Source organism: Toxotes jaculatrix, chromosome 5 (assembly GCF_017976425.1).
Source record: "Toxotes jaculatrix isolate fToxJac2 chromosome 5, fToxJac2.pri, whole genome shotgun sequence".
Lineage (NCBI taxonomy): Eukaryota > Metazoa > Chordata > Actinopteri > Toxotidae > Toxotes > Toxotes jaculatrix.
In genome coordinates, this window is record NC_054398.1 from 13,667,066 (window position 1) to 13,739,154 (window position 72,089).

Below are 72,089 nucleotides of genomic sequence, written 5' to 3' on the forward strand. Positions count from 1 at the left end.
ATTTCACCTTAGGATCAATAGTAGTTGTGTGTGTTGATAGAATTTAAACAATAGAATTGTCCTATATCTATATATATGTTTGGTACACATGTTCTACCCTGTGTTACCAGCAGTATTTGAGCAAGAAAAATCTCCAAAATCTAATTTAAGAGGTTATCACTAAATCATTTAAAACAGAGGGACTCCCATGACTTTAATAATGTCTTTCACAGAAAGATCCTTGTCATATTATTGGCAGCATTAGATCCAAACAGTGTGTATGATATTATCTCCTTTATTATGTAAGGCTACATATACTATTCAGGTCAGGCGCTTTGGGTTGCATAATTTTTGCTTTTCACGCTCATGCCACTGATTTTGATGTCTTTACAGCTCTATCAGTTTATTGTAGCAAACCTTGCTTAGTTTACTCACAAGCTTTCATATTTTATGCGGCTTCTCCTTAAAGATACCCTCTCTCTCTTTCACACACAGACTTACATTAAGCAAGAGACCAGCTGGTCCTGAATCATTCTGACATCTGCATACAGCGTTCAGGGACTCACGTTGCTATATTGGGAGAGGCTAAGCCGAACTTACCCTAACCCACTCTCAGCCTGTCTGCGGTGTGCTTGAGACTGCCTGTAACTGCACCTTTAATAGATGTCTTGTACAGAGATTTTGTCTCTTCACAGAATGTACGTCAGCAGGAACTCAGGGAACAGAGCCTCAGAGACAAATTTATTTAAATAACTGCAATAATGAAAACATCTATTGAACCTACAGTACATATTTTAAATGTTTGTACAAAAATATGTTTTTTTTTCAGCCAAAACATAACACATGATTATTATTATCGTTATACAGGGCAGTAATTAAGACTAAATCTGAGCATGCTGTATCTCCTGTACATGTTATATAAATATTTACAGTCATTCAACATGAATGCATTGTCATCACCATGAGCAGGCTCGATTTGTTTTTTTCTATACTACTACTGTATATATTTTCCCAGTCTCACCAATTCAACCATACATTTCAGTATCATCAAAAGATCGCCTCTATTAACTGTCAGTTTTATCTGTACCTTAGGGGTAAAAACACTGTCATGTTGTAATCCTTCACCTGGTCACTTCATCTACAGTAGCACTATAGCTGCAGTAGAAGTCAATGGATATCCATATAAAACTGTTTCACACATAGCAGTAATGCAGCCTCTGATGTTTTCTTAGAAACATGTTATCTGCAAACAGGACAAAACAATAATTTTAGTTGTATCCAAAACACTTAGAATTCAAATTAAGATTGAAGCTTAGAAGAAAATCACTAAACAAGATATTTTTCCTCTGAAACAACTGGAATCTGGATTTTGAAGAAATTAAATACTCTCAAACCAACACTGCTTTAAAATGCTTGTTGAAATTAATGTATTTATTTTGAACTCTTTCTGCATTAGTCTGTCATGCCCCATTAACTCTGAGTTAGATTTTGCTTGCTCATGGACTGATCTGTCATTGCAATTTTACAGCTCTGTGTCATGTCTGCTTCATCACTCCACATACACAGCTAATCCTGAATGTTTTGTTTTTTTGTTTTTTACCTCATCCCTCCCTGTTGGGCTGTCCTCACCACCCTCCTTCTCTCTCTCCCTCCCTCCCTCTCTCTGTGGTGTCTCCTGTTCCTGCTCTTCTTTAGTTCCTGCATGTGTTTCCATTTGCCGACTCCTAAGCCTCGTCCTCGCACCCTTGACGGCCTCTTCTCCAACCAAAGTGAATCGCAGTACTCCTCCAGAGATCCAAAAGGTGAGCTCATCACTCTCAGGTAGTCTTTATATCGCTGACGAGACTCTCCACCATGTCGTAGCTCCACCATGGAGTCTTCACTGGGCTTTGGCTTTCCGTCCAGTTGACCATGTGTTACAAGTTGTAGGGTGAGATGGAGGAGAGTGTGTGTAAAATGTGTGTGCTCTTGAGCTACGCAGACATACACACCAGCATCAGAGGCGTGAAGGGAGCGAATCAAAAGACCTCGATCAGTGTGAACAACACGATCATCCAACCTGACCTGGAGAAAGATGCAAATAAAGAGTAAAACTAGCACACAATACAACACAAAATTATCTGAAATATTCCTTTCTTAAATTAAAGATTCAAAGCTTAAGGACAAAACAACCACAAAATTTGTATCTCCGTACCCCCAATCAATCAGTCAGGCTGGCTGCACATTACAAAACCCCCACTCGATACCTCCCACCCTGTTTACACACATACATTTTCATGCCTGATTTGTATCCAAGGTGCGTTAAACATGGTAATGACCCCTGAAACAGGAAGCATATTGAATTGGGTGTGGTGAGTGTCACCAACAGCTTGGGGGGCCAGAGGTCATTATGTGGTGTGGAGAGATTTTTAGATGCGTGATGAGTGTAAGCAGTAAGCAAAGGCAAAGAAGGGTGTTTGGAAAAAGGTTTGTGTGTGTGTGTGTGTGTGTGCTTGTGGGGGAGTGCATGTGCTTGTTGTTAAGGTGTAAGGGTAAGTAGCGTGCTAATGTTTATGGTCCCCTCTTTTCATTTAGCATCCACCGTGATTCATCAGGTGGCATGGCTGCTGTCACGGCCTAAGACAACACAGCTGTGTTCAGATAACAGTCAAAGAGCACGAGAATGTGTGTCCAGACTGTGTGTGTCCGTGCATGTGTGGATGCTTCAAAAGCATACCTCCCACAGCCCTGCTCCGACCCCCCAGAGGTGTAACTGATAAGACAGCTACAGAAGGAGGCCCAGGCATAAACTTCATGTAGAAAACCATGAAAATTTGCCAATGTGTGCCAGTGTGTGTGTGTGTTTTCTCATTTTCTTCTACATATGAGCATCTGTGTATGTATGTATGTGTATGCGTGTGGCTCTGTGGTGGTTTATAGGTCTGACACTGATGATGTGTTGTCCAGGCACAGGCAGATCTACTAGTACCACAGACTTACTAGTTTGTCTCCCATCACATTCTTCTTTGCTGGCACACCTGACTAAATAACCAAAACACATGGCATATATATATATATATATATATATATATATATATATAGAGAGAGAGAGAGAGAGAGAGAGAGAGAGAGAGAGAGAGAGAGAAAGAGAAAGAGAGAGAGAGTGAAAATGTAAAAACTCAATCAGTATTTATGTGTTTATTTATGTGCCTGTTAAGCTGCTTCCCTCTACCATCCAAAATCAAGGCATCTGTGGCTAAATGTCAATGCCAGACATTTAAATTCACACAGATGGCCTGTCTTTACTTGTGTGTCTGTGTGTGCATGGGTCTGTGTGCATCTGGGCATCTGATTGAGCCAACTAACTCCTGCAAAGAGCAGCAATGCAGTTTATTGTACAGAGATCTGGGTTTACAGAGACACTTCGATACATTTTTGTGTGTGTGAGCAAGTGTGCGTGTAGAGTAACAGATTTTAATAGTCTCTTAAATGAATCACAACTGTGAGAAGGTATTTTCTATGTTTCAGTATCAGGTGCAGAACTTCCCATGCTTTCAGGAAGGTTGTGCATTGTTCTAATTAACACTGTGAATGAAATTCAGCATCATCCATTCTTTTCTTATTACTAATTTTCTAATGAGCCAGCATTCCAGGCTCCAGGAGGTGAATTCACACACAGGAATAAACAGACACATCTACGCACGCAGACACAAACATGCTGTGAGAAAGACACAGAAATCTCTTCCAGCTCACATCTTTAATAGATGATTTTTATGAGGGAATAAGAGGAAGGAGTGTGTGAATGAGTGAATGAGGAGAGTAAGTGTTGGAGTGGGCTGCAGGTGCTGTGAGCAGCTGGTCGAGGATGCCTCTTTCAAAACCCATCAGGAGGCAGAGGGTGGAGAGAAACACAGAAGGGAAGAGACTGTGGGAAATCATGGAGACGACATGAAAAGTATGAGGAAACAAAGTAGTTGGAGTAAAAAGCGTGAAGGCAGGAAGTGAGGAGAGATTAAGGTGGGGTTGATGAGGGAGGCTGAGGGACAGGAGAGGAGAAGGGATGACAGACAGGGGGAAACAGAGTGGGAAGAAAAGCAAAGGGAGTGAGAGGTTGGTATGAGCCAGATACTTCAGACATCACCTGCTCCAACACTACATGGCCAGCTGTGAGTGGAGGTACACCACCTTTTACCACATGCTTTTACATCCCCAAAGCCTGCTACACTAAAAGAGGGAACACTGGATCAGAATCAGAGTTTTGTTCACACTGCTGTTAAAAAGAAAAAAAAAAAAAAAAACACACACACATCTTGTGCATTTGAGTGTGTGCTATTAAGGCCACCGCAGAGCTGTGTGATAAATTGATCCTGAAACTGGAATGTTCTTTCTCAGCAATGACAAATTTTAGGTGTCTGGATTTAGTTTGTACAATGCAGCTAATCAGGCAGATTTTTTTTTTTTTGTAGATTTTTTTGTGCTTGACACAGCTGCCAGTAAACACAGCATTACCAGTGGGTGGTAAGGAGAGAAAAAATAAACAAGAAAAACAAGAACTGGAACTGAAAAGAACAAAAGTGACAGTGACAGTGAAGTCATGTTAGACTTCAGAGGAGAGGAAATTATTGACCAAAAAGGTCAAATAGCTTCAATTACAAGGCAGCTCTTTGAGTGTCTTCAAAGTAACAAGGCTCAGACAAAGACACTCTGAAATAACATGCTGGCTCAAACTAAGACACAGACACACAACTATCCTCTTGGGAAAAAAAGTACACAGTGTGAGTGTGTTTCTTTTTCTTCCAGCATGGCGTTGTTAAGTTGAAGCATTACTGGGGTCCAGCAAAGACAACAATCAATTATGTGCCTAATCATAGATATTGCCCCACATGACTAGGAAGCAAACAGTGCAAAAATAAATAAATAATCGCATTTACTTATTTCATTAGGATATGTTGCCTGTGAGCATAATGGAGACAGACAACTTATTCTTTGTAAGGACACCAAAGAGGCAACTTATGTAAAGGTTTTTGCTGAAGAGCCTCCCCTTAGTTGAATTATTATTTAAACATTGTATCAGAACGATTGTCTGTATTAGGCTGCCAGTAGGTCTCTCTACGTTTACACTGGCAGAGAAAATACTGAGATAAAATTTCAGTCACCTAGAAAAGAATTCATGTGCATATTCCAACACATCCAAACTTCTTGGACACTTTGCCATTATAAACACCACATAACTCGCCATTAATTCATCATATTCTGCACATTCGGTTGTATTTTTTTAGCTTCTGTGTCTATCACATGACAATCCTGAGGGAGGAAGAACTCCTGCATTCACTCCTTCATCACTTTGTCTAGCGTACAATAGGTCACATATCATTGCACGCCTAGACACACAAACACAGAAAACACCCCATTGTGTTCATTACCCCAAAACACATGGCTGTCCCTAGGGAGCGCTCTGTTATGATTTCTGCTGTAGGGGATCATAAAGAAGCACGCACATGCACACAGACACACATATATCCACACACAAAGCCAAAAACACAGGGCTTTCTGCTGTGCAGGCCTATAAAGGAACACATGGGTCTTAAGTGGCCTCTGCACCTGTCATTGTGTTTACATTCACCCCTGAGAGTGAAGACAGGGGACCAGTTGTGGGTGTAAATAAGTGCAGTGGGAAGTAGGGACAGATGAAGAATGAGGGGTTGGAGTGGTAAACTGGCCACTTGCAAGGGGTGGAAGAAGGTTTGTATGTTTGGATAGGGGAGGGAAGGGCACTGAGGTGCTGAGTAAGCAGGTCTCTGTTGTCTCATTCAGGAGACAAGTGTCATCATCAATGAGATCCTTTCCACACCTCAAATACAAACACATTATCTCTCTGTCCCTGTACGTCTCTCTCGGCCCACCATCCTGTCTCCCAGGATCAGTTTCTGCACTCTGTCACCAACTAGTCCATCGCTTGTTGAGTTTTTAACTATAACCCTAGTTTTAGTTTAAGACCTGTGTGAAGTCGGCATGTTGTACAAGTTCCATGTGTATTTGTTGTTTTATGAGGCAGCGCTGTCAAGAATCTATTGTCTCTCTTGAATAGCCTACAGTGGCCAATGGGGAAAAACAGTTGCATTCCAGCACAAATACTTGGCTCCTCAATGAGAAATGAAAAAAAAAAGGTTAAATGCAGGGTAAAATGAAATTCTCATCTTCCTTGTCTTGTCAATTTTTATATGAGATAGATGATGTCCCATCCCCATCCCCTAGGGTCAGTCTGGTTTGAGTCATTCCTCACCTTCCTCAAAAACTGAAGAGCTGCTGAAAATTTCAAAAAGCCCTGGATGCTCATAAACATCAATAATGACCTTATTTAAGGAACCAGTGAGACCCTGAATTGCTCCCTTACTAGCAATAATTCCACAACGGATGTGACTTTTGGGTATTCAACCCGGCATATAAGTTGTGAACAGTAACATCATGATTCAAACGCTGTTTTTACCCTCCCCAACATGAGCAGAGCCTGCAGGGATGTGATTTGTGGCCCAAACAGCAATTGATGGGTTCAAGACTCAGACCTCAGAGCCAGTGAGACAGAAGTCAAGTATGGTGTTTTTGAATGCTTTGAAGTACTTATGTAAGAAACCTCCCTGCTTTGTGACCTGGCATGAAAAAATGTAACCCCTGAAGTACAGTAAACTCAAGAAAAACAAAAACAAGACCCACCTTTAGACTCAGAGAGAATATGGGGTAAAAGAAAAGGCAGGAAGGTAAAAATGATTTGTACGTCAGTGTCTGGGTGGTGTGTGTGTGTACACGTGTGTGGGTGAGTGCACTCTCTAACCTCCTCCCTGCGTTCAGATCCAGGTCTCTGTATGTACCACCGGATCTGGGCCTGTTGAGATTTGGGGATACACTCAAGGAAGGTGGAGTTGCTTTGCACCCCAAAGAGAACTCTCTCTTCCACCCGTCCCCCACCAAGACCTAAAAAAAAAACAGGACTGTTATTGATCTAAGAATCTTTTCAGTGGTTCTGAAAAGGGTATATCAAGCTCATTTCCACTAGTGCCTGCTTAAGTGATTCATTAATAAGTTGACAGAGAAAGAAACGCACTTTCTTTCAAAGAGAGATATGGAATGAACTACTAGGAGAACAAAGTCTACATACTGTCTTCTGTGTCCCAGCACTGACTGGCAGGGTCTCCATGCTTGATGTCCTGTCTCCTGGCTCGCCTGGAGAACAAACACATAAAGTTTATTAATATTTTTTTATATATTATTTTAATCAATATGCTTTAAGGGGCCAAATACAAAAAAAAACAAACTAAGAATATAAGGCTCATACCATACAACACTGATAGTTCGTAGTAATTTTAACAAGGTCACCTGTACAGTGTCACTGTTTCACAAATAAATAAATCCACTCATTTAGATTTAAAATGAGTCAAATGTCTAGTTTGTACTAACTGAAAAAAAAAGATTTTTCACAGGCACTTAAAATGTGATTTAAGATGACCCCTTATTACTGGTAACCTTCAGCGCCTATTCTATTCTTGAGCCCTATAGTTTATTTTAGCAATTTCTTTTATAGTCACATGCCATTTTATTCACACTAGTGCCAATTTCTGCTGTAATGTGTCTTGTTTTAAGATGTTGACATTTATTTCTAAAGTAAAAGTGAAACTGCCCCACTTCATATGCAGATAAATATTGTATTCCTACATAAACGCTACAGTAGAAATATTAGAAAGAAAAAAAAATCAGTGTCTTTGGCTTGTAGTTTGGTGTTGGGCTCCTTCAGTTTGTTTTGATTTCACCTCCTCCACCTCCTGTCAGTGCTGTGTGATGGGACATCTGTAGCCTACACTCATTGACACTGTGAGGATCAGCCTTCAAAGAGCCCCTCAGACCAAACGTAGGGCCTCCACTATTCCACAAACCATAACAACATCCCCATTGGCCATGTTATTTGGCAGTGTGATCCCTAACTGTATGATACAGAGTCTGCAGAGCCTAGATTCATGCAAGCACACAAACAACAAAAAAACACACATAGTTTTACACCTTAATGACTACACTCTAGAGCTGTGGAATGTCAGTAAAATTAATCAGCTCAGGAACCACATCTCTAATCAATGCCTCAAATGGAATAATACCATCTGGCATGGAGAAAGTGCTGAAGAGGTGAGCTGAACCAAAATAGAAAACATATTTAGCAACAACTATGAACTCCCTCTGACAGTCCCAGAATAAGGAACCAGCCTCAGGAGCACAAACACACACTTACACAAGCACACACTGTGGAGAAGTAGGGCAAGAAAGGGTCAGTTTAAAGCAGTTTATAGATGCACTTTTATCTTTTCTTTTTTTGGATCACACATATTTTCAGGTTTATTGCTATAAATCATACTAGGCCACATCAAACTGTTTTAAAAATCCTAATGGCACCGAGGCCTTAATGTGAACCAGCTCTGCATACCTGAGAGTAAATTTAAAAGTAAGTTTCAATTTGTTTTATGAGTTTTGTGCTTGAAAATACATCATGGATATTTTATCCATCTGTGTGTCGGAGTGTGCTCTCGCTGACAATGTCAGTATGTTAAAGACGGTAGCATGGCTTCCAAATGAACCTTCCACTCTACAAATCATTATAGATTTATAGATAATAAACAGAACACAATAACAAGTTACGTATATAGAGTACCTCTTAGAGGCAGGGATGTAACGTGCGCATGTGTGTCCATCCCAGGCGCAGTAGGGATCTCGTGCCAGGCAGCATTCAGCACAGGCTTGGCCATACAGGTGACATCTACTGAGTGAAACCTGTGCCAACCCCTCGCTTGAACCCACATAGAGCTGTTGCTGTAGTTCAAAACACACCACACTCTTCTTTAGGGGAGGTAAACATACAGGCAAAAAGATAAAACATTTCTAGTATGTGACAACAGGTTTGTTCTGAAAATTAAGATTTCTGTAGTGACATTTAATTTGTTTCCCCCCCCCCCCCCTTATGCATGTATTCTTTATTCAGGAAAATTTCCTCAGGTTTCCTACAGTGAAATTAAACTCAAGGATAACTGGAGGTCAAAGCATTATAATATAATAATACTCAATATCAGCACACACCTGAAGCAAACCACAGATGTCAAGACATGCCTTTGTCAGTCAGCAGTTTTCACTAGCACACTAGCAAGTGTGCACATAGAGACACACACAAACATACTGGTCAAACACTGCTGGAGATTAATGGAAGTTGTGATTGGGGTTGAAGTGTCTGTTGACACCCGTGACCCTTAGATAATGAAGCAGAAGGAGGAAAGAGAGCTAGAAAGAAATAGGGAAGCCTAAAGAGAGAGTAGAAAATGGGAAACATGAATGATTTGGGGATTAAAAACAGTATGTCTAGTGTCTGATCAGGCATGCGCACATGACTGAATGCATGTGGCACAAATAATGGCAGAGAGCAGAGAAGAAACAGAGAAGAGCGTTGGAGGAAAACGGATGAGAATGAGGGCAAACCTGTTTAGAAGACATCTCCATACTGAGGATGGGAGTGGAAGCCTGCAAAAAGTTAAACAAACAAACTTCACCAGCTTTAACACCACAATAAACACACATTGCTGGAGCACTGAGTAAAAACAACAGAACAGTTTGTTGATTAATAGCTCAGAAAAATCCACAGCGTCTCAGAGTTTATATATCAAAGGCTTGATAAGCATTTCACTGTTTGATGAGTCAACTGTCCCACTGAGAACAACTGAGGAACACTGTTTATCAAAAAGCAACACTAACTAACAATAAATGTGACTGTGACTGTGACTGTGCATGTGCGTCTGCATCTGTGGATTTGTGTGTGTAGCTGTGTTGTTCACAAAACCTGGAAAACTTGAAGTTCTTCAAGCACCACTTCCTCTGTTGACCAGTTCTCTTGAGTGATGCTCACCACCTTCAGAACTGACCCAGCATCTAAGACAGAGAGTGAGACATAAAGGTGAAGGATGTGGATAACGTGAAAACCAGTCTGTAACAGCACTGTTTTCTGAGTACTTCTAGTCCACGCACTTACATTCTTCTCAAAGGCAAAACTTTTTTAGATTTTTCTTTGTTATTGTTAACACATTAAAATGTACAAGTAAGTCAGTACTGACACCTAAGACAGGTTACTGGATCCAAGGGCAACCTTGTATTTGTTCATCTTTACAAAATCAAGACCATTAGAGCATCAGCTAAATCTGTTACAGGCAGAGGACAACTCATAGTGATCTAGTGTTCTCTGCTGGTCAGGTACAGAACTGCAAGAGAGAACTAGGTAAATGTGTGTCTCACCTGTTCCCAGGAACATGACCTCATACTGTCCATCCTCTGCTAAAACTCTGTCCACCACAATCTGAGTCAAGGTGTAGTCCACTCGCACACGTGTGAACACAGGCCGGCCAGTCAGAGGGTAGACAGAGCGATACATCAGGGGGTGGTATCGGATAAAACTGACAACCTCGTCTGGGAAGTCTTTGGTGGTCTTGATTTTTGGATCATATGTCTTGCTTGGACACTGAAGGGCAGAAAAAAAACAGGTTAATCTAATGCAAAATTTGCCCCTTTTTTTCAATGTTCCTTTTCAGCAAGAGCTGACCAGCTCACTTCACTAATTTGCAGGTACATGTCTCCCTCTGGTGGTCAAATAAAAAACTACAAGAGTCAAAGCACATCTGGAACATCTGTAACACCCCCCCTCCCCCCATTAACTTTTTTTAAAAGTAAATGACACAAGAAACTGATTAATATGTCAAGTGCAGATGTGAGCACACATACCCCACAGCATCTTGAACATTTCACCCTTGAATCTAATTAGGCTGTGTTTATTATTTTGTAATTAGAGTAAAAATCTGTAGCTAGGAGTGATCAAGTATGAGATCTCTATTTTTTCTCTGTGCACCCCAGTGTGCAACGTACTGTTCCAGGTCGTGGATATGGTATCTTCCCCTCATATTCTACCCATCGGTGGTCAGGCCCTTCTTTGTGAGCATAAGGTCCGTTAAACGCGGCCCTTATGTCCGCCATGCTGTACACACACACTGCTGAACCACGGAAAATGGAGCTGAGAGGGAAGTGGAAACGAGAGACTCTGTTAAAAGAGCAGGAAAGGCCACAGGTAGTGTTGATGACGTGATGAAAACTGAACTTACCTGGAGGTGGTGAAGACTGCATACACTATGGGGTTTTTGTCATCTCTTGTAGGGAGCAGAAAGATGTCCTCTGAAAGAACAAGAGGGAAGCAACATTTGTTATCTACTTTTATTGCCTTTATCTGCGCAGAAAAGATTTTGTTGCATCTCCGTCTGTATTTTTATTTACAAGGAGCAGCCACCACTGTCTACTGTGGCCACTGAAAAGCACCACTGCTGGTACACTTGGAAATTCATTCCCTTTTGTAAAATGCACTCTGAACAAAGTTTCTGGTGGATAAAACCCAATTTACTGGCCCAGATTTCGACTTTTTATTCCCACAGTCACTTACGGAGCTCATCAAAGTGTGTGTCCACTCCATCTGGTCCAGGGATTGAACACACAAGCCTGGCTTTGAGGAAGGTGGTCCATTTATTGGTCAGACTCCTCAGCCCACCCACATCATTCTGAAATACAACCACATCCATAGTCAGCACAGTGCAGCAGGCCAACATGGCCAAAAGACAACCACAATTAAAAATATACACAGTCTGACAGTCTAAAGAGAACCTCCCTATTAAACTTAGTTGGTGCACTAACTGTAAGTGGTATAGAGGAGACCGTTATGGTTCAACACACACAAAAACACACTTGTGTTTAAGAGACCAAAAAAAAATGTAAGCACTTAATGAGGATGTTTCACAATGGTGATAATCTTCAAAGAGGACCAAAGTGAAGTGTCCTCATTGCTTTTACATGCAGGGAAAAACACACTTGCAGATAATGAAAGGGAAGGACAAATACAAAGACCAAAAGAGAGGGATACCCTAGAGAGAAAGAAAAAGAGAGGGCTGTAATCCAGAGGAATCTCCTGCCAGTCTGCCTTACAGCTTACTCCCAGGTCATAAACACACTGAAAGCTTTACTCTAAGAATGTAGCAATAGACCTCCGAATACAAATAGCAAAGTGCTGTGTGGACTGGTCCCATTTGTAATGACTAATGGCACACTATCGTACACAAAAGGTTCCCAATAATGAATCTATCCTGCCTCTGTCCTCAGTCAGCTGTGCAGTGCCCATCCAAGCTTACAGTTGTTTTGACATGCTGTCAAATAGATCTTAATGGGCACTGAAACATGATATACTTCTCAAATGTCCTAAAGCATCGAACAACTGAACACAGAGAAAGGTTATACTGGCAAAAAGATTCAATTTAGGTTTGAATTTGGTAATGTGTTTCTAGAAATGGACTTCTGAATGATGACTTAAAGATCTTGTTCCAGTGGAGGCTGAATGCTCTCAGTGTACATTGCACTGGACAAAACAATTGGCCAAATTAATGTAATGTAATGATACCACATACATGCAAGCACTAACATCTAAATGAAATCTCTCCAAACCCAAAATGTGCCTCTGAGACAGCTACAAAATAAATATTTATCACCATTCTAACAAGAATACATGTAGAAATACAAACATGTAAATTTTTTAGGGTAGAAGATGACAATCAGATGGCAAAAAGATCTTTCAACTACATAGATCTTGGGGGTTATCTAGGCAGCAGCACTTTGAATGCAGAGTACAAAGGGGTTAAAAACAAGTTTTACTGCCCCTGACAGCAGCACCCTGCAACTCTTTCAAAGAACTACAAAAGAAGAATTTATCAGCAATTTATCAAAAGTTCCTGGGGGAGATAAAACCCTTTAGTGGCCAACACAAAGATCCTTATCCAGTCAGCAGAAGTTACGTCTCCTCCACACACTGTAAGGGGTCTTGTGCTCTTACTAACTACATCTCACCAACTCTAGCTTTATTTTCCAAGTGCCGTTTCTCTCATTACCAACTGAGTCTCAACATCCAACATCATGTTTGGGACTTTCTCTCTTCCATCCCCCTCTCCCTCTCTCTCCCCCTACCTTGCGATCCATCTGTCATATCCTCACCTCACCTCCCCTCCTTGCCTCTGAATACCTCCCACTTTCCTCACTCCTCTTGTGTAATATCTCACCTTGCACACACGAGCCACCCGGGACAGGATGCTCTTGTCGTTGCCTTCCCACGATACTTCACGGAAGAAAAAGTATATCTTATCATCATCTGGGTTGTAGGTGTCTGCAATGGGATGCGCAGCTATAAACCTTGCCTCTGAAGACACAGAGAGGAAAACAGAGAGAGAGGAAAGTGTGTTAAAATGTGTCAGGTAATGACTTTGCCACGCCATGCAGTCATGAAGTGGCATTAACACTACACTTAGCACATGTTTATTTACAATCTTGCTCTTTTTCTACAGAAAGGTCTGATTTATTGCCATCTCTATTTACTAGGCTAAAGCTTGGGCTGCACATAAATCTTAAACTTGTTGTACAGTTTGCTACATGGACTAATAAAGTGAATATTTAGGTTACTTTAAAAGCAGTTTTGTTTACTTTTCAATGATTTTCAGCAGTAGTGCGGCAGAGAGAGCATCCTTTTGCTGGAACACCCAGGCTCATGCATCTACCTTAATCATGTGGCCTCGGTGTTTGAACAGTATTCAGATTCTTTTATTTAAATGTAGCAATACCATGATGTAAATACTTACTTACAAGTAAGAGTATTTAAAGCAGTAGTAACTGATTCTTTTGGCCGTTTTTGGCCTGTAAACACAACATTGATATATTATCACCTTAATAAGTCGAAAAGTTGTCAATTTACACATAGAGGCAGGCACAGAGCAACATTAGCATTTACTTGGAGTTGTGCTTGTGGAAACAGGATGAATATAAGAAAAATATTCACTCTCGTTCTAGCTCCATTTTGGCCTACATCAACTCTTGAGAGAAAAATCTGACTCTTTAGTTGTTAAATCGCTAACTTCATCTTTCTGCCTTTTGATGGTGATAAGGAAGGATATACTGGGTTTATCAGAGCTTTTTTTTGGCTAAAAGCAGATGCCTGCTGTGGCTGGAAACAAGGTTGACGAGAGCAGTTTAGAGTGAACAAAAACAGTAAAGTTGTCACTAAACCAAAATGGTGAGCTGAAAGCTGCTACAATTCTCCACACAGCTGAGAGGAGCTGCAAAGTCAGGTGATAAATCTCTGTGAGTGCCTATGAGAGACAGGTTTAATGTCACACACTAAAGTCTTACATATAACAAAGTATCATATTTTATAAGATCATATATTTGTATTTAAAATCTGAAAAGCATTAGTATCATATATAGCTGTCAAACAAATAAGAAATAACTAGAGCAGTAAAAACAATATTTGCCTCTGAATTGTTGTAAAGCAGAAGTAAGTTTTACTGTTATCAGTACAGTCAAAGGTTTCTGGACTGACTGTATGCAACTTAACAGAAAAAACAAGAATAATTAGTAATTAATACTTTATGATTGTACACTTTGTTACAAGGCAAGGACATTAAAAGCTATATATAATGTAGGAAATAGAAGAGGGGGAGAAGGAGACAGCATGTTGACATAAGCATCCTGATTCAAGTGGAACTGGTCCAAAGGCTTAGGCATTGCAGTGACATTACATCAACATTAGCTCAATCCCTAGAACCCCGGCCAACCACCAGAGGGTGATTCCCTAACTGGAGCGGCTTAATGTACGACTGCTAACACATTCGACAGAAGGTCATTGTTAGTCCAGCAGCACTGGAAAGATGTACCACAATCTCACAGAAACAGAAACACTTATGTGCTCTTTCTCTCTGTATGCGTGGCGCCAACACATGGTGTATACAACACACACACTGAGAGAGAGAGAGAGAGAGAGAGAGAGATGTAATTACTCCAAACATCTCTGACTGTGTGGTTGTGAAATGTGGAGACCATGTGTAAGGATTTAGATCCTGGTGACAACTGTTGATACACGACAACCCATCGGTTGCTGTAAAACACTTGAGACTGGAGATGTATACAAAGAGAGAAGACTCCCTCCTCAGTGATGACTGTGCATGCCCATGTGTTTGTGTGTGTGTCTGTCTAGGCGGTAGTGTGACTGAAGCCGTGAACTTTGTGGCACACTGTAAATTCCCCTGTAGGTGTGGTCCCTGCTCAGCTATGGCATTCATATAAAAGTTCCAGTGAAATGAATAAGTGTGTTGTTTCCTCTGCGCTGGAATGCCAATAACCATCCTGAGGGCACAGAGAGACTCTTTGTATCACTAGTGAAGCTGGAAGTTTGGAGAAAGAGCAATAACAAGTTTTGAGTGCAATTGGCGTGTTAATGTGGATTTATCCAAGTATGTGTGTACCATTGATCCAGTAGTCTTCAGAGATGTCTGTGCGTATGTAGTGCTGGTCAGGTGGAGGGCCAAGGGAGCGTGTGAATGTTGTGTCTTTGCCCAGGAAGTCTGAAGATGTGCCCGCATACAGGTACTGATCTGGACCAATTTCAGAGACAGGTCTATCAATTATGACATCAAAATATTCAGAAAAGAAATCAGCACATACAGTATATTATTATACATGAAAAGTTAGGTTGCAATTTTTATATTTAGATCAGAAAACAGATTTGACATTATTACATTATTATTTAGCTCATTTCACTGACTTGCCTCAGTGAACTCATAAAAAAACACAGACGGAGAAAGATTTCAAGAAACAAACACATGAAAGAAAGATAAGACTCATAAACATGTGTTGTTTACAACTCTCTGCCAAGAAACTTTGTCATTGCCTGAGAAATGTCTGCTTGCTTTTTTCTTGACCACAATAATTTGGAGAAAAGAGCTGGAAAAACAGATACATGAATACAAATTTACTCAAACGACTGAGTGGTGACATGAGAAGAAACACCATTTATTCCTGGGGATGTGGGGCTGTGGGGCTGTGCAGTAGTAAATTTCTGGTGCATGAGAGATAAGGCAGGCAGAGGACTGCTAAAGTCCTGTGTGATGGCTCATCCTACCTGTGAGGACTGAGGTGAATGGCTGCAAGGGATCAAAAGGACATTTCAACCTGCCAGACTCCACCGTACTAGACAGCAGTTGGAACACACCATCCTGAGAGACGAAAAGGAAGATAGTATTACATTTTCAAAAACTTTAATCCTGAACTCCTGTCTAAATTATTCTTGCTGGGATTCACTCACTCATATTTACTTTACCTCTCTGCGCCCAGTGATTTCAACGAAAGCACAGCTGGGGTGAAAGGCTCCTGTCCCACAGGCATAGACATGTGTCCGGTTGAAGTTGTGGAGCATCCTGACAAAGTTAGCACACTCCAACTGCGACAGGCAAGGACAGAAAAAGAGCAAGGATGAACTATGACGAAAAGCCTTATTGAACAGGTCTACTGTGTATTACAGCACACAGTGGTGAACAGATTTTGTGCACTTACATGTGCGTTTTTGCCCGCCAGTTTGCACATTTCAACTCTGTCCCGGGCAGCAGGCCAGTGAATCTAATGATAGATAAACAAAAAGGAAATCATTTTACATCTCATCATGTTGCCAACACATCAGCCTTTTAACTACGATTTCAAATCAGTCCTCATTCATTTATTTTCCATTTATGTGCTGCAAGAATTTAATGTTAGAGCTTTTTACATCTACAAAGAACTTGGAAACTGTCATTTACACGTCCATTAAATCTCTGTCAGTTTATTGCAGTTCTCTGTGTACCTTCTGTATAAAAACACAATATTTTACTTTACCTTTATTAGTCTGTTACCCTCTTCTCTTTTAACTTTAGAATTAATGCTTTATAATTAGTTACTCTCCATTTTGCATTTTTTTATCCACCTCAGCCATCTTTTGAGGTTATTAAACAACTGATCTCAATTATCCCTTTTTTTAACACCTCCGGGTGCTGGTACGAGACTTATCACATCCAGTGTCCCTTCAGTGTACCCCACCATGTTCACACATGTGTTATAACAGGCTTATGTGCTTAGCGTGTTACCTCCCCTAAATCCTACCAAGGAGAGCTATCGCCAGACTTATTCATGGTTCGACAGAGCCTTGATACGCATGCAAACACACTAGCACAAATATTAATACATCTCATGCATGCCGCTGAGGAATTCATACAGAAAACCAGCCTGACAATGTGATGTTTTGCCTGAATACAGTATATGGCCTGTGTAAGGGCTTATGTTAGTTTTGAAACCCAGAATATGAAATGATCAATGACCTAGTTTTACCAGAACACATGGGGATCTATAAACACTATAATGAAAAGTTCACAACGTAACAGCTATCTCCTGCTTACTAGCAAAATATTTTGCTGTGTTTTAGTGCCCCAGGGTCCTTTTCCAGGTATGCCACTTCATTAACTGATAAACACAAAGTCTGTATCTCTATATCATATTCACCGTCAAGGTCTGGTCCCAAAAAGCTCAGAGAATTAGCCTTTCTGGTGCTTATCTCCCATCAGTATCAATGACCAGAAAGACAACAAAAAGGCAACACTCTGAGAGCACGACTAAGAGTTATAACAACTAGATAACGATCAAATAAACACACTGTCGTCCCACTTGTCATCAACCTCAGCTGCATAAACACACACTCACATCTACAAACTTTAACATATGGCATCCGTCCCAATGCGTTTGTGTTTGTGTAAATGTGTGAGTGTGAGCGTGTGTACTCCATAAATGTGTGTATACTCTATGTGCAATTGAATCTGTGTGTGTGTGTGTGTGTGTGTGTGTGTGTGTGTGTATGTGTGTGTGTGTGCGTGTGTGTGTGTGTGTGTGTGTGTGTGTGTGTGTGCCCTCCAATGTGATGACCCTGACCTCACCAGACAGACAGTTTCAGACTGCTGTTGACTGAAAGGTGAGCTCTTCTCTTAAACAATAGACAGCTGAGAGCATTCCAGCTTAGCAAACCAGTAATGGAAAAATAATACCTTACATCACCCCACTTAATGGCAAGATAGGAATAAGTGGTATGAGCTGAAGTCTCCATAATAATGAGCTGTTCACAGCAAATAACTGAGGTTATTATATGACTCAAGTGACTCCAAGCACAATTTTGCATGTCTGGGGATTGGGTCACTCACTGTGTGTGGAGAAGATACTCTATCTTCTGTTCAAACCTTTATTTGTTCCAGCACCATCCCTCTGTCAGGAGGTGTGGGGACTCTTAAAGTGGCTGTAAACACTTGAAAGTCTACCTAATCAACATTTCATGTAAAGTAAATGTCCTGAAATGCTACAAAACCAAAAGCTGCCATTTATTTGGATTGTTCAAATACCTTCTTAATTTAATTTGCACACTTCTATTTTCTACTCTTCTCTGTATCATGTACCTTTCTGGGGGCTTTGGCCAGCTTGTCAAGGTCAAGCAGGTAGATGTGATCCTTGGCTCCCAACAGAAGAGGACCTCTCTCTTCATCCAACAGCAGTGAGTGGGAGTGCAGGCCATCAGAGGGGCCCAAAAACAGAGACACGCTGCCAGCCTGCAGCAGTTCTGGCCCAGTGAGAGAGACAGACAAGACATAACGATGAGATCAGAAAATCCCCGCATTACAGTGTATGAACAGAGCTGAAATGTAAAAATGCACCATCTAGCATTGAATTACAGTATGCTGAAAAAAATTCTTCAGCAGGATAACGCTGTCAAGCTTAACTTGTTCCCTGCACCGAAATCCCAAAGACAAGCTCTGGGTTTCCTCCTCTAGGTTAGAAACGAGTCTCGGCTTGATTTGAAGCTGCCTAATCCTCTGTGGTTCAACACCTTAACTACACACGCTGATAGAGAAGAGATACAGTTACAAGGACTTCAACAACACATTACTTCAGTTATGCATACCCTTATCAGGGTATTTTCATAGCTACTTCATCAATCATGGAGATAGTTTATACTAAAACCTACCTGTCTTTCTACCAATTCTTTCCTGACTAGACCTTATTTACAGAAGACTGAGCATCTTCATATACATGTGGCTCTATCATATACATGTCAAGGGCGATATGAGAGCAGGTGTAATGCCTTTTGCTCACCCATTAGATGATGGTATAGTTTGCTGTTGACTTCCATATAATTTATAGTGGCAATACTTTAAATATACTCCATATTCCATATAAAGAATTGAAATATACAGTATATAGGCTGTGTTTCAGTTAGTTGATCTTTGGACTCCCAGCTTCCAAAGTTCATTATAAAGAGAGTTTTCTGGAATCTGAAAACTGACTACATTCTCAGCTCAGTACTGTGTCCTTGATCTCCTTGATCTGAGGAAATCTCTTCTATCACTAGGCTCTTTTCAGTGTGCCAGTATAGCAACATGCCTTGAATAAACACTGGCTCAATGCGGGGGAGTCCTGTGGGAGTCACTCTGAAAGGATTGACATTGTGATTACCCTCTTGGTGTGAAGGACCGGAGAGGTTACCAACCTCCAATATTTGAACTTCTGGGACCCCTCCACACCACGCAATCCTGCTTAATACCTCTTTCTATACACAGGCTCACAGACACAGCACCCCCACATGCTCATATTTTTCACCCCTACACACACATCATGCCCACAGCAGCAGACTAAACCTCGGGGAGATTAGGCCTGCTAGCCCTTGGCTAACGCTAATCTGTTCTATAAACACGCAGCACTGTGAGCCCATTGAAACAGCCTGCGAAGCTGTGGCTGCTTAGCGTAGTGCTCCACACCTTACTCCAAAGAAAAGAGCTCTCAACACGTCTTGATTAGCTCCTCTGCTGGTGGTTTAAGTAAGACATCACCAAGCTGGCTTTCAGCCAACAGGTTTAGGCTCTTCTGATAAACTAGACTTAAGCACTATAATTCTATAATGCCTGATATTGTGCACGCATAGACAACCAAACTCAGGATAAGTAAGGCATTTATCAATGTCATTGTTGTCTTTTGTCTAAGAAGTTGAAATTAGCAAGAACTGGGGAAGATACATAGCTGCAATTATAATGACTCTGTGTATGAATTGTCCATATGTGCTGGTACGAGAATCACATTATTTAAGCAAGAATTAGCACAATATGTATTAGAAGTAACCTATAGACCATTATAGCTGCATTTAAGCCAGCTGAAATGAGGTAATTGTTTACATGTTGCTTGATCACAGCCTCAGACTGTGTTTAATATGCAGTGTAGGATGTTCTGTCCATGGTTTCAGAATACACAGAGTAACGTCACAGCCAGTATCAAATGTTAGGTCAGGAAGTAATGTAAATAAGAGCTCAAGAACAGCCAGATTTAATTCACTTAAAAGTGTTCTGATTTGCTGTTACTAAGTAAATTTGCTCACTAAATGGAGCAACTGTTTTAAAAAATAGACAGAAATATCCTTATATACTCTACTGTATATGGCTAATAAACTCTAGTGTATCGGCGTAACTTCATTCTTTTGGTTGCACATTAAGAACAAAAGCAAAAAAACCTGAGCGTGTATGATATTAAAGGTATTTAAATCATGACCAAATGATCTGACTTTTCAACTGGCAGAAGGTGATGTGTATGTTGTGGCTCTTAATGAAACCTGAACTTAATTCTTCAAGATGTGTTTTTCTGAGTTAGGGTCACAGGTTTGGAGTACAAGGTAGTTGTTTGGCGGTGTTCACTCAATCAGGGATGATTTCACTTTGATCGTTTCACCCTTCAATCACTGAAGCTGTGCTTTCACAGTAGGGTGATGTGATGTTTGAAGAGTGATCACTGCTGGGTGGTGCTGTTTTCGAGCAGCGTGCACTGACGAGATGATGACAAGCTGTGTGCATGATGTGTGCACTGGCTTGGAGGAGATTTTGCTTTTGATGGATTCTTTTTTGCTTCAGTCATTCTGACTGAGAGAGCCAAACATGGACATTGCTCTACTGTTGTTACTCTGAGGTCCAAGGGAAACCACCGCATACTGTAGTCAGATGGCCTTTCTCTTGAATGAACAGCAAAGTTTAGTCAGCCGTGCTCATAGTCAACACCAAGAAGCAAAGCCAAGACACACATTCTGACAGAGTATACGAAAAAAAAAAAATTTGTCTCAAATATCTAGGCCCAATAAAATGCAATCATATGAGAAATAATGAACTGCTCCATTTTATCAACTGGTTGGTTTGGAACAAACATAAAATAAAACAAACTGCAGAGCTAAATACTAGCCTAACGGCTGAGTAAACACTGTCCCTAGTCATCATTATTCCTGCAGCTACTTACATATATTTATGTTGGACAGTCAGGCCATACGTGTCTATCTATTTCCAGCCTTACTGGTTTTGGAAGCTTTTGACCAGAAGAGAGACTTTGGAGGTTGAAGTCAGAGTGAGTTTACTTTAAGGTCACAGTGGGAATTCAGTTTTATGGAGCAAGACTGAAGTTCATTTGTGTGGTTGTGTGCAGCTGATACATAGCATGAGGGATGGAGACTTTGAAGTGAAGTTTGCACTGGAGTTTAGAATGGGTTTTAAGGGGAGCAATAATTTAGCTTTCCCTCAGTGGCACAAAGCAAACAGACTCAGTCCACGCAAAACTAAACACATTGCTGAGACTGGCTGTTATACACACAGCAGACTGAAACGACAGTCTCCCATGGACCAGGAGCATCAACATGAAATGTATGTTCTGGATGTGACTTAGACTGTAAGGACTGGACTGCAACAACAGTGTATTTTATTACAAACCAACATTTGCCATTTTGTCATCACCATCATAAATTTTCAAAATATAAACCAGACTTCAGGTTAATTTAATAAGGATTTATGCTGATGAGAGGATTAAGAGATTGTGTTCAACTTGCACAAAAAGTGGCTACAAAACATTCCCATGCTCATAAAAAGTGACAAACTGGGAATTATGAAGTGGGTTAATGGATCAGTAAATGGATCTTAAATCTCGTTCTACTTCAACAGTGCGACTAAGTGTGCTAACCTCATTTTTCACTTTTCTCCTTGGCTGTGTGCAGAAAGTCGCAAGAGAAACAGAGACCAGTGGGGAACAAGTGTTACCTACAGAGAAAGTCAAAGCTAAACACAGCCTTAAAAGATGCACGATGAATCGCTCAAACAGAAAAAGACAACAACACAAGGGAACCATAGGTGTGAATCACAGTCAATCGCCTCATTTAGTGCTACAACTCCAACAAGGTGAAAATGCACTGATGATGAAGGTTTTCATGAGATTTAATATGTTAAATGACCTTACCCAAACTTTATTTTGCTCTCAAAAAAGCAAAAGGGAAAAGATTATCAAAGTAAATGTAAATATGTAGTGTCAATAAAATTAACAGACAAATCAACAATATTTCAGTTCTTACCTCTGTGGCTGAGTTTGACCCTGGGGACACTCTGTTTGAAACCTGCTCCAAAAGAGAGAGTGGCCAAGAACATCAGACCCACTAATGGGACCCCAGGATGGGATAGCACCTTAATCCTCTTCCCTTTGCCGTCATAATTACTGCCAGACATGCAGAACCAAGGCCCAGCTTCATTAAGACTCTGATTACCAGAGTCCTCTTTCTTCATGGTGTGTGGAGTGATCTTGTTCCGTTTTCACTCTGTCCTCTTCTGCAACCCTGGAGGGAGACCGGTATAAGGAGTCAAGCTAGGGAGGAGCAATCATAAGTGTGTGTGTGTGTGTGTGTGTGTGTGTGTGTGTGTGTGTGTGTGCATTAGCATGTGTGGAGTCTCATCTAACTTCACGCAGGACATGTACACAAGTATCTGTCGTGACTATTCATCTGGTTCACCATGGAGCCCTACAGGCATGTCCCCTCTCTTTACCCCATCCTGCATCAGCTGTTGATTGTCACTGGCTTTCCTTTTGTGTCGCCTTTAAATCTGTTTGCCCAAAACAAAGGTCAGGCTAACAAAGCAGTCACATTGTACTATCTTTCACCCAGCTATACCTCTTTCAGTCTCTCTTTCTCTATCTTCCATCTCCTTCTCACATGGGTAACTCGTTTAATTCTTTACCTGAATGATACTTGTCAATAGTTTCAGCATTGGCTGATGACCCTGTCAGCTCCTCCTTTATGTCGTGTAAAAAAAAATGGGCCATGTCTTATCTAGGACTTCACAGTGCATTAAAGAGGCCTCTAGCGAAGACATTAGCTCAAACTCTGTGAAAAGTGAGTTGTATGAACAGTCATGGGAACACTCACTGGCTTTTCTGTTGCTAATAATCAAGGAGAACTTGAGCGATGTGAGGTAACTGAACATAGAACAAAGTCATAACACTGTAGGTTTTTTTTCAGTAAGGAAAAAGAAATATTTAAGCACTGGAAATGTGCAAATGTGACAACATTTCAATCCCAGTAATTTGGACCATGACAGAGCAAGATTCAACTGGAAATGAACAGTTTATAGCTAATAATTTATAGCTATCTATGAATCTGCATTCTGTTTACTTAATGAACTGTTTCTGATTTAATCTGAATCAGGTGCAAATCAGCACAATTACATACATATTAACATTATATTTGTGCCACCACTAAGGAAAATGTTGTGACTTGTTGTGCCTGCATTGCTGCACTTTCCACAGCCGCCTAGCTACAAATTAACCAGACAATCAATGAAGAAATTAATGAATGCATCAGAAGAATGCCTCCCCCCTCAGACCTTATTGCTACATCTCCCTCATTACTTTCCTTCCACCCCCATCTCAGATAACACACATCAACTTGTCTTGTGACAACATAAACACTGTCAGCCTAAATTAATAGACCTGCTGTGGCAAACACACTCACATTTCTTAAATACTGAAGCCAGGCATGATGCTTCCAGTTGGAAGATTTGGAGACACAGACAAGAAGAGACATAATCACAGTTTGGGCAAAATCTATGCAGCGCCTATGAAATTATAAAAGGTGACATTCTGAACACATATATTCAGTCACACCTACAAACACAGATCTGCATTGCATGATAAAATATACAATGGAATATGACATGGAATTTAATTCCATTTATCACTTCAATTCATTTATTTCTATTCATTTATTCAAGCACCCCATGGCTTTAAACTGGAGAGGATTAGGCCCTGATAAACAGACTGCTGTTTATTTAAGATGACAAATTGAGGCACCTTCACACCTTCAGGGTTACAAATACAGATATAGAGCTGTGTGTGATGGATGGGCAATCACCAAAGAGAGTGAGACAGTGAGAAGGTTTCAATCTGTGCAGTCTTTGCACACTTTGTGAGAGACAGTGATAGTGCTGGTGGTGGGGCTCGTCCTCCCAACAGTATCTTCAGGGGAGCACTGACACGATTTCACCCAAGTGAGTGGCATTCAAGTAATGTATCTCTCTTCACCGCTTGAGTGCCCACATCTATCAGCAGTACAGGCCTGTGCGGCACCCCTCTAGAAAAATGGGCCCCGAACAAAGGAGAAAGCTCAAGTGTTGGAAGAGGAGTATTAAAAACTCCCCACAAAGGAGAAAGCTCAAGTGTTGGAAGAGGAGTATTAAAAACTCCCCATCTGTTGAGAAAAGGATGACAACAGGAGATCAACACACACTGTAGTAAGGAAAGACATAATATATGCTGCAAGTCAGCCAATGCAGCAGAAAGAGAGAATAATAAAGATGAAAAGGGAGATAGAGAAAAGAGTGTGAAGAGGAAGGGAAACAGACAGCTTGTGCCATGTGGGTTAAGCTAACACCCCTGTTTCCTGGCAGCTAGAGTCCCTGTTGTCTTTGGCAGCATGGCCGGCACACGGTGCAGGGGGTGATGGGAAACAATCCTGATGGCGATGGTGACAGATTTAAAGCTAGCAGCCAGCAGAGCGCTGCTGCTGCTCTAGCATATAGCATCTTACAAGTGTCACCTCCTCAATTAAACTGGCTTCCGGTTTGGCCTCAGCATCAAACAAACGCAGTGCGCGTGTGCCATAGACCAACCATTCAACAGCAGCCATCAATCAACAACGGTCCAAAATCAAGAAGTTTGGATGCTGTACAAGAAATTTAAACTAGCTGTACTTTGAAAAGTTAAAATATTCCCAGTAGAAGCTGTCAGCGGTCATGAGGAAGGAGCAGATGGTGAAGAAGTGTTCTGGCCATGGGCATTCTCACACTGAGACCACCCCCAATGAGGCATTTAGCAACACCCAGGTGCTCTGTAGAGTACACTATTATCAAACCCCTCCATCTCCACAGGACAGAGTGCATTAGCACAGCTATTTGTCTTTATTCCCTGACCACAGGCATTGACCTGGCATAACAACATAGGTAATTGTTTCTAGCTCTCAAGACATTAGTTGTTTTTCTTGGCAACAGTCAATCATCTTTTTTTTTTTTTGCCTTGCATTTAAGCAGGCATGTAACTCCCCTGTGAGTCTGCGTGAGTTCATGTCTCATAGGGAAAATACAGGACTGCCACCAGGCCACACTGTTTGTGTTTTCACTAAACACAAACTATAAAACACATACAAGAATCTTTAAATTTTAAGTGTTTTGTTACAACTCCAGTTATAGATGGCAGTAAAGGTGGAAACACAACACTGTTTAAATAATGACAAGCACCATTCTTACTCTTTATGTCTCAACACTGTAATATACTACATATTTTAGCTAAAGTAAACATCAAGGCAGCAAGCTGTATTTCATCTCACTCAACACTTTAACCACAAACATTACCACAACTTATCTGAGTGAAACACCATGTCTATCAGCACAGCATGCTCATCTCTTGGGAAATTACATATCACTACAAAAAATGAATGCAAAATAAATTGCCAAAATATCCCCTTACACACAAAATTCAATCATCCAAACATGGTGATCGAGACCGAGATGGACTTTGAAGTTGAAAACACTGCAGTAAATTAGCCCTAAATAGATGAATGAATGCATAGAACAACACATGTTAGGTAGGGATATCTAATACCTCTCCATGGACTAGAGCAGGGATCATTTGATCCCTTGCCATTAGGAAAGTCTGTATTTCCTGCAGTCGTTTACATTCTAATAAATCCTATAAATCAGATATCCACAGGCTGCCTAATTACAAAGTGCTCCTCTCACACGGTGGGAGTCCTGACAGTGAACTCCGCTGCCCTAGCAAAAGAGTTGGAAATTTCTCAAAGCGAATCATTCAGGCCCTTTTTTGACTCGTATAAACACATTCACAGCACTACATTAAAAATAACAGTTATCACATGACAATCCCACTTTGCTTGAAACCTCGTCGCATGAAATCAGTGAATGGTAATGCCCAGACGAGGGGACATTCCAGCAGAATTCCTTCCGTTTTGGAAGTGAAGAGTATGTCTGTGGGGAAAAACCAAAGGAGATGGATAAAATTCCAACCCCGGGGTCCTGTCTGTCCACATTTTGTTCCTCCCTAAGCTGTTATCTGAAAACACTGGTAAGAGAATACTCTGTGCAACTGCTGGTATGGTAACCAAATACACCACAGCCGGATAATAGTGCATGTGCTGCCTTTGTTAAAGACTGGCTTTATGTTTAATGTTGCGGTTTAATCCTCCAATCTTTGCAGAATTGAAGACAGAGCCCACAGATCCTCAGCTCGGCCAAATGCAACTGAGACAGTGCCAGCTCAGGTCTGCTGCTGTCACACCAAGGGTGAACGGGGTGGTAGGAGAGCGGGGGTGGAAAGTGATACTGGATCTGTGGTTTAACTTTTCTGTATAGAGAGAGGATGAAAATGGAAACATGAACATGAAGTGGAAACAAAGTCGAGTGCTTTTTCAAAACAGAGAGCAAAGCAAGTAACTAAGACAACACCGTGTACATAAACATGCAGATCGGCTTGTTGATAAGGAACAGCAAAACAAGCAACTCTACACATGTTGAACAGGGCATGACCCGGGCGTGCAGCTCTGAAGGTGAATGAGTGTCTGCATGTATGAACATATGTGTGTGAGTGTGTATGTAAGCTGATACCATCCTGAAGTAGGCAGATGGGAGCAGTAGGGCATGAAAACAGTGACTGACAGTTTTAAGTGCTCTCACTTGTCTGCTGATGGCCTGAAGACACAAGGATACACCCATGTATGCTATGCAACAACTCCTCTCAAGAGTGTTACTGTCTTCTGCAAATGTGGGGAGTAAATCTATTGTTCTTTCTCAAACCAAAGAAGGCTTTTGTTATGCGGTTATCTATGCACCAGCCTCAATACAGTTCATTACAGACAGGGGAAACCGAGAGGCCACAGAGCTGCAGGGCAGGCAAACCCAGCCGGGCTGTCTGTCTGCAAGTCATTGGCACCTAGCTGCTGTAGACTCTCTAAACACGCTAACATCAGCACTGCAGTAAAGGTGCCCTAGCTCCTCTGTCCGTCTCAACCGAAGAATTCTGGAAACATGACCTTATAAGGATACGCCAGTGTGCAGCATAGCTACAAGTATGTTTTAATAACACTTTCCACCCAAAACCTGTTGAGTTTTGAGAAAGCACTCTTTCAGTTTTTAGTTTTCATCACTGTCCAGGAAAAAGCCTCAGTGTGAACTGCATGACGCTGTCACAGAGCGCAGGAATGGTGCTGTAGGCCATTCAAAACACCGCCGAATAATGATGCTGTGATTTTAGGGAGATGTTGGATCAGTCCATGCCCGCCTCACAGAACAGGAGTGAATTAAAGTACACAGGAGGTCAGGGTTAGCACAGCATGGGTTTTTAACTGACTGATATAGAACGCAAACAAACCCACATACCCTTCATTCAGTTTCACATAATAACTTATCATCAAATTTACTTTCCCAATCATACCAGGGCTCTCGCAAAGAGGAGATTAGAGTAAAGTTTCAGCCACAAAGTGTGTTGTCACCCAGCTAAAGCCTCTTCAAAGTCCTCAGAGCTCACAAGCGTACATCTCCAGGCTGTGATTTCAGGGGCAGTCCTCAGCCTGCCCCATCCCGAGTCAAGTAAACCTGTAACTGCCTGTGAATACACCAGTCTGTATTTAGTATGCCTGGCAGACACCGTCTCACTGACGTAACGATTGGACAGTGTTTAAAGGAGAAAATCAGACAAGATTTTCTGTGCTGTCTTTCTGTGGCCCGAAGCAGAAATCATTTATTTACCTCAGTCATGCTGATCGAAAGCCCTGAAACACTGCCAGAGAAATCAATATCCACACAACTGCCATCTCTCCCTCCCTCTGCCTCCCTTCAACAGTTTCTTTGCCTCTCTCACAACAACCTGCTCTACCCAAAGCTCCTTGTAGGGAGTTGGATAAACCTTTAGAAGTGCAGTAAGTGAAGAGTGGGTCCTTGAGGCTGTTAGATATACAGGCAGGAGAAGGATGGCTAAATAACTACATGACTATCCCACAAGACTGTTTTTATGCCTTTCTGCTGCACAGTAAACCACAGAACTACAGTGTACACACACATTCAATGAGCTCCATAGCTAAAGCAAGTATTTTCACTACAACATATTTAATGGACTGTAGAATCTAGTCCCATTCAATTTGAAGGTATTCTGAGCCCCAACAATGACCCTCTGCTCACTGTCCCAATGCTCATCAAACACCATCCAAAGATTCTGCCACTAAACCAACTCTGCCTCCACAGATCTCTCTGTGATGAAAAGTAAAATATGAATGCATTAATTTGATGCTGAAAAACAGACTGCATCAAGTAAACAGACCGAATCAATTAAAATACATAAATTTCCAGCCTCTGCTCTGTTAACATACCATCTACACATGACTGTTCACACAAGCAAGAAACACATCCCTGCTCTCTAGGGAACAGCATTCATTACCAAGAATGGTGGTTCTGGAGAAGAAAAATGGATTACATGCCTCTTATGGCTTGATAAAAGTGTCTAACATCTTCAACTAATAATCTTTTCAGAAACCACTGTACTACCTGGAAAGGTTTTTATCACCATGTTTAAAACAAAGCTGTTTTCTGAATTTCTTAAAAGTTAAAATTGTTGGGGATATATCTATATATTAAAAAAATATATTCAAATAGAACTTAAAAGCTAGAGAAGCAGTCGAAAATATCAGCTATTAAAATCAGGTAGACACGTTTACAGAAAAGCAAAGTGTGTAAATCTAGGGGAAAAAAGTCTACTAAGGTATAAAGCCAAATCTACAAACTCTAGAGAGAGAAAAACATTATATGAAGTTAAACGACATGAAATGAAACAAAACTAAAACCTGTACCAACAGATATTCCTTTAGGCAATCAACTTTATACTTTAATTATAACTCAAACCATGTGGATTCCCTGTGTTAACTCGGTTAATTAATTTAACGGATCAAACTGGAAAGGCAGTGACTGAGTAAACATAATAAAACCAGCGCATTAATTAAAACGCCACAGCGACACAGACGTCTAAGGTTTGAATAAACAGGAGATTGACATTATCGCGACTGTCGTTTCATCTTACCTGCGCTCTGAACTTCGTCTCCCCTCACACGCAACACATGCCCACGCTGCGGAGCGTCACTCTCTTTAATTGAAAGTTGCCCGACGCACAAAGAAAAGCAACCAAAAGTATGACACGAGCACAGCGTCGTCCAAAAGAAAAGTGGATGGATAAACTGGATACTTTCTCCCAGATATTTCCACTCCCCTTAATTGTTGTTAAACGCACGCCAGCACTCTTGAACTCTTGGTGCACTGTGTGTGCGCGCGCGTCTGTGTGTGTGTGTGTTGGATGGCTGGTTATTCTGTGGCCGGTCGCCCAGGGAAAGACAGACGGTAAACTCCCAATTATGTTGCTGCTCCTGCAGGGGTGGGGCCCTCAGCATCGGTATCGCTGCCAGCAAGGACTGAGTCGAGACCTTAGTGGTCCTCGGGTCCTGCCCAAACCGTGTGTTTTTTAAACATAATTTTCTTTTTCTTTTTTTCCCTCTCAATTCTCTATCAAGACTGTAGTTGTAAATCTTATTTAAAAGTTGTTTATACATGGATTCTGGTCCACATGTGCTGCAGCCCTTCTTCAGAGGAGCAACCAGGCAACTCAAAAGATGTTCTTATTAATGGCTTATAACTGAGCTGAAATTAGCGCAAATAAAGTCTTAAGGCTGCATAACCTGAAAGTGGTAGCAAAAAATTAAGATACAGTGAGCTCACTAGATTGATTTGCATGCCACAGATACAGAATAAGAATATTGGAATACTGGGTGGAGAGCTAAAAAAAAACATTGCATGATGATTTTCTAGTAAATGGGAGTTACTCAAGTGGATGTGATCATGAAAATGTGTGTCATGCCTCTGTGGCCTTGTTAAATTAGCGATGTGTGGACATGCATGTCCAGTCAAGACCCATACTGATCATCTTTCTGAACCTAGTGTTTGCTTCTCTGGGTTTCCCTTAAGTGCTGGTGAGAGGAAAGATCCAACAGCTGTATGTGGGTTCAGGCAGCAGATGCCGCAGGGTGAGACGGCTTTGCTGCGAGTCTTCTAGACAGGAGCGTGCAGTCTCAATCCCCTGGCTGATTTTGAAGTAAACATGAATTTCTTTGGCTCTCTCCTACATGTAAACACAGACACTAGTCAGTTCAGATTCACACATTTTTTTCTTCTAGCAGAAGTTGTGGAAGCCAAGTACACACAGCAGTCACATTCATTCCAGATTGAGATGTCGGACCCAGAAAAGAGAGTTGCATTCTGTTCCACTCATAAGTAGAGATGGGATATGCTTGTTATTGCACTTTGGTGGTTATTAACCTATTCCTACTCCGGCTCTGGGTGTGTAACTAAGCAGATGTGTCAGGGTCCCAGTTACCTAAAAGGTTTAGGTTATAGGTTAACAGGTTAAAACAGTGTCCTCCCTCCCTGCTGGGACATTCAGTGTCAGGGTGTGTGTTTCCTCCGGACAACTCCCTCACGCACACACAAACAGAGTAAACCCATAAGTGATGAGCAGCACTGATGACAAGAAATTGCGTAAAAGACTGAACTCTGTCCAATGTCCATTCCATCCCTGCCCATTCTCCTGAGAGTTGTACTAAACATTTTATGTGCTCCTGTACTGTGAGGACCAAATTTCCACACAAATGAAAGCTAAATTTTGATCATTCTTCTTCCCTGATATGGACCGAAGGGCACATGGATACATTTCACAAGCTCCAGACACATGTTAAACAATTATGTAATTAGGTTTTTGTTACAGATATGATAGGAAATGAGGGAGAGAGACCGGTAACAAAGGTCCCCTGCTGGATTAAAAGTCGAGGACATTGCAGTTCACAGTCTGTATCGTAACTCTTAGGCTACTCCAGCACCCCAAAGTGCTCAAATGTTGTTAAGTGACTGTTTGTAGTCCCTTTGTAGGCTTTGAACATTTCTGACAGCTTGTTACATTGCCTAGACCAGACCATTGTCTACTTTTTGCTGAAACTTAATTGAGAAACTGTTTTTGGTGGACATTTTTCGGGAAAAGTTTGGCACTGTTCCCAGAACAGCTGCCAAGTTATTTAAAAATCAGGAGGAAAGACCAACGACAGCCCAGCAAGTGGTCTGTGGTTCGTTCAGTTAGGGGCAACAACAGTTCATCAACGTCTGAATGACGGGTAAAATTTTCTGTGATATCTGTTGTTCAGCCTCCTTGTAATGATATTTGTCCCTGGCAAATGCCTGCTAAGTCTTGACACACAAAGTGAATGAGTCATACAGCAAAGCGAAAACTGGTTGAGCAGTGGTTACAATTCTGATCAAGGTTTGGTTTCATTTTAGTCTTTGTGATGACAAAATACAATCTCACTTTAAGGGGAATTTTCAGTCTATACACAGATGGAAAGTGGGTGAATGTCTATGTGTTGACGTGCACGACATACAGACACACATACAAACACATGGACACGCACATGCATCCGCACGTATGCTAATTGTGTTTTTCCCCCATGTGAACCACTCACACAATGGTAGCTTGTTTTATGCTTTTTCTGTCCCTTTCCCTTGATATGTAGAGTGTGTGTGAACTGAGAGGATTTGCCAATGCAAGACACCATAAAGCAAACCAAAGAATAGCCCCCTAATCCCCAGTCGTTTCTACAATGTTGTTATCCAGTTGATCCTCCATTAAGGAGGATCAACCGTTCACTCTGGATGAGGTGGGAAGCTGCAAAAAATGTGAGATCAGCAGTTAGTGTTTTTCAGAAGACTATACCATTTTGAATAGTGCTGACACTCTCTCTCCAAAATTGCGATGGTACTGCTAAAATGTATACAGGGGAAGATCACAGACATCGGAGGAGCGAGTATATATAAATTATCTGAAGTCAGAGAGAAGCATTTCTTTTCAAGGATGCAAAATCTTCACTCATTCGAAGGGATTAACTCTTAACAAATTGAAAACACTTTCACTGGTACATTATGTGTTTAGGATATGTAAGTGGTTAATATATCACTTTGTTTGTGTTTGATCCATTTTCGCTGTCTCTTCTTCTTAATGTTTTTCTGAAGCAGTTGGCAGTTGGTAAAACACTGAAGGCTAAGTTATGGTCTCCAGTAGGCTGAAATGCAGAAATTCTTATAAACTTGGGCATTAATGTTCCATTAGTAGGTTTGCGTTCCTCAGTTGTTTAGAGAAGGAAACAGCTTTCCTTACATGCTTGTGGTGTTCATGTGGGAGAGGGGCTTGTGCACAGTCACACACACATTGTGAATGCAGTGCAATCTGTGAGCAATTTCAGACAGTAATCGTGAAGATCTCCAGTGAGGGCAGTCAGCCAGGCCTGGTCACCCATGGGGGCTCCTTCTCTACGTGGGACACACACACACACACAGGCCTCTGAGCTTCAGCGCCAATAGACTTGAACTGATTAACTAATCTTGATTACTTGAGCTGCCACCAGGCTAGTAGTGCTCTAAAACAACTGAAGCCCAGCTAATTATCAATTATAGTTACTTATCCATGATTAGGGATAAGGATCATTAATTAGATCTCAACGAGACATGTCAACAAGCATGGAAGGACTTCTGAGCTTCCCCCAGAAAATTCTAGTATACACTGCATTGAGATGCATCTTTTTTACATGGCTGTTTATTTTCTTGGTTGTTGTCTGCTTTTGAGTGGTTAACTAAACTAAAACTGATCGTTAATTGCAATCATCTACCTAAAATATCTATGCTGTCTGCCTCACTGTCTACAGACACCATAAGCATACATGTACATACACACTCACGTATAGTCGACCTCAGTTTCCCCTTCCCCCATGATTCCCAGTTAACAATAAAACTCTTAGATGTACTGTGAAAGTGATGGATGACAGCAAACACAATAAAACTATATGGCCGACATTCAAAAGGTTGTCAGCATACTTCCAGGTTGTGGCTGTGTTGGGACTGACATCAGCGGTGCTGTAAATCACATGGCTGTTGTTCACGCTATAGGTGTCACTTGGTAACTTATAGATCCAACTGTAACTGGCTCTCTGCAGCATGTAGCTTCTTGTGTGAAAGTCTGCTGAATTCACTGTGAAAAGATGCTCACCATAACATGCAGAAGTAATTTTTAAAAAGTTCCAGTTTGTACACTTTTTAGATGTTTTTTTATGAGACTATTTCAATGGAATTTTTAAAATATTTTGCATCAGAAATGTTTTCCTTGCACCACCTGAGACGTGTACATTGTAACATACATGAATTGCCTATATGTCAGTAAACAATTTTAGACTTTGATTCGTGAATACATCACATTTTGCTGCCTCAAGACTTTTCATCAGATAGTATGAAAAGATTTAAGTAGCTTTTCAACCACTGCTGCAAATGTGCTGTAATGCCCCTTTACACACCACCTCATCTTAGCTTATTTCTGCTTCCTTTAACTTCCCATAAAACCTTTCTTACATCTCTGTAGTTTTGTAACTTTTAAACAAACATTGGTTCGTCTCAGGCGTAAAAAATCATTTTCTGTGTAGCCAGCCTATTGAGTGTTCTGCCTTCCTCTAATACACACACACACACACATGCACGCACGCACACACACACACATGCACGCACGCACGCACACACCCACGCACACACACACACACACCCGCGCACACACACACACACACTGTGAACCAAAGAAAACACCACCAGACTGTATCTCCCTGACTAAATGGGAGACAAACAACATCACAGTCATACAGTCTAAACAATAAACCCACAGTGAAACACAATTAAATGAATTTTCCAAATATACACACACTTCAACACACGTTTCAGAATTCACACGGCTTTACTGTCAAAGGTAAACAGTAAACATGCAGGCCCATTAGGCTGCAAACCAGAAAGATGGACATGGAGCACGTACACTGAGGTTTTTTTTTTTCTCCCCAGCTGCATTTTGTTTATTTATGTTCTGACTTTGTTAGTGATTGGCAAGTGTCTGAGCGTGGAAATATTTATTTATTTTCCACAGGAACATGCAGCTTTGTGGCTTACTGAGCGACAAAGCTCTGCAGTAGGAGTGAAGTGACCTGAAAGTAGAAACAGGCGGGATGTACTGTGTAGCAGCTGTGAGAAGAGAAGGCTGGGGAAAGTGTGAGACACCAGGAGGTATGTTACTGTAAGAAAAAAAAAAGTATGCATTAAGCGAAAAACAAGGTAAAGATGAAAACAAAAATCAAAGACTAAAGCCCCAAAATGCAGGAAAACTGTTCCCTGTTATAAATGCTTGAAAAGAAAGATGAAAAGAAAAATGTTGTAAGATAGTACCTCCCTATTGAACGCGGTCATGAATAAATCTGAAAGTTATTTTTTGGTGAAGTTGTTGGAAAACACAAAAAGAACTAAAAACATCTGTGTGTTTTCTTTATTTCTCTTGTTGAGTCTCTTCTTTCAGTTTATTTGCCATCTCAGGTGTGTGTTGGATAGCAGCCGGTGAGCAGGGTATTCCTCTGTGAACAGTTAAAGAAGCACGTTGAAATTATTCTGTTGAAATTATTCTGTGCAGGAAATCACCAAAGGAAACCGCAAATGTCTAGCTGAGGTAATGCCAAATGTTTCCAAGTGAAGAACTGCCAATATCAGCATCAATTTCTCTCGAGCATTTATCTTTTCTGTGCAGGAGAAAGGAGGAAAGTACTGATCATGAACGAGGGAGTGGCTGTCATAGGAAATGGATGGATGTTATCTTGCCATTACTCATAAAAATGAATGTTATTCTGAGGAAAATCATCAGCAGCGACTAGTTTAACAGAAATTCAGTCTCACAGATCACAGATGTTAACTTGAGCTTTATATTCTGCAGAGTAGATAGTAGATTTTTTTAACCCCAACCCTAACCTCTACCACACTATCACACCAACCTGTCAGAAAAAAAGGTACTTTCCTTCAAATCAAATCTCTACAAACTCTGGAAAAAAAATTGGCAATGCATCCAAACTAAACAGTTGAACTGACGTCTGTCTGAGAGCTTGATAGGCCTTCACATTCCTCTCTAGTGAAATAAACATCTGTGGATCTAATGTGATTAACCAATAGCTCTTCTTAGCAGAGGAGAAGAGAAAAAGAGAAACTGATAGAAGGATAGAGTGTAAATTAAACCTTCGGGGAGGAGGCTGACATGCTGCCTCAGATGGTCTGCGAGTCTTTGAACAAAACACATTTAACAACATCCTCCCCTGTGCAGTTTCTGAGTGTATACGTGTGTCTGTTTGATACAGCACAGCTGTGTACTGTGTCATTTTATCAGGGAGTCCTCTCCTCCCTCAATCAGCTGTTCTCACTGTGTAAAATAAATCTAAAATATACAGTCATGGTTCAAACACAGAAGATTATAAGTTGCTGATCCCATAATCTTTCACTGTTAAATGTTTAAGATCACATCCAATAAATTTAAACTTGTACCATATCACCTAACTTTGGACTCGTCCTGTGAGGTAGGAATTGAACAGAACAACAAACTGTGTTTTGTGTGATATGTCTCAGCATAAATCAGACAAATCAGAACCAGATATAAAAAGACAACACGAGACAGAACCCACACATTGCTCACAGTCAATAGGCCTCATGCCATTATGTTATTCACCGGTCATGTAGGCGCTTGGATTTGTGTTGTTGTTATAGAGGGTCACATGTTGGCAGGAGCCACTGACTGACTGAGGAAGTGAAGACAAGAGGCATGTGCATTCAGCTTCCTGTCAGAGGGTTTAATTGCTGTGTGCCATTGCGGACAGTGGCCTTTTCTCATTCTCTGTCTTATTCACCTTCCAACTTTCCATCTCCACCAGATTTTTTTTTCACTGCTACACTGTTTACATGTGATTCATATCTACACTTCCAGGCCATCAGATGGGGGGTGGAGGGTTAGTATAGATAGAGAAAGCCCAATGGGAGAGAGAGGATTCTAGATAGAGACAGCAGTGTCTGTGAGCCTGCTAGGCTGAATTTACTGCAGTTCTCACAGCTTATCAAACATCAGAGTTCACTCAGTCAGGGGTAGTTAGAAGGGGGAGGTCTCGTCCCCTGAGGTGGCCCTGCATTCACAAACACTGAGACAGGTCGTCTTTAAGGAGTCGGGCTTTGACATGCCAGAATAAACATAGTTAGGTCTGATTCCAGTGAGCAAATACTGTATGCCTGTGTGTGGTAACCCTAGCTAAAAGAAAAGAGAAACTTGAATACAATAAAACCACATTTCTTTGTTAATCAGATCTAAAAGGGCAGCATTTTTAAGATAGTTCACTGGAAATTACATCAATGTACTTACTCAATACATTTTCTTGATATTTACAGTATTAGTGTAGGTCTACATTTACATCTAATGTTTTTTTTAGTGTAGGTGGGAAGTGGTGCTGCAGTGGGAGTATGTGTTTCAGAGTGTCAGCTCTCTGCATTCCCTGAATGAATCATTTTAAATCACTGCCGCATCCTGTGCTGGCTTCAGCTTGTAATTGTGGTCACTCAAGCATAAAGAGCAAGAAAGAGCAAGACAGAAGAGGAAAAGCACAAACTAGAGAGGGAGATGGATTCTACGATAACCTCACTACCCTTACTTAAGTACTGTAAACTTTCACCATCAGCATGCCAATGACCTTTCTCTCTCTCTTGTGAAGAATTTCCCTTTTATGTCGCTGCTATGCCTATTGTTGAATCCTCTCAAACAATTACCAGAAACCACATGATTTGTTAAATATTATCAAGAACCAAAATTCCTCTGTTCCTGCTCACACCAACATTTCACTGCAAGAAGAAACATGCCAACAATGCCGCAGCCAAAGTTGGACTATGTGTAAAATACTGATACTGCAACAACTCTGCCTTTATTTCTAATCATCTTTGCCACACCACTGATTCCCTCGTTCAGCCAGTTATTATTAGGCATGTATTTCTGCACTTGTTCATTATAACAATGGAATGCATTTACATGACTTTCTTTAGGTCTCAGAGGAACTTACTGACGATAATGTGCGTGCCAGTGAAGCGTGACTTCCAATCCCAAAAGTCTACATCAGGTGTGTTTTTAATCTACTGCTTCACTTTGGGGAATACTCAGTGATGATGTCTGGTGCTGGCTGGCCTGTTGGAAGCCATAAATCACTGTAATACAATGTTTCAAACAATTGAAAACAATTAAGAGCAGTTAAGCACCCAATTACCAACACATTCTGATGACTGTGGAACCCCAGCGTCATTACAGAGAAGTTCAATGCTAATATGGTCCCAGTCCATGCTGAGGTGATTCAATAAGTCACTTACTTCCACTATAAACCTAAGATTTAACTGACCAATTTGGACTAATTGAAAACAATTCACAGCAGTTAAGCGTTTCAATAAAAGCAAGTTCTGTTGGGGCCCATGATGGAGGCACATAACAAAGTGCTAGGTGGGAAAGTGCAGAACCCCAGAGAGACATGAGTAATTACAAGTTTGTGTGTATGTGTGTATCTGTAAGTATTCGTGTGAGGATATTTGTAATAAGGTCCTCAGAGAGAGTCTTGTGTGGCACCTGACCGGCTGAATGGGCCAGACTGAACCATAAAAACACCTTCACCTCCATTAAGCCATAATGAGTGCTGTGTCAGGCTGCTGGATACTGCACTTTGGCTGCTGCCACACAGCTCAAGCCTTCACTGGAGAGGAAATGAGGAGTGATTGGTACAATGACTCACTGTGAAGTGGAAGTGGCACTGGGACAAGCCAGGGAAATATGCTAAGAGTGGTGGCAAGGTTTCCATCTACTGTGGTGCTTATTACCCTGCAGGGTGTTGGTGCTGAAACAGGAAGCAACTTGTAGCCTCTGTGCGTTTGTGTGTGTGTGTGCGTGTGTGTGTGTGCATGTGCGTGTGTGTGTGTGTGCGGCTGCGTATGGAACTGATAAAATTAGCAGACCAGTGTTTTAAATATGGAATTTCACTCTCTGGCACCATTCTCCCTGCTTCTCCATGTTAGCACACCGCCCTCTTCCACGCTGTCACAGGCTGGTAACACCTAATTGTGTCATGCAACAATAATTTCTAACGGCTGATTGCATGAATACAGATGGAGTATTGTGTGAAAGCACATACAAAATATGTGGTGTGAATAAACCTAAACAGCTAAACCCTCACCACTGCTGACGTGTTACTTAAACTATGGAGTCAAACTAAATTTCAGACACTTTGTTTATATGGCATTGCAAATCTTTAAAAGTTACTTGATGCTTATTTTGTAAACATGTTGTAATCCTGATATATGGGTAAGTTTCTTTGCTGTAAATAAAGACTGGTTGTGTGGTGGTAGCAGTTAAGAATTCTGGAGCATTAAGCTGCCTTATTTTGACACCCATTATAAGAGAAATGGGCAATAAATGGAGGGGAGAGAAAGCAATAAAGTGAAAAGTTTGGAAAATGAAACCCTTTATCTGCTTTTCATCTGCGGTAATGGTCATTAACTGAGCTTGTGCTGGCTTGCAGTAAATTTTTAACCTTTCAAATCAAGGGGTCAGTCCTTAGAATCACTAGAGGGAGCTGGTTATAAATCTAAAGGGTTTTATTTTTTTTTCCACATGGGATAGCTCATTAGATTGGAGCAGTGCAACTGAAACCAATACCATATGGTTGTTAACGGAAGAAACTCAATTAGCAAGCTAACAGGGTCATATGAGGGCATTGGGTTTCAAGAGAGAGATGGACAGACAGAAAAGAGGAAGCTACATATGGTGGTGGACCAAAACACAAGGAGACATAGTTTCCATGTGTGTTTATTTGAATGAATGAAGATAAGTGATTCCCACTGACTTTCAATATATTCATAAATTGGCCACATGGGAGTGAAAGGCAATCTTAATTATATTTCTACCTGTTAGGATCAACAGATTTAGCTTAAAGGAACTGTTTGACATTTTGGGAAATACATTTATTTGCTTTCTTGCTGAGAGTTAGATGAGAAGATTGATACCACTCTCATGTCTGTTTGTTATGTATGAAGCTACAGCCCGTAGGCGGTTAGCTAAGCTTAGCATGTTACTTGTTTTAGCTTTTTTCAAACTTCCTCTAGGCTTTATGGTAACCTACAGTAACTATCTTCTCTGGACTGGAGCTTTATATTTAGACATTTCTCTTGACAGGAAAACAAGGAAATAACTTGCATCATATTACTCAAAGAATGTTTTGCAAACTTTGGGGGTGAAATTGGTTTAAAAAGTTGGATCCTCTCACATTTGATAAACTACACTGTAAAAAAGAGCTGTAGAAATTACGGTAAAAAACTGTCAAACAGTGACAGTAAAATTTAAAATTTAAAGTAAAATTTAAAATGGTATATCACTTTAGAAGACACATTGAATTACTTTAAATCAAGAAATAGTACATAACTTCAATTTTTACAGGCATTATATGTAGAAAAAGCGCAATTTTACTGTGAAAATATATTTTGGTAAAAATAACTGGAAAATACTGTAATATCACAAGCAGGTCATTGTCATAAAATTTGCAGTGATATTCAGTAGAAATTACTGAACCGGCAAAGACATACTTTCATTTTTACAAAATAAGATGTTAAAATATGGTATATGTTTGTTAAATAATGTTGACATAAAAGTTTAAAAAGCAGTGTGTTTTAATAGCAGTGGTTTGTTGTTACAGATGTAACAATCATTTGTGGGTGCCAGGCTTTATTATGTTGTTGTAAGGGTTTTTAGATAGTTGTAAAGTGTACTGATTGTATTAATGGCAGGTGATCACAAAAGTGCAAAAATGGCTACTAAGTTATCACTGTAGTGTCAAGAATATACAATGTCTAGATGATTGCTTACAGAAGAAGAATCGTTTTTTTTTTCTGACTTAATAGATATTGCGCTTTACTTTTTCAAAACTTAGTTACTTCCATATACTGGTGTAGGCCATTTATTTTTTGTAAAATACTGAAGTTCTAACTTCAGACCGAAAGGCGCGTTTATGCACGGATACAGTATGCTTCCCCAGAACAGGGAGAAGAAGAAAACAAACGTGCGCGAGCGAGCGAGCATTGTGCGCGCGAGAAAATGGTCGGGAGAAACACCGAGGGGAGGGGGAGGAGGAGGACGTCTCGGTTTAACCTTTTCAACGTTAGCTAGCGCCATTTCTGCGCGCCAGACTCTGGGCCTTGGTTTCGGATTTGAGTCGTTACGATTTTTGCCGTTGGCAATTAAACATTAATTGCTGCCGTCAGTGAGTAAACTTGCATTTTGAGAGTAATAGTTTCAAAGGAAGCTTCACTTTGTTTTCTAAAGGTTACTGCTAGTTGCGAGTTAGAAGAACTGACTTTGTCTAACGCATGTGCGGGATTTTATTTTTTCAGTATTTGTTAGCGAACTTTTCTGGTATGTCCGGGGAAATATTTAATCGTAACTTTTGTGGCAACTTGATTAAGACATTGAGAGGTTATGTTCTCCACTGCAGAGTGCATCGAAATGAACCTCCTTGTTTGTTTAAGTGCCTTGGAGCCGGGTATGGAGCGTTTAAGGAGAAAGATGCTATATAAATTCACAAATTTCAATTTAATTAAATGTTGTGTCAGTCTGGTAATCTGTGAAAAGGTGTCAAAATCATCACCACAATTTTTTATCTGTTTTTGCTCTCTGCAGAGAACACTGTAGGAGCTGACAGTGAACACCAGGTCAAGAGCTTGAATTTTCAAGCTGAAATGATCAGCACCTGCTCAAAGTTCTTCCAAGCTGTAACAGCAGCCTCTCTACGACACTTGTCTGTCCTGCCAGTCATGTCTGGACACAATGGCTCGGACAACGGTCCCATCAAGGCCAAATATAGGTAAGCACTTGTATCTTCATCAATAGGCGCATGGCTCAAACCTTAATCCTTCTCAAGTGAAAAGGCTGACAGCTTCATATAGATATACAGAAGAAACCTGCATTGTGAGATGAGAAAAAAAAGATGATTTAGTAAGATTACTTCTTATCTTGAGCAAAGTGACTGACGATATTGTGCTTATTTAACCAAAGATCTTCTGAAGATCTTCAACTTGAAAAGTGATTACAGCAATCCCTCCAACCTATTTTAAACAAGACAATAACAAAGACAATGCAATGCCACAAGGTCTGGTATTCGGCTTACTGGCAACTGTAAAATGTGTTCTTGCTTTGGTGTTACCATCTATATTGGCTATTCCAAGTCCATGTTTTTCACCACCATATTTCATTGATTGTTAATCTGTGTTGCAGTAAACATTTCTTGAGTCAAGACATTGACTTAGTTGAGTGTAGAAATATGTCAATTTCTTCCTTTTACCTTGATAGCTAATTGTATCATACAAGTGACCTATTAAACTGTATTTTAGACTGCTGGTCAGTGCTGTGATTTCCTTATAATTCACTGGAGCTCAGTTGAACAGAAGCATGTTTGTGTAGGCACTATTATCAGTTAAAGTATTGTTTTTCTTGTTTGTGTGTGCAGAGAGGGTTGTGCCTGAGTGGCAACATGCAAGTACTGTGAGCAGAACTGGAGACAATAGACACAGGTTCTGTGTGTAGACATTCCGAGCATATGAGACTGTGGCTTGTTGAGTGAGGTTTGGACTCATTACTCTTGATCCACATAGGGAAGTGGCTTATGTTTTTTGATTTGGACACTGCTTTGTGTATGAATATGTTAAACAATTTCTTAAAAATTCATTGGAGGATTTGTGATTGCCTTGATAAGCAATAATAATAGGTTGTAGGCTGTAAAATCAACGCCTTCCAGTTGTATTTCCATATGGATTGTACAGCATTTTTGGGGGAAAAATTCTGGCAACCGCAGCTGCCAGAAATTTGCCGTAAAGTTTAGCATTTCAATAAAGTACCGTAATGTGTGAAACAGTTGTCCTGTTTTATCACTTAATGTAGGAGCCATGTTATTCTTTTTGGCGATGGTTGTTATTAATTGGTTTTGTGTGGTTACCATGGTGATTCACTAAGTTTGGGTCACGTGGGCATAGTCGATGATAGCCGGAGGTAACAAAGAGGGGCACTCACTCACCTGCGCTCAGGTAGGAGGAGAGAGGGGAGCTGGGTAGCCATAATTTTTGTTGACTGCATGCAGGAAGCTTTATGCATAATTTTTCCATTAATTTTTTACATAATGCTTTTATACCATGTACACGTTTCCATCGACAAGCATGCGTATTCTGGAAGCTGCTGTTTACCGTTTCTTTACATAAAGGAAACCGATCAAGAGCAACTCGGACTCAGCGTGTTTTTGTTTGGAATATAGCGCATCAGACAAATAGACAGGGCCCAGTATACTCTCACGTGACTTTTAGGCTGGATTTTTGGTCGCAATACTGAGAAATGCTGTAATTTGGTTTACAGCATATTTGTTGTTTTAAAATAATTTACCGTAAACAGATTTATAATATGCCTGGTATTTTTTGTGCAAATATTCCTAAACAGGTTTACATACTAAGTGTTAAATTTAATGTTAATTACTGCAAACAGGTATACAGTATCTTGAGTTTTGATAGTAAATTACTGTAATGTGTTATACATTGGCACCTTACTTTGTATGGTTAAATTCTGGCAACCACAGCTGCCGGTACTTTACCTTAAAATACACTGAATTTTTTTTACAGTGTCCTAAACTCAAGAACCCTAAATCTTTACTAAGCATTTGTCCCCTAAAAGAAAAGGATTACTCCCTCAAGCCAACTTACCATTTCTCTGGCCTCAACCCAGACCTTAGCCTTAAACCCCAACAAACAAGCCCCCTCACTCTCTAAGCCAGACCACCTGGGAAATTGTCTCTAGTCTCTGGTCTAACTTCTACCTGTTTGAAGACCCCAGTATGAATCATGACCTCATTCTAGTGAGTTAATCACATCACAAAAAGCAATGATCCTCACAGGAAGCAAGACTTAAAAACCAGGAAGTTCAGACAGAGGGATAGCCTGAGGCTTGTAATCAATCATGAGGTGTCTGCTGTGAGGTCACCTTCGTGTGTGTGTGTGTGTTTTTTTTTTTTTTGAAGCATTCCTTGTTTCCACCATATTGTAGTATGTATTGAGGTAATCTCTGACTTTGGGAATTACTACTATCTAAAATCTGACCTTGCCCAACTTTTGTAAAATAACAAAGACAATGGGAATTTGTGTTGCCACAGTAACCACCAGTTCAGTTTTGCCTGCATTGGAACTTGGACCCATCCGCACTATGACTGATATAACAGGAAAACATGTCCATAGTTACTCTTTTTGTTGAGACTATCACTGTGTCTCAGTTCACATTCTTCCGTGTGCTATTTTGAGTGCACAAGTTCATTCACACAAACAATGATGGCAACATGCAGTGCAATTTGAGTACCTGGACATTGTTCTCATAACAGTGAAAAAGTTGAGTCTGAAACGCTAGGCACTTCTCACCCTCAATGGTCATAGAGGCTGACGTGGGAGGGCACGTTGTCGGCAGCGCAATTTCTCTGTCACATGAAACAGGAAGTACACAAGGGTTCCTTTTTAAGTCAGGTGAGCAAAGCAGCTGGCAGATATTTTGGCAGGCAATAATTGTAGTCAAATGTTGCAATAGTCATTTCCAGTAAGCGCATAACTGGTGTTTGATTTGAGACATCACTACACTATCAATAAAATTCACACACTACGCCAGTAACAGTGTATGACTGTGAAGTAACTTATTTCCGTGGTGTGTAATTTTAGTGTGACCCCTTGTTTCCAAGGTAACAACATGGCACCATTCAATTAGTGGCAATGTTCTGACTGACAGGTAGACACGCTAAGAGCACTGATGTTCTCCCAGCCTCACAAGGTTTTCTCAGTCTGACATTGGAACAGGGGAATGTGGGATGACATGTTTTATATTTTCCCATCTCTCTCCTTTCATCAGTATTGTTTCCTGGCGTCTTCTTTGGCATTGTGTTTTCTTATTTTCTGCTTTTCTTTACTGTTACCCACCCATTTTTATCCTACAAGTTCAAAATATGTCACTCTTTTCTTTGTAACTTTCAGTGGTGGTTCTTACAATTTTGTTTTTAAAAGGGATTATATCATGTGTCCACTTGATTCATGCCTGACCAAGGCTCAATATTTAATTAAGACATAAAGATTGAGTCTTTGTTTACTCTTGCACATTTTTATATGATACTATGTGTTCATGTTTACCATTCACAGTAAAACTAGAGCACACGGCTTCAATCCCACAATCCCTTAGGGTAGAACAGAAGAACACAGGCTGTCAGCAAAGAGGAAAACAACACATCCTGGGGCCTGTGGCATGTGTCGCTAGTTAGAATTGAAATAGATTCATTCCCTCTGCTGACGGTCTGCAAGATCACATTTTGGCTACACAGCAGTAATAAATCACATTAATATGGAATGTATTTCATTTGATTAGCTTCCTGCCCTTGTGCGCGCGCGCACACACACACACAGCATGCAGATGCATGCTCTCCTACATGCACGGAAAGATGCCTGGATTTTTCAGGGAATAGCTCTGGAAATTATTATACAGTTCATGTTAAGTCATATGCAGCTTGATACACCACACCTGCTCCACTGACACACTGGCTGAATGGAGGAACAGGGCAGGTCTGTACATACACATTCTCCTGCTGTTTATAACTTTTCTCTCAAGTATCCAGACCCTCTGTTTGCCTCACTCTTCCTCTCTTTAAGCCGTTTTTGTAGGGCCCTTCTAATGGATATAACTGGTAGCTGTGGTTAATGTACCATGTTATCGTTTGTGACACATCCTACTTTCATCATACCTCTTTGCCGTACTGCAAATGTGTGTACATTATATGTTTTAGTGTGTTAGAATCCAAGTCATGGAACAGATTGTTTTCATAGCATCTCCATTACTGTCAGCTCTTGTACATGTCTGAGGAAATGTAGAACATGCTGCCAATTCAACCATCCAAAATACAGCGAATGTATAAAACGTTAGACACTTACCCTTTTCATACACTGATGTGCATGCTCTAAAAAGCCATCTTGTCTAAACGTTTCTAATCCCAATTTAGTATGCTTAGTTTGTAAAATAATGTCACATATACTGCATAAACATATTATTTGTGCTGAATGAGCTTGTTCCAGTATATAACCTATATCTTGCATTTACAAGACATAGTTCAACAATTTAGGAAAGAGATTTATTTGGTTTCCTGGTAAGAGTTAGATGAGAAGGTTGGTATCACTCTGACGGTTGTACAACTAAGAAATGGTTAATCCACACTGACACCAAAGTGTAAAAACAAGTGCTAGACTATGTCAGAGTGATGTGACATCCAGTTTTTCATTTTTCGTACCTGTCAAACAACTGAGACATAACGTGTTGATAAGTACTGGTAGACAGGTTTTGTTACTTTCGGACAGAGCCAGGTAAAGTGTTTCTCCCTCCTGTTTCCACCCTCTTGCTAAGATAACATAATCTGCTGCTAAGTGCTCATGCTTTTCACACAGACACAATGTATCAATCAATCAATCATTGAAATTTTGCAAATCTCACACACACAGTCCTGCAATTTGCAATCTGTGTAGAGGGCTTAAAGATATATTATTAAACATATATATATACACTGCAGCATTTGTGACACGAAAGATGTAGATATAGAGAAGCAGATTAGAATAAGAATATTTCAGCTTGTACATGACTACAATGTGAAAGTGAGACTGACTAAAACCAACTGCGATTCTCTACAAAGTTGTGTATTTGCAGTATTACTTTTTAGCTCCACCTTTGCAGCTGCAGCTATGGCATATCTCAGTGTATTGCACAGTTTCAGCCTTCTATTTGTCAAAGCTTTGAGGACATCAGAAACAGCTGTTTGCTCTTTGGCTTTGTTACAGTATAAACCATAAGCCACCTGGCTATCCATATGGCCAATGTCTGTACATTACATCTGGTCTGCGTTCTTAAAACTGAGCCGTAAAAGTAAGATATTGTTTATGAGAACACAGTTATCAAGAATATGGTTTATAACATAATCTCCTTGTTAAAAAGCTAATACCATATATGAAGCTGTTGTATAAGCTAAATCTGGATGTGGTACAGTGCAAAGAAAAATGTAGTGATGGTTGATTACTAGCTGTCAGGGACGTCATTAGGGAAGAGCAAATGAATGATACAGGGGCCCCCAGAGCTGGACATGCCAGGGATTATAGATCTCTGTTGTGTCTTTGGGCTGTTAACAAAACGTTTTAAGCTGCACCCCTGCTGACTTTAGCTGCAGCAATTCTGTAGACCCTGTCAATGAATGTCAATGTTGTAAACCTATTTTGATGGACTCACTCTCCTCTTTAGGCCAGTGAATTTTATTATTACCTTTAAAAGGAAATGGCCTGATGACTGCCTATCCCAAAGAGCTGACACCGTCCCTCTGGGCCTAGGGAGTGACTGGAAGGAATGAAAGGACAGATGGAGTCAGAAAGAACTAATACCTTTGATGTGTGGTTAGCAATAGAGCTTCAGGTTGATGCGTTTGATGTTTGTGAGCTGGGCTGAGCCTGCAGGTCAAACAGTCCAACTCAGAGCACACACCTGGAACACTGTAAATTAGATATTTATCAACAGGGTACCTCAAAGTCATACGCAATAAAGCCTACATATGAGTCAGTTTTCTAAAAATGTTTGGCTCCATACATCATCAAGTCATATTGTTTTGATTACTAGCACTGACCGCCTTTTTACAAGAAGCTGATAGGATGATGCAACAAGCTGGATTATTGACTTTACGAAACTTAGCGGACCCATTAGAATCGGGGTGTCCAAACTCAACCTTTCTCATCCTGAGATAGAAGTAAAGCGGTGGACACCTAATTCTTCAAAAACACTACCAAGAGTCAAAGAAAACAGAAACAGCAGCACTTGAGTCAACTATCTCTCCCTTTGTTTTCTCTCCCACAGGAAATCTAGAAGAGGGTTCACTTCCTTTGTATTTTTGTTCCAGGATTATCTACAGTAGAGACTTATTAATGGTGTGTCCATCACACAAGTAGATTCTAAAGTGTAAATACTGTTTTCTGTTAGCATATTTATTATATCTGTTCTTTTTGATCGGTTATATGAGTTCACCAATTATTCTTGATAACCCAGAACACAAAACTGCAGGCACCACAGTTGAAGTCATGCTGCTGTGGTGTTTTTACTTCCAGATGTTTACTTCATTATAGAGGCTCTCTGTTTTTGACATAAAAAGAAACTCATTGATGTTGGGTTTTTTTAAGAGCATGCTAAGTGTGCGCACTAAGGGTAAAAGAGTTGCTTTTGTGCTATAGTCATAAAAAGTGTCTTAGCAAAGCTTCTCTGACAGTAAAACAGTGGGACTCCGCATACAACGAGCACAGAGCGAGACACACATGCACACACACCTATATATGCACACACAGACATAGAGATTCAAAGACTCCCCTGATGATGCCCCAATTAAGCTCTACCACATGGAAACCATTGAGTGTGAAATTGAAAACAGGGACAGGGACATCATTCTAATGTCAGTGCTCTAACTTCATAATGGCAGTTAGGTATAAGATCAGATAGTCCTCATGGAGGCAGGCAGCTCCAAATCAAGATCTCTGACACTTGTGAAGAGGTGAATCAGTGTTTTCTTTGGCTAAGAGTTGATGCTGATAGATGTTGCATAAAGAAATATCATCATCTAGTGTTGTGATATAGTAGAAAAGTGAATGTTTAGAACAGTTTTGCTATGTAGCTATAACAGGACTCATTTTTGGCAGTTCAGTATGTGATACTTGAACGAAGAAGCAATTACCCTTAAAATGCTCCAAACAGCACCGCTTCAAGTTCAAGTGGCTGATATAAATAAGCAAAAACAGCTGTTGCTAGGCCAGAGTTGCAGTCGTATTTAACCATAAATTTTCAAATGAAAAGCTTGCCTGAAATTAATTAGACAAATGATTCAAGTCGAAAAGAAGAAGACTGAAGAGGTTTTCCTATGCATCATGGGCTTAGATGCCTCTGGGGGCAGAGAGGAACAAAAACAAACAAAGCAAAGGAGTGTGTCTCATTTCAGTACACCCAGAAGGTGGGGTCATATCTCACAATGTTGCAGCATGTCAGCACCCTGTGGACAACACACACAAACAAAGCAAAAAAAAAAAAATTATATAATACTTTGCTTCCCTAGTATAACTAATATTGAACTTAAGCCCAGGCCTACAAGCTTGTTTTCTGTAATCAAATAATAGTTTTGTATTAATATTGTGCAATACCAAATCTACATAATAACCATTTACAGCAGAAGATAATACATTATGAATGAACTCTTTCATCCTTTTTTATTTCCTTTTCTACTGTTTTCTTACTATTATGTTGTTAGTCTAAGTCTCTTAGCATTTGGAGATGTTATTCTCCTCTGCAGCCTCAAGGCTCCAAAAACAGAGCAGTGACAAATTCCCATCCTCTCTACTTTCCCCTCTCTCCTGTACCCAGGCTACGAGGGGGGTTGGAGGGATGGTTGCAGCTGCAAGGGTCAGACCATCTCCCAGGCTCTGGTCTTCAAAGAATACCCAAGAGAACCACAACTTTTTGCCTCTTTTAACCCTCCTTCCCCTCGTTTGTCATGGAGCCACTCTGCTGACAGCAGACCCACAGCGCTGCTCACACCGTCAGCTGTGGGATCCTCTACCCAGAAGGTGCTGTGCACCATGGTCACATCTCTGCACCTCAGTCCCAGCACTTCCCCGATGCTCGCTTTTTTTTTTTTTATCTGACCTGAGTTCTTACTGTCATCACAAAGTCACCTAGGTGTCAAAACTCTTAGCCCTCTTCTATTCTACCTTTTCCGATTAAATTGAAGGGAGGGACTGAAAGAGTGTCTGTTGGGATTCAAGACCTCTGAGGCCGAGGCACTGATATACCGATCTGTCATCTCTTTCTGTCTCCTTTCATTCCTTCTGTCTGTCTGTTCCCTGTGGGGGCTGTGACGTGCCTCCTAATGTGTATTTAACGTCTGGTCTGCCCTGTCACCACACAGTTAGGATGATGTCTGCCCTGCCGTTCTGCTGGACGCGCTGTGGTTTTGATGACAGTGGAACCACTGCTGTACGCTCCACTGGGGCCTTCAGGCTCTGTGTCTGTCTGCCTTTTTATCCCTCCATCCATCCTGTCCCTCCATCCCACCATCCCTCCTCTCCTGGGGTTTATGTCCCCCCCCTCCTCTTTGTCACAGCTTGTCCTGTCATTACTCACACTGGCTATGCGATGACAGGAGAGCACAGAAGACAGAAAAAATGTTTATGTGCGTGTGTGTGTGTGTGTGTGTGTGTGTGTGTGTGTGTGTGTGTGTGTGTGTGTGTGTGTGTGTGTGTACACTCAGCATCTTATTACATCGTAATCAGTAGTGTAGCAGCCAACAACAGGGAGCAAATCACATTAAGATAATTGGGAAACACTTCATGTTGGACAGCTGGGGTTGTGCTGGATTGATTAAATAAATTTGATATCACAGAGGAAAATCAGCCTTCCCAGAGCTAGAGATACTATGTATGTGTGTGTTTGTGTGTGTGTGTGTGTGTGTGTGTACGTGTGGATGCATGCAGTGATAAAAAAACACAAGAGAGATTTAAAAAAAAACAAGACAAAGGTTTAGTGGCTTGCCAGTGAAAGAAAAGAATCAAAGCTGAAATACTGCAGCAAAGAGTAAGTCCTGTGCACCCTCTGGGAGCAAAATCATTAAACTGAGAAATAAGCAGTGCTTTTGCTTTTCATCAGCACAGGTTGCCATCCACATTGTCAACACATAAGCCTCACATTTCTTCTCAGTGACCACTAGATGTCACTAGTATCTCTGCCTTGAATCTCACTTTGAATGCCCTTGCTGACATGTTTGGCTCAAACTGATAACAGTTGCCAAAGTTGCCACACAGTTGTTTTCAACACATTTCCCTGAATATTTAGGTAAACTTCTGTCAAAATACTTTAATGATTACGACGCAGCTGATGATTTTAGTATGTCTGCAAACAGTCCCTGTCAAGACGAGAAATTTGTTGAAGGGATAAATGTGATAAATGCGCAACTTGTGCCTGTGCAGTTCATATTTCCTCTAAGGTCACCTCAAATCTAATGACACACAGGACATATTGGCTTGAACTAAGAGTATGCAAATGAGCAGCAAGTAATCAAAGTTCCAGCTGAATTGTTTAAGAGTTCATTGAACTGGAATAAAAAAAATGTGGAGGAAATTACTTCAGTTTGTCATCGCTGTGGCAAATTAGGCAAGGTCTGAATAAATGGATTAGCAGAAATGTGTGTGCTTGGTTGGTGTGTGTGTTGGAGGAAGAATAAATGTATGTGCATGTGTCATTTGGTTGTGCGTGCATGTGTATGTGCATTTGTCTGAGCACTTTTTATTTTATCCGCACACACAAATGTGTGCACGGATAAATATATGTTTGCGCATCGTCTGCATGCGGATGAGATATCAGGATACACAACATTGCTTCCATCTTTTTAATGGTGTACGTCCTACTCCTCCCTGTGTTGTCATGGTGATGTGTCCCTTCCCAACCTTTTTTTAGATAGGTATGCAGGGTTTGTTCCTCCTTTGCAATCTGACACACATACAGCAGAGCTACCATGAACATTTAACGTATTACAGACTCATTGAAAGAGTAGACAGCTTACAGCATTGTGGACCAAAATTCCAAACTTACTTATCCTCAATTCATGAGGACGAGCTCAACTTATACCCAAGCTTATGATAGACCTGATGTTAAACCTAAGCAAACCTTGAAGGGATTTGAATTTTAAAATAACATTTCCCTTTGAGTTATTTTGAGCAATTTAGGCTTCCCTCACTCGACTTGCTTTTAATTTGAACTGTCCTCTTTTATAAATCCACCTTGCTCCACCCTCCCTAAGGTGCAACCTAACAGCGCAGAACTCTTACTGCCAGGCATTAGTAATCGATTAGGAGGAGAAATGAGAACTTGGCCGCTGCCAAGACTTTAAACACCCAACTGATCTTATTTAGATTTAGTCAAGGAGAGAAGAGGAGAGAGAGGAGAGGTGTGGATAGACAGGCTTGACTATCTTATCTGCAGCCTGTGGTCACATCCGCTTTTCACACCTTCTGTTCTATTTGCTGCCCACACAAACACATTAACACACACACAGAGGCACGCACAGGTACACGAGCACACACATACACTTGAAAACACGGTGGGTAATAGAAACGTCGCAGGATGATTAATTATCACATGTTTTGGAGTTGATTTAGCCCGGTTAATACAGTTACTGCAGCAATGGGTTGTCATCAAGATCCTCCTGTACAGCCTGGCTTACATGAGCGTTACACTGATTTGTTCATTACTGGTGCAGACAAAAGAAAAATTATTATACCAATGTTAGTATGCGCAAAATTTAACACACCTGTAGCAACTCTATTATCCCCATCTGTGGACTGTTTCCTATTTTCCAATTTCCCGTTGTCTGCAGTTTAACAAAGCCTTTGTTCCACACAAATACCCACAGCCACATTCAGCAAAACCCCTTAACACATTATTATCAAGGCAGACAAAACAAACCATTTTCCTGTATGAGTGGTTTCCTATTACATTTGAACAGGAAGCAAATTAGGGTGAGGAGACTGTTGCTGATGAGAAGTGTGTGTCTGGATGCCAGGTGCAGTGGAGAGCTCGTTTTGCATATCAGAGAAGTGCTATTATGAGTAGAGCCATGCATACTCTGCATTAGTGGGTGTAATGACCGAATGAGGGGCGACTAAATGAGGGGTTACCATGCACACACACCCATACACGCACACACACAGATATTCATGCAGGCAGACAGTGGCACACACACAAAACCAGCAACAAACTCAAATACACTCAGTCATCTACTGTATGAGTACAGGGTCATCAGTAATGGAGCAGACCATGGGAGTAAAAGCGACAGCGATGGATCTGCATCTACATAAAACCTGTTCTGTCCTCGCAGCCTCCATACATATTCAGACGGGCTGACTGAAGCTGTGCCACGTCGTTAGCAAATGAAAAGTAGTTTAGCATGAGAATGAGCCCAGAGGTCACAGGAAGAGAGATGCACAGAGACAGAACAAATTCCACTCGGCCTGTAATTGGCCCAAGAGGAGAAAAGAGGCAAGGGACAACGAGGCAAAGAGGAACATTTATTTAATTTATTTTATAAGCATTACATTTACAGTGCTGCCTGTATTTGGTTCCATTTTTATAAGGAACATCTGTTTGCATAATAGAGGTATTGTTATTAGACTGAACCATCTGATATTGAAATCACAGTGGCATTGGTTAGCAGGGTTTCATATTCAGGTGGGGTGATGCATTTGCATCAGCGAGGGCTATGAGCTCTGATTTGACACAATGCAATACGACGGTTGAAAAAAATCTGGTTTTTGGTGGGGATTGCGAACTAGGTATACTTTGCAAACTTTAGAGAAAACATTCTGACAAGAGTAACTTGGAGAGCAGCTGGCATCCTGTTGTTGGCAGAGATTCATTAAGGCCGGTTTGACATCTTCTGCTTTGCCGAGTCCTCCACATCCGTCCCACAAGCAGTGCATCCACAACATCTCTATGTTAAAGTAAGACACTTGTTGACTGTGACCTGCCTCCTGTCAACAAAGATCTGTTGTAATCTTGCCTTCTGAGGTTTATGGACTCTGTGGATCACATCAACTGAAAGACAGGGAAATTCTTAAAAGTTTGGTAAAGTTTAGGCAGCTAAGAGCACGTGGATAAAGGCTGGGGAAAGTTCAGGGTGACGCTGAATAATAAATGGTTGAATGCCAGTCAGGCAGTACCCTTAACTGAAGAAAAATGTTTACATCCAGAACTCTTGCCCCACATGTGTTCCATATCTATTTTAGCAGTAGTCTTGTTCAAGATATTGTGTCCTTTATAGGGCCAGCAATTATACAAAAGTATTTTGTGTTAGCTGAAGTGACAGTTATGCCTTGCTAACTTATCTGCTGAAAATGTGTTTTCTGTGAAAGCAATAGTTTGACAGTTTCAGGAAATAAGCTTAATTACTTCCTTCCTGAAAGTTAGATTAGAAGATCAATTCCACTTTCCCTTAAATGTGAGTCTAGAGCCAAGAGACGATTAGCTTAGGTTAGCATAAAAACTAGAAGCTAGCCTAAAGGGTAAAAGAAAAATCTGCCTACCAGCACCTCTGAAGCTCGTTAATTAACACATTGTATCTTTTGTGTTTAATGCATACAAAAGTCACCAGCTTAATTTCGGCTGTCAGCTGTTTGGGGTGAGTTGCATATGGTATTTCTTTATGTTCCACCATAAAATACGGATCCCTAATCTTTTCAAATATGAAAGAGTGGACAATCATTTATATTGACGTTGCTCTTTAGGGCAGTTCTGGGAGATTCCTGGCAAACACATTTATGTGCATAAGCCACTGCCACTGGAGCTCAGACCTCCCCTGTCTTTCTTTCGAAAATTCACCAGTGCAAAATATTGATTTGCTGGCAAGATGAAGTTAAGCCCAGATGTTCAGTTTACTGTTGGCTAGGTAGTGTGGGGCAGAACAGGACCACCGCTGATCAGTAATAAAGATCAACACCAGTCTGAACCAATTTACACAACCTTAAAGAACTTGGCATGCTTCGCTGCTCGCCACCCACCTCTTTCTCTCACTCGCTTTCTTTGTCTTTCTCTGTCCTTCTCTCTCCCTCAGTCTTTTTTTATATGTAATCTCTCTGGCGCAAGTTGTCCACAGAGCAGAAAGTCATTAAGTGTTGGAGAAGCGACAGTGCAGCGATGGTTCAGCCTGAGAGAACACAGTCTCCCTGAGCAGGCCTGACCACAGCTGCACACGGATTAGCTCATTACAGGTCGTACACTTACTCTCTCTGTGCAAAGGCAGAGAGGGAGTCCAAAGGGCAGCCAGGTGATGTTCTCAATGGGACCTTTTTATTTGCAAATCAGTTTGATTCTTTTCTTTGTATTTCTTTTCTCGTCTTTTCTTTGTTGCTTGTACTCCTTTGTTGAGGCATCAACAGAGGGATTACACAGAAGTAAGCCTCAAAGGGTGCTTCTCAATTGTCCCCCATCACTTACACCTAATGTACCTACACACACATATACACACATTTTTTAAATATTTCTTACAATTTAAGATACAAACCCAGAGGTGAAATTACAAAAACATGTCCCCAAATTCCCTCTGACTTTAACCTGTCACAGTTTATTGATTAGACATGCCAGCACTTTTGCATGCTGAGGGCCAAACAGCCTTCGCAGTTGAAATTTTATGTGTGTGTGTGTGTGTGTGTGTGCGTGCGTGTGTGCGTGTGTGTGTGTGTTTCTGTCTGTCTGTGTATACCTCATTAGGCACACAGCAGAGGATAGTAGCCTGGACAATTACACCAAATTCTCCTTTTCTTCCCTATCCTTCCATCTCCTCTCACTCTCCATCTCTCTCTCGCTTTCTCTGCCTCCATCCTTCCCCAACCTCCCCAAACAAACACGGCCATTTGCATATTGCTTAATGGATTGCAAATCATCCGACCCCCCAAAATGAGCTTAATTGAGGTAATGCATCATACTGTTGGCTGATTTAAGATAATCATTTTTGATGTCATTTTCAAACATTTTGCCTTTCTTTAACCATTTGTTTACACTGAGCAAAGGGTCTTTGAAGATGTAGAGTGCCCAGTCCTCACTGACATGTTACAATGCAGTTTCCAAGTATAAAATGCAAAGGACATGGACATTACCTCAGAGTTTGTCTATTTCCTATTCAGAGTGTGTGTGATCCTGTTTTCACTGTACAGTTGTTATGTGGCAGCATCACTGTGCCATCCATGGACACAGATATAAATAAACATGTGTTACAGACACCTATATAGCACAAAGTGTGGGACCAGTGGCCCTTACTGAATACAGGTTAAGGCATGTACAGCTGTAAACTAGCTGGCAAAAACAAGTGATGCTAATCTTTGTTCTAGAGGGTCTAGTGCTCATACTGGGAGACAGAGCTCCCAGTACAGAAATGGGAGAAGCGCCGTTGTCACACTACACCCTCTGATGTTTGTGTGTGTGTAGAGTGGGGGTGTGTGATGAGATGGCCAATGGAGACCCTGAGAGAGCAGGTTCCCATGACCCATATAGTCCAATAGGAGGTCTCTTCAACTTGTAAAGACACCACTCTGCTAGTGAGCGCACACACATCATCACACGCTCATTTACACACACACACACACACGCACAGTGTGACCACACACAGACCAGTTTCAGTCAATCCAATCTGATCTCAGGCTAATTTGGCAAACACCATCCTCTCTGTCTGCTCTCTTTTCATGCTTCTCCTGAAGATTTCATCTGTCCCTGCGAGAATTCCCAGGCCTACTCATCTGAGCTGCTCAAATTTAACCACACACACACACACACACACACACACACACACACACACACACACACACACACACACACACACACACATATACAGAAAAAATACACACAGGCATTTATCAAGCATCTAACGACAAAAGGCAGAACCCCACCAAGATTGTAATATGAGTTAAAGCCAAACAAGTGTCTGGCATAATCGTCCACCAAATCCTAAACACCCAATGAAACAAAGTTCAGAGAAACTTTTTAAGATCCGTTACGTCTGGACAGCACAATCTTTGACAGAGAAGCTCTGTCTAGTCTGAAATCTTCTGAGGTTATCATCTGAAATGATGTGAATATTTATGAGCTGAGAGGAATGAGACAGTCATATCTAAAATATGAATTTTCTAATCAGAGCTAATAAATATTTGACTTGTGGAGTCTATCGTGCAGATTAATAGATATTCAGGGCTAAATTCTTAATGTGAAGCAGCCCATACAGTATGGTTCCCCATTAGGACCCAAGTCATCTTTGTCACTTACTAATGACGTCGTTGTCTGACCATATGATTTCAGACTTTTTGCATTTCTGTCACAAAAAAAATCCTGGAATGCTCTTGTATGACACTCTTTTTATTAGAACTCATTAAGTTTATGTTAAATTAGCGGCATGTAAATTTGGGCTTTTAAGAATTTTGCTATGACATGTTAAGATTATTAGTACAATTTTTTTTAGCTGTATTCTTTTGCAGAATTGTCTGGAATGAATTCTGTGATGTTTTCTTCTCTCTGGCCACAGCATCCATCTCTCTCCTCTCTCTGAATTTCTCTGTAGTGAATGATTTGACAGTGCTTTACCTTCATCTGACCATCAGTCACCTTGTTACTTCACCATGGTCAGAATTTTAACAGCCCCCTTAATGTTCTCCGGTCAGCAGAGGAATGGGGAGTAGAGATAACAGAAAACATCGGGAGATAATCAAGATTATTTCCCTCTGCTATTTTAAATTGGAAACCCTTAAAGCTGTTCCAATCAATAACTTTATATCAATGGGGGATCCAGTGACTATGTGTGTGTGTGTGTGATTGAAAGGTGTTGCTCATAGTGTCAAACTCATAGAGAATTATCACCCAGCACTTTCAGTTCCTCTCAGCTAGTGCTAGCTATTTAGCGACTTTAAATTCATTGATTTGGTTTGACAGCCTGCTCTAATAAAGCCATGGTACGCCCCCAAGTGTCCAGAAACCACTTAATGCAGGTGTAAGATTGTCACATTAACAAATGCCATATTTCACACCATTTAACAATGGAATTAAAGGATGACTTCTGGATTTTTTAACTTGGGCCTCATAATCCTATGTTATTGGGTGTACATGAGTGTTTGGAACAAAATTCTTTGGAATCAAGTGCAGTACTGATGCAAGAATCTCCAGGCCTACCCCAGTAACCATAAAACAGCTGCTGCAATGTAAACAATGGAGCACCAAAGATTTATGTCCCTATCAATCATGTACACCCAATAACATGGTAAAATAAGGCCCAGGTTAAAAAAAACATTCATCTTTAAAAGAAAATATTAAGATCTGACACAAACAGAAAGGAGAACGCAAAAGTGAATACATAATATTTGTTGTTGTCTCTTTTCGTTTTGCGAGTGGTCAGTAGTGGAAGATCCATGAATAGGAAATGAAAAACCAAAACTGCAACCTGCATAAAGATAAACGCCATTTGGGACTGCCAGCATATGAAATGACAGTAAGCTTCTGCAATGCATTTCAAATTCCTGACAAAATCATGAGGGTTTCTGAAATGTTTTTTTATCTTTCCAGTACAATAATTTTTACAGGAACACCTTTGATTCTGTTCTCTGGCCAAAACAAGTGCACTCCAGCTACTTCATACCTTTAAACCATATATTTTAACAGCCTTTTATGTGCAGCGAGGAAGGGAGAATAGGAGAGGAGAAAATCAGGAGAGTCAGGAGAGTGAGGGAGGCAAAAGAAAGGTACCCAATCTCTTCGGGTCTAACAATAGAAACCCAGAGTCAGAGCCAGAGCGGAGTCAATTTGAATTCCTTCACAGGCTGCCTATAAACAGGACCACATGCTGAGAGTGATAAACCAGTGGATTTATTCATCCACCTCATCCTCACCACTGTGGCTGGCCACATGTTAGCATCCACCCAAGTAAAGGAAACTACAAAAACCAGAGGAGAGAGAAGTTAATAAAGTAATTCTATTACTTTGTAAAAACAAGTTAATTTTAGTGTGTGTGTGTGTGTACGTGTATGTACTTGTACTATGTTTATGAGGACCAGCCACAGTTACAGACCTTACAGACTGAGTATATTCTTGGAAAGTGAGGACAAGGGCTCTTTGAAGGTTAAGACTTGATTTTATTCAGGTAAGAATAAGGTTTTGGTTTGGGTTAGATTAAGGGTTGGGGTTAGGCATTTAGCTGTGATGGTTAAGGTTAGGGTAAGGGGCTAAGGAATGCAATATGGTAGGTCCTCACGATTACAGTAGAACCAGTGTGTGTGTGTGTGTCACCAGCCAGCAACACCAATCAAACTCAAACACAGGCATCAACTAAAAATAGAGCACACATACAGTGTACAGTATGTTAGGGTTAGGGGGTTATGTATGTCACAATAGGGGGCCCACACTTCACAACATTCATTTCAAAGTGTGTATAGGTCTGTGTGTAAACCAGGATATTGTAGGTCACACGGTAACACTGGACCAGGATGAGACTAGTAAAGACTGAAACAAGCATCTTCCTTTTACCGCCCAGATAGTATTTAACACACCAATAAAACAGTGGATGTGAAGCTTCCCAGTTAGCGTAGCTTAGAACAAAGACTGGAAATGGGGAGAAACAGCTAACATGGCACAGTCTGAAGATTACAAAAACTGCCTCCCAGCATCTCTGAAGCTGACTAATTAAGACATTAAATTTCATTTGTTCACAATCACAATGAAAGCAAAAAAAAATCTAACAATCAAGACACCTGAAGTAATTGTGTGCCAGGCATTAGTTAAAATTAACATAGCATTAGCAAAGCACAGAATCAGTGTTGTTGCTGTAGACAGTATTTATTTATTTATTTATTTAAATGTGATAAACATGTTCATTGGGTAAGATAAGTTAATTTGTGGTGGAACTTTAAATTTCAAATGAATGCGTTCACTGACAGTCTCCACATCTATAACAGATTAGTTCACATAGTAGTCCTCTGATAATATGGCTTATCTTTTCAAGTTGAAACAGGGAAGAGAAGAATATGTGGTAAAATTGGATTAATGAAAGAGCTTGTGCAACACCTTTAGCTCTGAAACAGAGGAGTGAAGTCAGCACCCAATCATAGATCAAGGTTGTGCTAAAAGAGCCCCGCTGTGCATAAAAGTGCAATCCGCCGTGGGGAAAGTAAATCAGTTGAATATGAGAGTATCTCCCCCTCACCTGAACCTTTTTCATGAACTCAAACTATAGAAAGTGCATGAGTCATGTCTCAGAAACTGAAGCATAAATTACTGTTGACATTCATCTAGAGTTGGAAACAGGATTCTGCAATAGTCTTCTTCAAGTATCTGTATATATTTCAGCACATCTTGACAGATGAGGACGAGGATTAGGCTGAGTTAAAAGTATTTATATTAACATGCAGATGAAACAGAGTTTCATTGCATATTATCAGCTGTCTTGGTCGGAGAAGACTTTTTTGTTCACTATCACCATCACGCTGGAATGCACAAGACTATTAACACTGTTTAAGGGTTCATGTGGATAAGAAAGTATCCTACACATATGCTTTTATACATTCACTCACACTCATGCACACCCAGAAATAAAAACAAGGAAGGCAACCATTGTGAAAGAAAGATTATATATTGTTCTCATCATTCAGACACTACACTATAACCCTGCATTGTTCTATAAGTATAATGTTTTAGCCTGGCGTACTGACAGTGTTGTTTATCTGAAATTGTTGAGTTAAAGAACTCTGAAGGTTGCTGTTACTTCTACCTTGACACAGCTCGAGTGTTCGGCAGAAGTTCAGGCAGTGACAATCAGGAAAGTTAAACTCTTCAGTTAAATTCTTGCTAAACTCAAAGTGTGAGACACTGTAGGAGGGTTACTTAAGTTCAGCTCTGTCTGTCTCACAGCACTCTCTCGCTCTGTTTCATCTGGCAACAAAGCCATCCAACAGTATGCAACACTTGGCTTGGTGCTTCTACACTTCAAACACTTATTCACCTATTCCCTGAACATGTGCACAGGCACAAACGCACAAATGCAAAGATACATACAGATGTGGAAGACACACACACACACACACACACACAGAGAGAGAGAGAGAGAGAGAGAGAAGCCTCCAGAAATACACTGACTCTTTTCGAAAAGCTACACCTGTTTGGATGTATGTCTTCCAGTGAAGCAGGAAATACATTGGTTATCTAATCCCTACCCAAACTGTGTGGGCGAGAAGGATTTAAGAAAAACGTCATGTGCTTGACAGGATGAAATGGTGAGTTGTGGTCAAACGGTCAGGTCATAGTCCCCTGGAAATATCTTTTACAGCAGATCTTAAGCCAGAAAGAGATGCTAGGAACACACAGCACAGACAGAAGAGATACACAAATGGGTGTGCACAAACACACACAGACATGCACATTTCAGTGAGGCCCTTACATTCCTGCAGTGTATTCACAGAGAGTAGGAGGGTGAGAGCTGTATAATATGGACAGCGAAAAGAAATGATTTTCTGAAAAGACAAAATCAAGGCCAAACACTGGCTTTGATTTATCATGTTATTCACAGAATAAAAAGGTGCAGAAATGTCTGTAGGACACTTCTGTCATTTGATTTATTAATCTTTCCTGCTCATCAATACAAGCACAACATGAAAGGCGTTCTTTACAGAACAGCAAAACTTAGACTTGCTACAACAGTCCTTTGAAACTCAAGTGAGAATCCATTTGGTTCCCTATAAATAAAGTTGCATGCTAATTTCTAAGTTTGTCATTTGTGGGACATAAGCCTTTACTACATTTTACTGTAAAGCAGCTAGGAGTAGTATCTACCTATCTAGTTTTCTATAGTTTTATATGCCTGCTATTTCAATAAGGTCCATTTACTGTTTTCCGTCCAAAAATAGAAACACATCAACAACAGGTAGATGTCCAGCGTGTGTATGTAATGAGTTGATGACATAAATATGACTCATGGCTGTATTTTGTGAGAATTATGAACGCAAAGCTGAAGTTCTGCACTTGAAATTGTGAGCTGTTCCTATTGCTTTACTTAGCAGAACTGAACAGTGTCGGGGTTAGGGCTTTTACCTTCATCTGGAATGTAAGGTAGACACACATGTGGGTGCACGTGCACGCTCACATGCACACACGCACGCACACACAGATCCCCGAAGCACAGCAAGACATGCTATCTAGATTCCACTTTCTGAAGATCAAACTCCTCACGTCTCAAAGACGAGACAGTTCTGCTACCCTGCCCTGTACTCAGCGAGGAGGAGGAAGAAGGTGGGAGTGAAGAATGAGAGCTAGGGCAGAGGCAGGAAGAGGTGAGGGAGAGATGGGGAAGAGAGGGAGGGAAAGACAAGGTGATGCTTTTCTGTGAGCCTACAAAATATATTTATTCAAGGCCAAAAAGACTCAATTCAACCTAAAGATTCAGCCTAAAAGTCAGAGCTGCACATATCAAATATATGTAAGCGTGTGGGTTTGTGTGTTTATATACAGTAATAAAAATATCCAGAGGACTTCAGAGAAGGTGAAGGACAGACGGAGCTTAATGTATTGATACCCTTAAATTTCCTATTCCTGATATTTTAAGATTTATCAGTGCTTCACACCTTACAAGCTGCATCTTTGCCTCTGCGCTGACAAATATTGATGCTTCATGTGTATTCCATCCAGCCTTCACTTGAACGTCAGTTTGCCTGTTTCCCCTCAAGCTATAAAGAAACACATGCGCAATCACAGACACACAACCCTCACAGGAAGGGTGGCCTGACAGCACAATGAGAAACCAAGTGTGTAATTCCATGATAGTGAACATTCTCTTCAGGGACTTACTGCTGAATGTTACAAAAACAGACACAGATAGCAGCTTCTTGCAAACTATTGATTAGCAACACACATAGATGTACGCACAAGCACACACTAGCAAACACAGACACTTGAACACAGTTGTAATGTAGCAAAAATACACCACCTTCTCCCACTTGCATTGGTTAAACAAGACTAAGAGTCTACAGCCATGGTAGCAGCTTCAAAGGTGTACTTGGAGGCACAATGGTGCTTTGAGCTAAATGCTAAAATCAGCATGCTAAGATGCATACAGTGGCGATGCTTACATGCTGATGTTTTGCAGGTATACCAGGTGTTCCAGTTAAGCAACATTCAAATTAGATTTATTTTTCTGGCAGAGGTTGGGAGAATTTAACATTACCTCTGCTGGTCAGAGATTTCAATCCCATCCAGTACACATATGAAGGCAATTTTCCACCCTCACTCCAGCAATAATTACCACTGTGTTACCCTGCTAAATATAATGATTGAGCACCATAAGTAAGCTTTGATAAGTTAGCTGAGTAGTGGACCAGTTTCTAGGTTCATGCAAGTAAATGCTGTGCTATGTAATAGAAATGTGAAAAACAGATCCAGGGATGAACTCAAGTTGAAAATGTTGTATTAGAATACCTTGTGAAAAAATTGTTTTACAACCCAAGCAGCTGGCAGCTGGCATCTCTAATAAAAGTAAATACATGAATTAGTGCAATTTTTTGAACCCAATAATATGAGAATCAGCTCAAGCCAAGATTCTGTATGTTTTATTTTTCTTCTGCGTGCACCCTATTATTTGTAATAGTTCAGTGTCAGAATGGGGTTATGGCAAATCCTACCACACCGGTGAATTTGCCTCACGTCTCTTCCCTTAACTCTCCTTCGCCCCTTGGAAAGGCTTTTGACTTTCTCTTTTAGCTTCATCCTGTTGAATCTGTCCATGTCTGTTACAGACCATATCCTGCAATTTCTCCATAGTTAAAATGCCATCCATGACAAATCATTTGTACAAGCTGTGGCTGATTTACCTTATGAATAATGTTCATGTTTTAATGACCCATATGCAGCAGTACCTCTGCTCTTGTTCCATTCAAGGAAAGGGGAAGGGACTGAATTAGTGTCTGTACTGATTTCAGTGCATTTGCTGAGCTCAGCTGTTGCTTACACTTTGGTTCTTCTTTAAACTCTTAATTCACTTTTGGGGGCATTTTCGCCTACGGTGATAGGGTTGCTTAATAAAATGGCACTTGTAAGCAACAATCACAAATTAGCTATTCGTTTCATTGCAATCAAAAACATCCCAAGATCCATGCTGCTACGACTATAAAGCCACATAAAAAGATCAGGAGGGGCTTAGGAACAATTGTGTGTGTGTGCATGCTAGGCAAGGACAGATGGACTGACAGTGAGAGAGGAAAAAACAGACACAGACAAAAACTCACAGTCAGATTCTTTTATGTATTTGTTTCCTCTTTGCCCAGCAAAGTAGCATCCTTGTTGCTTACTTTTCCAATAAGAAGATTACCCACAAGAAGTGACACAACAACCTTGGATTACAGTGCATATAGTTGTTGTGATGCTGTACTCATCCTTAGCAACCTTATTAGATTGGCACTTGTGCCTCAAATATTTGACAGTAGGCAATATATTAGTAGATCAGCTCCTGCCCTTTGAATGCAGACATGCTAAATCTACAGTTAGAGAAACCCTCTCTTTTTTTTTTTTACACACGACGCACAAAACCATCAGAAGACGACAGCCCTCAGACACAAGCAATTAGAGTTGTGAGATAGACCCGCAGAAGACAATGTGACTGCTGTGTTCTGTTATCAAGCTTCTTGTGGGTTACAATTCGTGCTCCTTGGATTGCTTGTCACCTACACACTCTCCCGTGTTTGTGGCACAATTCATGTCTGACATCATCTATACTTTATGGTACATCGTTTGGATTCACGCCCTGTTCCACTTGTTTATGTAAATGCTGATATGAGTATCTGTCATTCCACTCAATATAGTTATGATTAATGTATGCTGCCCCACATACTCAGCTAACAGATATCTAAGTCTTCGTGGCAGATGCTGCCAGCGGTTTGATAAAAATGCAAAAGGGAGCATGATTTTTGTTTTCGAGTTTAGCAGCATACATGAGGATTTGAGGTGTTTTGCATGGAAGTCTCAAAGAGAGATTTAGTATTCAGATGAGTCATGAGATGATTACTGCTGCAAACACACACACACACGCACACACACGCACGCACACCATGCGCACTAAAACGGATGTTCCACATCTTCTCTGGGATAGCATATGGTGTTTTAAAATGTATTGTCATTAACATGTGTTGTGATGAAAAATGAAACACAAATGTATGTCCCAAAGAAGACACACAGGTGGGTTTAAAAGGGCATGGGCACACACTGAAACACACACACGCACACAGACTGTTGAGTTATAATTCATGGGCTGTCCTTTGTCAACTGTTACCCTCAGAGAGAACTATGTTATTCCGCTTTGCCTTATGTTGGACGCTCTCTTCTTCAGTATCTACCAGTGAACACAGCAAGCTGTCTCTATCTCTCACACACACGCTTTCTTACACACAAATATATATGTGCCTCGAGCATGCAATTACCTGTGTGTATGTGAATGACTGGTGGCAGTGTCATCATGGTGGTTGGAGGATATTAGCCCCAGCAGGAGCGGCTGACATCTCGGTGCTGCCATAGGGCTGTCTAACAGTGCAGAAAATAAAGGCTGGGAAACTCATTAAGACTCATTTACAATGTGTTGCTACTGAGTGCTCTAATTTAGACATAAAACTGACTTCAGATCTGCCCCTACAAACTGTGTGCCAGCATGCAAAACAGATTCATGCCCCAGCTCAGCTTGAACCACAAATCGTCCACTTGCTACTTTGACTGCAGAAGTTAGAGAATGAAAAAAACAGAAAAGATCAAGAACAAGGAGGTGTGTTCTCTGAAACCCTGCAAGAAAAACCTCCATCCTAAGGAGCAAGTCCAGGGTATTTTAAAAAAGCGCCATATGTCAACCAATGGACAAGATAGGTTTTAAGGAATAGAAAATTGAATATACATATTAAAATTACAACATCAATATTGGTGAATTTCTGTCCTAAGGGTTGATTGAAGGCAACTGGACTTCTTGTTTGAAGCTTGAAGATGTTTCACCTCATTCTTCAAGGTCTTGACTTCTTTTACAAGGGACTTCTTTTACAAGGGAGAAATTAGTTTTCTGCCCTTTTCTTCTTTTTTTCATATTTCTTTAAAGATTTTTGAGCTGTGTTAGAAGCCTGAAGTCCTCAAATAAAAATGTGTATGTCCTTGGAGCAAAAAACAAAAGATAACAACTGAGGAAAATTCATTTCTTTGAAAGAAATTCATTTTCGTAAAACACTTGTAAATAACGGTGGTTTCTCGGGTCATTGGCCCAAATTTAAGCATCAGCATTTAGGACCAGTATCAATGCCTGGCAGCCACTAAATCATGATATCATCTATTCACATTGGCTCACCTGGTGCACCACAGTCACTGGCTCGTTTAACTTGATCAGTGAGGAGGCCACCTTAAGGCTACAATTTGAAATTGTACCCCCAAGGCTCTATGTCACATATCCCCTCACCCCTGACGCAGATACACACACACACACACACCGGAAATGAAAAAAATTCCAGACGCTCATGAGCAAAATGTGTGTGCCCAAACACACACACACACACACACGCACACACTTTCAAGAACAAATACATTCTGAGCTATATGTAGTTTGTCATCTGTGAGATAATGTGAGCAGGAAATGATTTATTACCCTCGTAATTTTGGTTCACTTGTGGTAGCAGTCTGCTTGTCATTGTGTGTGTGCATACTGGATGTGAAGGCCTGAATGTGTGTGTTTATATACCACTGCCTGCGTGTGTGTCGCTTGAAAGCTTTTGTTTTTATTTGTATTCGTGTTTTAATGTGTTGATTGTTTGAAAGTGGTTATTGTCTTTCAGGACACGCTTGGCTTGGCACTCAAAACTTTGGACAGAATTCTCTAGATGTTGGAGACATCAGGGTAGCATAAAGTAGCTGTGAGGTTCCGTTCACAGCATATTACCATACTGCATGTAGAATTTGCTTATGCAACCAAAAAATAACATCCAATGATGCATTTTTCTTTCCCTTCCTACCAGCTACTCCCTTCACTCAGATAAATGGCCACACTTTACTTGGTGGCATTAAAATTTTTGTGTAGTACAAACCATAGAAAATAAAGGATTTTATAGCACAAGGATGGAGTTATTGTATTCCATCTAAAACAGCTTGGTATGTGTTGTAGAGACTCAGTGCCTGAAATTACTTAAGAAGGACTGTATCAACTCTGAGAGCATATGAAAGAGAAGCTAAAAAAAGAGAGTCCAGTTGGATCCTACCCAGTGGCCGAACTCCTCGCCTCTCACAGAGCGACAGAAAGACACTGGGGGCAAAGAAAAATGTGGCATTGCCCTCTGAAGTAACGTCAGTCCACGCAGGATCTGTCCTTTGAGGCGTTCCAAAAGAGAGAGCAGCAGCTTTTGGAATTGACGTGCATTTTGGGAGCACCTCCGAGGATCTGTCAAGTGATGAGTTCACTTTTCACTACACCACCATTGCCTCTCCTTCGAATAGAATAGCACACATAATTAGACACACATAATTACACGTACACACACAGGCACATATGGTCTCATCTGTAGTCTGGCTATGTTTTTACTGATTAGATGAGGGGAGGTAAAATTAAAGAAGGATGAGAACAGGAAACAAAAAGAGGTGGACTGAGAGAAGAGCTGAAGTCCAGAGAGAAAAATAAACTGTTAGAGCACTTAAATTTGTTTTTTTTTTTTTTCTCTGAATTGGTACCAAGGGAAAGTTTCATGCCAGAGCAATTGTCTTCCGCTTTTTAGTTTAGTCCAACTTGCTGTTTCAAAATGTGAAGGGGCTGAGTGTGTGTACGTGTGCATGTTTTTGTTTGTACCTGACAGAGAGTGCACATGTGCTTTGTGTATACTGTACTTGTGGGCATGCATAGAAAGCTCTAGATTGAGTTCTTCTGTGTGTGTGTGTGTGTGTGTGTGTGTGTGTGTGTGTGTGTGTGTGTGTGTGTGTGTGTGTGTGTGTGTGTGTGTGTTTTCTGTGTGTGTGATTTTAGTGTGGATTTGAGTATTATCCATAACACTGCAGGGCAATTTGAGTCCCTGAAGGGCACTCTGTGTTGTGAAAGAGCAAAAAAAGCTCTGCCATTGCCAAGCTCTCACCTGGACAGCTCTTCAAAGCACCCCTCTCAGAGCAGCCATCCTGGAGCGACTGGCATGGGCAGAAATAGCAGCATGACGGCCGGGGACACATAGCCAGCACCAACTAAGGCATCCACTTAAAAAAAAAAAAAAGTGGGGGGGGGGGTTGCTGGTGGTGGTGGTGGAGGTGATAATGTAACAGCAGAGCCGGAGATTCATCCAAAGCCACTGTCTGCTTAGGTCTGTAGATCTCCTGCGTTTTTGGACACGTTCCTGGGCATTTTTAATCAATTCGTCACAGGTGAACTTCGTCTTTATTTAAAGTTTTCTCTGAAACTGTCAATGTTGCCATGTTGCAGCGTGGAAAAGAAGGGAGAGGAAATGGAGAGGAAGAATAGGGAAAGGAACAGGCAGAGGTCTACTTCAGTTGAGAGGTTTGTAATTAGCAACTGTGATAATTAACCAAACGGGAGATTAATGGACAGGGATGAAATGATTTCTGTGCTATTTAAAGCATACATGCACAAGCAGATAACAAAATCTCACGCTAGATAATACTGATTAAGAGATAAGCTAAAAATACGTGTGGAGGAGTGGAAAACAACACGCGGCATCTCTGAGTTAACCGAAGAATAGTAAAGATGAAACGTAGAAGTTTCAATATCACAACTGCCCTGGTTTGGATGACTCTTGATATCCAGGGATGGATCACCTCATTAATGAAACATCATTCTTTCATCAAATCGCAAAATTAAATATTAAAACATGCGATAATGAACTGGTCTGTCTGTTTAACTGCTGTGAGTGTCAGGAGACAAGACAGACATGACACACTTACACTGTATGAGCACAGGCATACAAATACACACACACACAAAAAAACATACTCACTTACACACACACACACACCATTAGTTGATTTAAAGGGGTGAGCCTGCCCCCTATTCATCATCGAGCACCTCTGTGACTGGCCCCTGCCAAATCCCAGTGAGTTTCATCAGCGCTGACAGAGGACGTAGCTCACTCTGTTCTCTGTCTGTCTGATGAGCGCGCACTCTCTCACCCTGACTCCAGTAAGGAGACATCCAGCTCTTATTTTCGCTGCTAGATGATTGTCATTATCCTAATTTTCACTCTCTGAGTGTCACCGTAAGTACTGTGTGTGTGTGTGTGTGTGTGTGTGTGCTTGAATACATCCACTGTGTGTGTGTGTTTAAGATCCAATCTTAACATTGTTCTCTATTTGTTTTCAGTAGCTGACCACCAAACCACATTAAGCAGTAACATTTTGTCAAAATTACTTCTCCACTAGTCAACAGGAATATTGCTTTGTCAACAAATTATACACAATAATACAGTGTTAGCATTTACAGATGCAGCGACTGTTCAGCACTGTTTATTAGCCTGTATTTTCATCAGTAACATGAAAATTTCATTTGTATTAGTCTCACACTTTAAACCAGCCTTGTCTCTTTTGAACATCCAATCAGCTTAATGACAGATAACCTTAATGAAACTCTGTCTAACCACTTTCAGTGAGAGTTCCCCTCACCAGGGATGCTTCAAGCCTTTTTAGGACCAAAACAATCAACGATTTAATGCCATTAGAATTGGCCAATTTGATACAGAGCACTGATTGGCCATGTTCTTAAACACCGCAGAAGCACTCATACTGTCTGTACATAATGTCTTTGCCTTATGTGTATTTGTAAAGTGGGTCCTGCCAAAATGTAAATGTATTTTTAAAAACTAATCGGGTACATGCCTGGGAGCAGTGATTTTAGAAAATTAATTTAATCAACCAAAAGACAGTTTTCATTTAGTAATATATCATTACTTTGTTGGCATGTAATGTCACATTCTTAGGGTCCTCCATGGTGGTCTGTGAGGCCATACAAGAAATGCCTCAGATGTCTGTGTGGTAGAGAGTAGACATCCATGAGACAAGACCAGCCACAAGGAACCATGAGTCACAATCATTCCCTAACCTTAACCAAGAACTTATTTTTTTAACATTAGCTACAAAAGTCACCTACCTTTAATAAAGTGGCTATATTAAGACCAATAAACCTTTACCGTAACAGCATCTAATCAGAAAAAGTTTTTATTTGATCTCTATATTGTCGCAGTGATAGGTGGGTGAGATTTTTTTTTTTTTTGCTGCAACTTTGCAATTTTAAATACAATATAGCCACAAAAAAACACACAAAAAATGCAGTAAATAGGACTGCAATATTCTGCAATATTCTGGCCACACTAATCACAAAACGCTCCATGAATACCTTTAGGGACAGACAAACTGTGGAGTGTTTGCACTAAGAAATTGGGTTAGGTTTCAGTCTGAAATGAGACGCAGCATCAACCAACTGAAAGAAAACTGACATTGGTTCTAAAACTGAGATTGACAGAAATCTTTTGGAGCTCAGAGGCACTAGCATTATTCTTCGACATCTAGTTCAAAATGAGGTGATAAGTCAATACCACTCTGGCGTCGGAGGTTCTGTGTGTGTGTACTGTGTGTTTACACTTGCTTAAAAATTTCTGCACTTGACCCAGTGAGTTAATTCAATTGTGAGTGAGAAAGTGAGTGAGTGATCCTGTAGGTGTGTGCGTGTGCGCGTGTGTGTGTGTGTGTACATCTGTGTCATGTGTCAGGGCCTTAGCTGTACGTTGCATTGATTCGGCCTCTCCTTCCTCTCATCCATGCACTCTTATTGTCAGAATGCTGCTGCAGATCGCCTCATATCATTAATCAATTATTCACCAGTAGCCTGTTAATGTTTAATGAGTGAGGCTGCTGCGGTCAATTACTAATGAATTGTGGTCGTGGTGAGAAAGCTCAGAGGAGAGGCCAAATCAGATACTGTACACAGTCTGTTTTTGTGTGTGCACATGTGTACATGTACATGCAAATACACCTGAAGTGTTTCTGCATTTGCATGTGTTAAGTATAATTTGATTACAGGGCTTTAGTTTTTTGATTTTCACAAAATAGATTTTTTTTTTTTAAGAGTACTGGTGTACAGTAATATTCACAGACATTTTTTTTGTCCCCAACATATCCAAAACTTGTAGTGTTTGCTGTCACAGGTAACACAGTAGGTGAGATCCTTGTGCAAGGAAATCTCAGAAAACACTTCTCATGTGGGATGACAAAAATTTGGGAAATGCAAATTAGCTCCGTAAGTTGCGCAAAAAAAATCATTAAATGTTTAACAGAATGTTTGTGCTATGCTTTCTTTATAGGAAAAAAATCAACATTTTTTTCTGCAGAGCCCTACAAAGTGTTACATAAAACTAAACTTTTACAGATATCAGAAACAATCATTTGTGCATCTAATCTTTCATTGCAACGAATAAAGTTCAGCTGTAAACCACTCTGGCCAGAAGGTGCATGAGGTGAGTCACTGTTCAGTAACGTAGTGTAGGTTTTTTTAGTGCACGTGGGTGTATGTGTGTGTGTGTCTGGCGAGCAGACGAACATGAGACAGGTCAGTGCGCGTCCTGTGAGGTGTGTGTGGCCCGCAGTCTGTTGGCCATGCCTCTGTAACCAAGATAATTAGAGACCAACCCCCTGTTAGGAGCCATAAACAGCCCCCAAAACAACATTACCAACCATATGATATTCACAGACACGCACACGCAAACACACATATTTTTACTTAGCTATCTAAAACACATTTAGGGCAAATTTGATAGGCGTCATGCTAATTTCCAAATATAGCCATTGTTTTCCATTGCTGGCTACATGCTGGCAGACATTGTAGAGCATCAAACCATGATGATGTCTCTGCTACTCTCTTTGACTGTCTACTCTATGGTTAATCTATTTTAACTATATGGAAAAGTCATTTTAAGCTCATAAAACATCATAGATTATAGTTTTACAATGAAAAAATGCCAGGGTTATTAATGGCATAGCTTCAATTGAACTAATATAGACACACTGTCTATATGTGTAGCAATGTTACAGGAAGATCATAGGAACTTAATACTTTACTCACAGCCAGTAGATTTTGTGCAGTGTGATCTTACTTTCCTAAGACAGGCATTCAGTATATCATGTTTTTCAAAAATGTATTACGTAGGTCTATATCCATTGTAGTGAAATTCAGAGCTTGGTTGAGCCGGTCCCCTGAGTCTTCAATTCTCCCATCTGGAGTGTGCCCATTGGAAAGCATCTAAAGAACCCTTCAACCTTAAAACCTAACCTTTCTTTAGAAAAACGTTAGCTTGTGCTTGATACAGTTGCAGTGAAAACAAAATGGGGATTTTATCCCAAGTTAAACCCCGCATCAGGTATGTTGTTTTCTGTGGCCTTAAATCTGGTCTATGACACAAACGCCCACATAATCCTCTAAAAAAAAGACCCCTTTATTTCGTCTTAAGACAAATTTAATCATTCAACTTATTTTTTCATCATGAGTCAAAAACAAAATGCTTAAAATTGTAATGTTGTCATGATGGGTCAAAGCTCCACAATATTAGAGGTCCTTTTGTCCACTTGGCCACATCACAAGTGACCACATTGACCAAAGCAAATGGAAGCTTGTGGTTGTAACTAGCCCCGTTGTCTGACCAACACTGGGCACACTTCTAAGCACACTCACTCCTCTGTGTGAAGCTCCATCCATCACGAGGCCAAGACAGGACAGAAGACCATGGGAAATGAAGCATAGATAATTCTATTAGCGCGGGGACACAAACAATCTGTGTGGAATCAAAGAAGAAGGAAACATAATCCCAGTGGACCCACTTCCTGCTGCATGAGCTGGAGCAGTTTACCATGATAAAGCTAAAATGTTAAATTCCTGCACTCTAGTTTACGCACAGACACACTGTGAGGGCTTCATGCCTGTAGATGTAGATGTTTTCATATAGTGTGATTCAACAGAACTAATATTTACCACACTGTCACCCTCAATCATTTTTACTTTTCTTCCTTCCTTCCTTCCTTCCTTCCTTCCTTTCTTTCTTTCTTTCTTTCTTTCTCTCTGCTTTTCGGCTGTGCCGTGCCTTGGTCTATGGGGAAAGGCCGAGCACAAAGCTCTCTCGCTGTGGGACCCT

At 40.7% G+C, this 72,089-nt stretch overlaps 1 protein-coding gene across 2 annotated transcripts; it reads right to left on the reverse strand.

The window, feature by feature from the left end:
* Window positions 1–706: 706 nt before the first annotated feature.
* On the reverse strand, window positions 707–29,613 carry sema3d (sema domain, immunoglobulin domain (Ig), short basic domain, secreted, (semaphorin) 3D). Of its 2 annotated transcripts, XM_041038094.1 has the most exons (19): window positions 29,368–29,613; window positions 22,313–22,570; window positions 18,348–18,508; window positions 16,435–16,497; window positions 16,202–16,321; window positions 16,004–16,097; window positions 15,348–15,476; window positions 13,116–13,252; window positions 11,459–11,573; window positions 11,127–11,196; window positions 10,894–11,038; window positions 10,270–10,492; window positions 9,821–9,909; window positions 9,463–9,504; window positions 8,648–8,805; window positions 7,112–7,176; window positions 6,788–6,927; window positions 2,959–3,000; window positions 707–2,043 (listed from the first exon to the last, which is right to left on the reverse strand). In XM_041038094.1, the coding sequence occupies exons 2-19, from the start codon at window positions 22,518–22,520 to the stop codon at window positions 1,576–1,578; spliced, it is 2,469 nt and encodes an 822-aa protein (XP_040894028.1). In that variant the 5' UTR covers window positions 22,521–22,570; window positions 29,368–29,613; the 3' UTR covers window positions 707–1,575. The 2 variants fall into 2 exon arrangements, with proteins under 2 accessions (XP_040894028.1, XP_040894029.1); XM_041038095.1 differs by lacking the exon at window positions 2,959–3,000.
* Window positions 29,614–72,089: the final 42,476 nt, after the last annotated feature.

What these genes read in the sequence shown, in the direction of transcription:
- sema3d (XM_041038094.1), bottom strand. Translation starts at nt 22,520, where the DNA reads ATGAAGAAAGAGGACTCTGGTAATCAGAGTCTTAATGAAGCTGGGCCT. An exon ending in TACATCCCTGCCTCTAAGAG is followed by an intron (nt 7,177 to 8,647) that starts GTACTCTATATA and finishes TTTGTTCTCCAG; the next exon opens with GCGAGCCAGGAGACAGGACA. An exon ending in GTGCTGGGACACAGAAGACA is followed by an intron (nt 6,928 to 7,111) that starts GTATGTAGACTT and finishes TTTTTTTTTTAG; the next exon opens with GTCTTGGTGGGGGACGGGTG.